Source organism: Cupressus sempervirens, chromosome 4 (assembly GCF_028749045.1).
Source record: "Cupressus sempervirens isolate cs-2001-9-10 chromosome 4, ASM2874904v1, whole genome shotgun sequence".
NCBI classification, from domain to species: Eukaryota; Viridiplantae; Streptophyta; class Pinopsida; order Cupressales; family Cupressaceae; genus Cupressus; species Cupressus sempervirens.
The window spans coordinates 77235056-77307144 of NC_143121.1; positions in this window are offsets into that span (position 1 = coordinate 77235056).

Genomic DNA, 72089 nt, shown 5'->3' on the forward strand with positions numbered 1-72089 from the left:
TGCTTGTTCCATCAAAACCATGGGAGAACATAAGTATGGATTTTGTTCTTGGATTGCTGAGGATACAAAGGGGTAATGACTCAGTAGTTGTGGTGGTTGATAGGTTCTCCAAAATGGCACATTTCATTCCATGCCACAAAAATCATGATGCTGTCTATATTGCAAACTTGTTTTTCAGAGAGGTGGTAAGACTACATGGTCTCCCAAGGAGTATAGTTTCTGACAGATATACTAAATTTGTGTGGTATTTCTTGAGAACATTGTGGAAGAATTTGAGAACAGACTTGAAGTTCAGTTCTACACATCACCTACAGACTGATGGATAGACTGAAGTGGTAAATAGAAGTCTGGACAATTTACTAAGATGTTTAGTTGGGGATAAGCCCAAAAGATGGGATTTGATTCTACCACAAGAAGAATTTGCTTACAATAATTCTATAAATAGGAGTACTGGTAGATCACCATTCCAAATTATATATGGATGTAGCCCAAGGACTGCACCAGAATTGAGGAAGATAGAGCAAGGGGAGAGGACAAGTGTTGAAGCTGAAGAATTTGCTAAACATATCAAGCATCTACATGAGGAGGTCTAGGAACACATTACCAAGATGAACCAATAGTATAAAGCTAGGGCTGATCAAAGGAGAAGAATAAGGAATTCCAAGTAGGGGATCTAGTCATGGTACACTTAAGAAAGGAAATATTTCTAGCCGGTACTTACAACAAGCTAAAAATGAAGAAATTTGGCCCCTGCAAAATTTTGAAGAAACATGATTCAGGAAATGCATATGAAGTGGAGTTTCCAGATGGTATTCACATTTCTTCTATCTTCAACATTGTAGACTTGACAAAGTATCATGATGATGGTGCAGATGAGGAGATGATGTTAGAGCCATGTCCAATTCTTATTTCTAAGAAGGAGGAGATAGAGGAGATTCTGGATAGTCGTGTGGGTAGGAGTACTAGAAATAGGCAGTATGAAGAGTATCTAGTCAAGTGGAAATGATGGCCGATCGAGGACTCAACTTGGATATCAGCAGCTGAGGTTTCCCATTTGGGATTTCCTCTACCATTCTTAAAGTGGCAGGGTCACTTTTCAATCTAGCCTGGGTGTCTGATGCAGGAGCATCTAGAGGTATAAGGGCAATCCTGTGTCACTCAAATTTTTTTACTTAGACTTAGTTTCTGTTTCATGTGTTTTCATTTCTAGATACCCATTTGGGTCAAATAAAGGTTCCAACTCTCACAGTTCCATTATTAGTGTTATGGGTTAGAGTTTTTAATCACCTTTGGATATGTGTAAATGCCAAAAAAATAGGAGTATGTAATTGAGCCATCATTTTGGTGAACTAGAAGGTGTAAATTGGTTGGATGATTTTCATTTTGATTTAGTGCATTCTAGAAAAAGAATCAGGTCAAAAGGCCCCACGGTTTGAAAGTTATCGCAATTTTTCAGTTTCTGGAGACATCCTAAGGATACTTCAAAGTCAGGTTAGGGGCATTAAATGACCTCAAATAGGGAAAAAAATGGGGGATAAGTGAGGTTTGTCCATAGGGCTATAGAACTCTTTGAGAGCTTTCTAAAAATGTAAACAGTTCATCAATCGAAGCTACGGTTCAAAAGTTATGCCTCCCGAAAGTTCAGTTACCATTTCTGGATTCTTCTAGTTTTGTGCCAACTTCTAACGTGGCTTTTGGAGCCTTCTACTTGGTTGGTGGATGCCAAATAGCACTTTCTAGAATGTAATCCTAATCCTTAACCCTTGGGGTCTATTTATGGACATTTCTGGCATTGTAAAAGGCAGTTCGAAGTGGAGTTTGAGAGGAGGTACTAAAAAGAGAAATTATCTCTAGATTTATACTATTATAAGCCCTTAGGGCATGTTTTGAAGTCTATTTTCTGTATACTGAATGTATTAGCATATTTACATATTTAATAAAATTTTTGCGTTTCCTGTTGTGTCCATTCTGTGCTTGGGTTGTGTCTCCATCATCAATTTATTAAATCATTTTCCCTTTTATTTTGCAAGCTATTCAAAGTTTAACCCACACTTAGCTTTCTGGTTTCACAAGTCATGTCATGCTTGTGATTTCTCGGTTTAGTATAGAAGAATTAGGGTTTTCATCTACTATTCTAGATCTAGATTATGTTTATTGCACTGGTCACATAGTCAAATCTAAAGAGGTTCACCTGCCTAGGTTTTTCAAAGCCTAAAGTAGAAGGATCTAGCCTTATAGTTGGCCCAGGTTCTTGGTAAATTGCTTCCATTATTGGAGATAGCTGCCCATAGATGCATTCTTGCCTTGCATAATTGGTGATTCAAACTTTATTAAATTAGGAGCCAATAGTCATGATCATGATCATGGTGACGAATATGGTCTTGATCATGGTGATGAAGATGGCAATGATCAAGGCGATGATGGTCCTGATGATGATGGTCATGATAATGGTGACAAAGATGATGATGATGATAAACATGGTGCTAATATTGGTCATGATGATGATGATGATGATGACAATGATCAAGGTGACAAGTATGATGATGGTGATGATGATGACATGGATGAAGAGGATGATTAATGACATGATCAATGAAATGTATGTCGAGGTATGATCAATGTCACGTATGAGGTATTGATTTACTCATAGAAATTTGTTTAACTTGTATGTTTTATAATTAATTTATTATGTGTTGAAATCTAATGTCACAGAGTATTTACAATTATTTTTAATAGCTACCACACATAAAGTAGAGGTAAGAAATTCAAAAAAATAAAATGATTTCAATGAATACATCATGTAATTTTTGTCTTCTATATAATTCATAGCATACATATCATGTAAGTTTTGACTAACTTAGGATAAATGATTTACATATGTAGGAACTTGAACGCCTTTGATAGGATCATGCATAGTGACATGAATTGATAGGTATAAGTCAATAGAAGCTATAGATATAATTTATTATTTGTGTGTCTTCTCTTTGCCATCCACATAGACTTTAGTCAGACATCAAATTTTTTATTTGGTTGCCTTCTCTTTACCATCTTCATCAATGTAACCCTCATGTAGAAAAATATAGAGATCCTACTATATCTCTTATTTGATGGATTGGAGGTATTGCCAAATAAGTATTTTTTTGATATGTCTTCCTCGATTGAGGAAAATGTGGAATAGAAGACAAAAGTGAGACATCTAGTAGGTCTAAAATAGGGAGATCAAATAGAGGTCAAAATATTAGAATAAAATTCAATAAACAAATACAATTTTTCCTTACCAAGGGGGGGTCATATTCTTATGATAATGAGACCAAAGGCAACATGAAGGTTCCCTTCAGGTACACACATCTTTAGAAAGAATGGGTACCCAAGGAACTACCTCTAGTTAACAGTAAATTTTGTGTTAACAAAAGGATATATTGCATAGCTCCATCTTCATTACATGGTTTGGGCTTATTTTCCATGGATGACATAAAGGCCATTTATAATAAAGTTGTTGAATTGATGGAGTATGTAGGAACTTATTGAAGTTACAATAATTGGATGCATATTGTGTAATACAAAAAAAAAGTATGTGTAGGTATGCATTGACAAAAAATTATATAAAATGTAAAGAAAATGATCAAAGTAAAAGGTTCACTATGTGAATTGATGAAAGACCAAAAAAATAGGGAACAGAGAAGGTTTTATAAATAGTTCTCGACCTATGTCAACTAATAAGGGACTCAATTGTATATTCAAGGCAAATGGGGGAAATCATATTTTTGTCTATGTGATAAAATCAATAAGTGTAGGGAAGAGCTTCTGATAGATTACAATTTGAATTGTGTAGATACAAAAAAAATTACTATCATGGGATTGGTAAATATAATGTTTAAACCGATTGTCTCCAATACATAATCTACTATTTTATTAATAATTTTTTTTGTGAATTATATTACTTTTATTTCTCTATTGATTGCTAAGAGTTACTAATATTTGTCACAGGGTGATATGGATCCACCACAAGGTAGAGGTAGGGATGTTCCTCCCACCCTTTCTTTGGCAAAGGAACCTTAATTGGTGTAATTGTAAAAATTATATAGAAACAAAATTTCATATTATTATGTTTGTTTCTTTATGGCTTTGGAGTTATTTTGATTTAATTTTATTGATATTGATATCACAACTTTATACTTATTGATAGGGAAAAGCAAAAAAGAGAGTAGATCAAATGCAATTTGAAATTGAGACATCATTTTTAGATGACATCGCATGTAGCGCTAACCAAGTATTCATGGATAGGAAGATGATAACTAAATATAATAAAGAAATTCTTACCCTTCCTTAGAAAAAAACAAAAGTGAGGAGATAGAGGAACTCAAAGATGAATTGATATTCAAAGTCAATTGTATGAAGGTAAGCAATAATTAATCTTAAGAAATAATAAAAGTTCAATAAATGTTTATATTTTATACTACCTTATGGATGATGATCTAAAATATTCATGTGTTCTTCTTAAAATATTTTTTGACACCTGTGAAAATTGGTCAACATGGTGAGGGTTGTAGTGCACAACCTTCATGTAAATAATCCTTAAACCTTTTAACCATTAGTTAAACCTTTGCATGCATTATTGACTCAAATTATGTTTGGGATGCTTCTAGAAACCCATTTGATCTTTATCCATTACAAATTTCTTTTCTAACAATGTATACTTTAGCTCATGATGAAGTGTGGAAGCCTCCTTTGATCACCACTCCAATATTGTTGATTGCATTGTTAGCAACAAGGAGCTTTCTGAAATCTTTTTCTGCACCAAATATAGTTGGTAAAACCTTGTATTGCTATATATTTTTATGTGATAATCATGCATTGATTTTTTTTTCTTGGGTGCATTTCATACTCATAGACCTATTTTGTGCACTAATAGATAGAACTACAGATGATACAAGAATGGAGACCAATACTACTGATAGTTTACCACTACTCCCTAGATCAACCTTGGGGAGGTCATTTTTATTGAACAAGAAAAATATGATTATGTTAAAAGTATCCAAGCTTCTAGGTGCTTTAATGTTACTATTATTTATGTGCAATTATAGTTTACTTATACATAACTCATTTTGGACTCATAATCCCATGATGTTTTTGTAGGAAACAATGTTTTTTATGAGACTCTTTTTGAAATGACATTGAATCTACTTGGGCCTACCATATGTAAAATCTATGTAGCTTCATATCATTGGTACACTATTTTTCTTTTCTTCAATTTATTTTACTATATTAAAGTTATGTAGTTTCAATTTTTTTTTATCTAACAATTTTTTTCTTTCAAAAAAGTTGGAATGAACAAGGTCCTGAGTTGAAAAATTAGCTCATTAAATCTTTAAAGGACCTCTTTTGAAATAATATTTTTGATAGTGCTCTAATTCTTAAAAAAAATCCAAACATATAAAGACTATGAGAGACCATTATAAAAGGGCTCTAAAGGTAAACCCAAAGTATGAGCATCCTCCTATGATTCTATCAATGAAGTGGAATCAAATAATGGAAGATGCATAAGAGAAAATGCTCAAGGGTAAATGAATTCAACCAAAAGACAAAAAAAGAAGGTATGCAATGATAGTATTAAGTAAAATGTAATCATGCTCTAATTAGTGATCTTTATATTTATATAATCTAACATGTTGTAAACTTCTCATAGACTATAGGTCACATCAAAAGCTATAGAAGTCAGAGTAAAAAAGGTTGACAAACATAAACTTGGTTCAAGTGGCTATATTAAATTTCACTTTTGACTTGTAAGTAGAAAAAATGGGATTTCATATCAATTTTATTATATAAGGTCGCAAACAATTTTGTTTAATCAAATCATACATGCAAAAATGATGATATTAAGCTACAAATGTAGGCCACCAAAATTAATGTAGAGCCCATGCATGAAGACAAAAAAATGCCTTGATGCAAGTTTATAAAGTCATGGTTGCATGCCTACTGAAGAATACCAAAGCCATACTAAAGAATCTAGTGCACCAGATGACACATAGGTAAATTGGTCAAATGAAAAGTAAATCAAATTGAATAGTTGAGAAACTTCATGTTTGGTGTTGATTTCAAACATAAATTGACTATTCCTTTTTATATATCAAACAATGATAACAATGCACATACTATTTCATTTCAGCCTTCAAATCCTATCATAAAGTGTGCATGTGACGAAGGCCATGATGTGCATCATAGTGGTGGAGGTATTAATTTTCTATTCAAAATAAATTATGTAATTATTAATAGAATTTAACATCTTCAATTGCAATTGGTGTAACCTTTTAATAATATTTTAGAACATGTTGAACATCGTGGTGAATGAGTGGAGCATGTTCCTAGTGTTCAACATGTTGAGGTGGTGACCAATCAAAATTTTATTGTACATAATGTGGCATTCTCAGGTAAAGAAAAATGCATGTTATGTTCTACTAGTATGCAAATTTAACCCATTTACTTGTTATTGCAGAAGACCCCTTTAGTATAGAAGCCTCATGCTCCTCAAGCTAAGAGGAGGCATCATAATTTGACATCATAGCCACAAGAGGAGGAGAATGAGGAACATATTGATGTTCCTATCAAACTTTTCCTTAAGAAATCTAAGAAAAAAAGGAAAAAAAGAAAATGACTTTTTAAAAATGCTCTTTGATAAACCTTGTTTGATAAAATTTATTGGATAATGAAAGAAAATTATTTAATTTTAATGAATTATTGATTATTGTTACACATTAATGAATTTTATGTCATATTAATGAATGTTATGTGATTTTATTGATTGAATGTTATAGTTCATAATTGGATGAATCAATCAATGAAGTATGTAATTAGATGTTAATGGGGAATTTAGAGTAATTTTAGGGGGAGGGGGTGAGGACAAATGATCTTCTACCTTCACATGGTTGACCTTGTTAAGTAGAGAATATTAAATTATTCTCAAAACCAAGTGAAGCGTTTTAGGGAATTTCAACACTTTGCTGATGGAATTCTTGATGGAAACAAGCTTCTAAAAGATGTTGATACTAGATGGATCTCTTTGGATGGACTAGCACATCGAGTATTTTTTGAATATCAATCTTTGATTGGACTACTGTACAAAAATGGGGACAATGCAAAAAATCAGAGATGTGGTGACCTGCTTTAGAGGTTAAGCAATATAGAGACACTTTTGACTTTGGCATCTCTTCTTCCCATGCTAGAAGAAATGAGGTTAATTATGAAAAAAGCCCAACAAAGAGCCATGTATATTGCAGAATATGCTCAGTTGCATAAAATGTCATGCTGAGCCCTTGATAGTCTCTATCGTATTGACCTAAATTTATCTGATGATAGATTTAATCACTGGTGGAAACTAACAGTTTTGGATGATCCTAATAATTATTTAAAGATCGTTGAAAATGGATATTTATGTGTTTGTGTAAGGGGATTTTAGATACCAATGTACTACAGTGCCCCAAAGAAGCGAGCTACAAGAGTTACAAGGGAAGAGTTTACCAAGATCATCAAGTCTATAATATCTACTACAAGGGACATAGCCTATAGAGTTTCCTCTAAAATAATATCACGATTCCCATATGATCAACTACTTGAGTCCATGGCAATTGTGTTTCCTCAATATTGGTCCTTCAACAATAAGGAAGATTATCATAGAAGGTTGTTGATTTTGATAAAGTAATTTTGAAAACTTATAGAATTCAATGGAGTGACTATCAATGGAATATTAGATGAGGGTCTTCTTAGATAGTAATCATGCACCTTTGCAAGGACCATGAAGCATCAATATCAATTAATGCATAACCCACATGAAGAGGGCTTGGCAACAAAGCTTTGGACAGAACTAAAACAGAGTACATTATTGCATGAAGAAATTTTAGAGTACTTCAACCTTGTTGATCTATGTCAAACCATGATATTGGGTTTAGTGGAGGATGAGAGATTTTTCAGTGCTTTGGGTTTCCTAAAATCAAAGGTAAGAAACAAACTAGACAAGAATTTGGAATCATGCTTGAGGGTATACACATCTAGGTATGATGTCAATACTTTTCCTTATCAAAAAGCAATGGAAATTTGGAAGAAAAGATGCAAAAGAAGAGGGGTGGGCAATACCATTAACCAATCTCCTACAACGACTCCAAGTCAGACAAGTATAGTTGGCAATGGCAAATAGAAGCAGAGGTCAGAGTGAACTTGAAGTTGAAGAAGACACAAACAAAAATGAAGAGAACAATGAAGCAACTAGACTACCAGAATTGGATGATGATGACGACATAGAGATGAATTGGAAAATTTAGGAAATTTCTACTAAATTAGCAGTGGCAACCAATAGGTATTTTTTGAACTTATTAACTACTATATGATATCCTATCATTCAATGTTCATTTTAGAAAAGCAAGAAATTAGAATGTATTTTGTTTCATCATTAAAATTTGAGAACAAAGAGTATTATTACTATAGAGTGTAGTTTATATCATGTCATCAATGATCATTCATATTTGAATTTGAAATTCTTGAATGAAATTTTGTTTTCTATTTTATTCATTTATTCAACATACATTGAATTGGAAAATATGAAAATTAGATAGAATCTTTGATTAAATTCCACAATTAATAATTATTAATGGTTTTCATTTTCAATATTCAGCTAATATGGTACAATTCTTCTAAGTCAATGACCCTGAATTCCCTTTTATAGAAACAAGGGAGCAACAACAGCTTTAGGTCGATTTGCCTAATGTGAAGTCTCAAAATCTAAATTAGTAAGACATCTACAAGTCTACAACATCTCTACAACTTTAGTTGTACATTTCTACATTTGACAGGCTAGTTTAGTAAATTAGCAATTTAGCATAGGCAATAGCATCTGCAAGACTGCAACATTGATCCTGTTCAAAAAACAAAGTTCAAACTTGTTACTTTAAACTCAATTCTAGAGTCTAGACTATAGTATGTAGGATAATATGAAAGATATTCATATATAGAGATGATTGAAACTGAAAGTACTTCTATTCTGTAGTATGCTCCATTCTTCTTCAATTGGAAGGGAAATTTTTTTGATGTTATGGTAAATGACCTACATTCTCATCAGCATTCCATACTTGGAAGAGTGAGTTTCAAGAAATGTTCCTTCCACTAGTTCATGAAAATTTGTGAATGTTTTGATGCACTTTGCAATGCCTTCATGAGTTTTGTCTTGAGGAAGGTTGCCTAAATCAAAGGTTATTTGGTCCTCCAACTTTTTTTTGTAAACTTCTCTTCCAAAAAAACCTATTGTTGAGAAATCAGGTCCAAGACTTGGTAAACCAAGAGATATCAATTTGGTTGTTTTATTGTTCATCTTGGTAAGCTTTGGCCCAAATAAAGCAAGAACTTCTTCTACTTATGTTAGTTTTTGACATTTATGAAATATAGAGGTCACCTTTATTATTGAACCAATGCGGTCCTAAATTCCCTTGCTTGCCAAATGCCTGTCAGTAGTGCTGTTGATTTCTTCCATAATCCACTTTTCATTTTTTTGTCTCTGACCAAAACTTTTGTTCTCCTCAAGTTGCTCTTTTAGCTTCCCAAAAACATCTATAAGAGCTTCGTAGAGTTCGAACCAATCACACAACCTATTAGCAGAAGTCTATATTTGCCCCCAGAAGTAATTTTTTATTTGCTTACTGTATTATTTACATAGCCATTCAAGCTATTTTCATATTTTTTAATAGTATCATTTGCCTTCTTTAGGTCTTCTTTCATTTTTGAGTACTGGTGTTCACTATGTTTTCTTATTTGCTCTGCTTTATTTTCCCACCCTTTTGCTTTCTCTTCCCAATCTTTTGTTTTTACCCTCTCATTTTCCAATTCTTTATTTAACTTATTGTTTACATTTGCAACATTCTCTAAGTTTCTGTATAACTTTGTTGAAGAGTCTTTTTTATCCTGAAGTTTTTTTTCCATTTTTTCCAAATTTTCCCTCAGAGTTTTCAGTTTTGTGTCCATTTGTTCTTGCTATTCAATTTCTTCTTTAGAGCTAGAGGATGAATTTTTTTTATCATTTTCTCTAATTCTTTGCACCTATTTACTACTGCTTTCTCACTTGCCTTTACATTTGCTAGGTCTACCTTTAATTTATCTATTGTGCCCTGAAGCTTTCCTTTCTCTCTCTCTCTCCAACTTCATCATTGAATTGTAGACCACTTGGTTGGTCATTTTGGACACATTTATCTTGTCCAAATTTTTAATTTTGGAGAAATCCATTTGGAGGGTGCTAACTTGAAATTCAAATGGATCTACCTGACTATCTAGTGGATTGTTATCTCTTGTTGGGGGGCATAACAACCATGAATTATATCATATTTTTATTTGGGTCATATGTGGGAAATAACCTATTGGTTGCAGTTGCATCACGAGTTACAAAAATTTCTTTCATCTTCATTGTCTTACTATTTTGTCCATTCTTGTTTTTTGATTTTTCATAGTTAGTTACAAATTCATTGTAACAAAAATCAAGATTTTGTAAGACAATTGAATGTTTGAATGGTGAAATAGTAGTAGCACTTGCACTGATGTACGAGCTTCCACCAATACCATGAGGATAAAAAACACCTAGACCCATTAGTGGGGTTTGTAGACTGTTCTGAGGGTTTTTTCATGAAGGATGGGCAATTGTTGGACTCACAGTCACCATTGGCATTGTTGTACTAGTAGTACTACTAATACTTGTCATAACCTTCTGCTTCTTTACACTTTCTTGATCTTCAGGACCAATTTTTTTTTTCATCTATATACAATGTTCTTTTTGGACCACTAGTTGTAGTTTTACCCATGATATCTATAGCTATGGGAGTGACAGTTAATTCAGATTGAATCTGAGTGCTTGGAAGTGGAACTGTAAATGAAGTAGGAACAAATTTAATTAACTGAGATGAATCCAATGTGGATGGAATTGACTAAGTTCATGATTGATCTCCATGCCCAAGGCTTGGTTTCTGACCATGTTTTGGTGCTATAGCTGGTGGTTGAGGTGGTAACCAAACCCCTTCTCCACTAGAGCCTAGATCACCAGAACCTTGGTAGCCCATTTTTTTTTACAATTTCTACCCCTTTGCTATATAGAAGTTTGGTGGATGCATCAACTCCTCTCTGAATTTGTGTATTGGATGAGGGATTCAAAGAATCCTGGTCATCATAATCATCATCAATATCATTGTGATGTGCTTCAAGTGGATGCTCCTTATTCCACAATTTGTCAAACATTGTATCCTCTTCAATGTCATCACGATCTACAGAGGTCTTTGGCTCATCGAGATTCTTCCTTATTTCATAAAATTGAGAAATTTTTCTTTGACTCCATCCAGCATCTATACATTCATTCATTAGCTCTTTTGGAATAGGTTTTGTAGATGGCTTATCAGATTTCTTGTAGAAATTGGATGATTTCATGCCCTACACTTTTCCTTTTTCTTTGTGCAATGCCGTTATTTGTGATAAAAATCTTGTATTGACATATTATTTTTAGTACCATATTTCTCCATCTATTTTTTGACCTCCTCCCAGGAGTTCATGTTTTTAAATTTTTCAATCAAAGGCATACTTTCATGTTGATATTTGCTTGCAGAAGTCCCAATTCCCTTAAGCCTTGCTCCAATTATGTTTAGTGGATCATACTACTAGTGATTGTCAACATCAAATTGAACAATTGAAAAAAAGGCTTCTGCCACTTTGAATCCTTTTCTGTCAAATGCGAACCCTCCAAAGGAGAATGACAAGGAGGGAAATATCATTTTCTTTTGCTGACCATGAAAGAGTACATCTATGCTCTCCATTTGTCATACATATTCCAATGCAAATACCCTTTCTATTACATGTATTGGAAGTTTGTAGGGTACTACCCATGAACCGTAAAACCTTAACATAGTGTACTCTTCCATTAAGTACTAGTTAGCCAATTGTAGTTCACTTCTAAGTTGAATGCAATTTTTACAAGTAATAGGCAATCTAGGCATTGGAGTGCCTGTAATTTTATGGTACATTGATGCCAAAAATAAGTCTACAAAATTATTGTAGTTCCTTCTGTTATCAATCATCCTTATTTGAGGTGTCCACTCATATATTGGATTTTGGCCTTGAGTCTAACTACAAAGATTGTTTGCCTCAAATAATGCACAATGCTTTGCTAGGAGAAGATAGCACAAGTAGGTTGTGAATCTAAATGTATTCTCCGAACCTCTTTGAATCATTAGTAATTGATCTTGCATGCAACGAACAATATACTCAATAAAATGATATCTTACTGGTTCTTTTTAAAAATGAATATGATAAAGCAATTCAAGAATGCTAGCATCCACTTGTTTGTTACTATCCAATACCAAAAAAAAATGCTAGCAAGGAAATACTATCTTATGCCCATGGCACAAAAAATTCAAAATCATAAGGAGGCATGTGATTTGAACTTAGCCTACAATCGCTTGTTATTCCTCTGATATAAGAATCTCTCTGTTTTGCATCTAATTTTTCATAATCATTTGCCAACTTTCCCAGGTCAATATGTATGTTTGACTGTTGTTGTTGAAACCCTAGGTTCAACAGACTAGCAAATTCACTCTCAGTTATGGACAAAATTTCCTCTTGAGTAATTTTATTCACAATTGCTTTTCTATTTTCATCATAATTTTCAGCGCAGAGCATAACAATTTCTAGGCAAGGGAATACTTGAGGTAAAGCCATGTGTGCTGACCCAGCTACCCACAGTGCAATTTTTTTTGCAGTTGCATTTACACTAGGGTTAAATGAACAAAATTTTGAAGCCTTATTTGGATCGTTCCACTTGTTTTCAAGTGCAAATCTTATCTCCATTATACCCTTATTTCCATGAATAATAGGATCATGTATATCATGGAATAAATCACTAAAACCTGGTGTTTTAAGCATATTGTGAAATTCTATTATTTTGCCCATCTTGTTATTCTAATTTATTGTTATTTGTTTTTCCCATCGTGGTAAATATTTAAACACAGCTACAAGCCTATAGGGGTGATTCAAAATTAAAACCTTACAAACTAAATTTTTTTATATAATATAAATAGTAAAGTTGTAAATCAAGAAGCTTGAAAAATTTAAAATGTGGGATGTAAATTTTTAGGATTTTAGTAGTTACACTTACCCATTCACATTCACATTGCCCTTAGTTTCAATTTTTTCAAAGAGCTGAGAGACTGTAGTTTGTTGCTTTCCTCAGACCACGATCCTCAACTTAGAAATTAAGAATTCGTAACTTTTTTGTGTTGTAACTTTGCAAATTGTACCTCCTTTCTAATTTCTAAATTTGCAAACAACGTATAACTACAAAATTAAAGAAACTTAATGTGCCAAAATTGTACAATCTATACTCTATAGTCTATAGTCATCACACTTGTCACATAGTACACTTTCAGTTTAAATGTAGTGGAATCATGGACCACTAGTTACTAGACACATGTTAAGTGTTAACTAACTAGTCATAATGTATTAATGGCATTCATAACATCACTGTTAACTGCAAGTGGAATGTGATTATGTCAATGTGTTAACTGAGCAGTGACACATGTCATGATTCCAGGATGTGTTTGAAATGATAGGGTTTCTTTTTCCTTTCAGCCCAAAAATCAACTTTGGTCATTGATCTATAAACATCAAATGGCATTGGTGAATGGTGTGGTGGCCTCGTGGGTCGTGGGTCCCACTCCCATTAACTAAGCTAGTCAGGTATCACGATGACTCACATCACGAGTCAGACGTGTCAGTGTCACATCATCACCAAATTGAAATGACATTGTTATTTGTTGGTCAACCGAGGAGTTTAGTGACATGTGTCATGATTCTGGGACACATTTGAAATGATAGGGTTTCTTTTTCCTTTTAGCCTGAAACTCAACTTCGGTCATTGATCTATAAACATCCAATGGCAATGGTGATTCGTGAACGGTGTGGTGGCCCTGTGAGACTACTGAGTTGCAAAATTGCATATACAGAGTAATTTAAGATAATATTACTATTTAATTTTAACTAAATATTTGGGAAAACAACTATCTAGTACAATCAAAACTAATATTAATAGATTTTAAAGACATTATTTGTACATTGATATTTTGAATTAATATTAATATTATTAATCATCTCAAGATTTAATATAGAAGTGCTAATCATATAATTAACATGGTTCAATGAGTCTGCCTCAAATCCTCAAATCAAAATTACAATTTGATATATTTGTTAATTTATAAAAATTAAATTAAATTTGCTATATAGCTAAAATTAAATATATTTCATAAGACACAGATATATATCTAAAATTTGTATTAAAATATTAATATTATATATTCACAAATTATATCTCTAACTAATATTATTTATCTTTAGCTATAATATTTCTACTTTCTTTTCACAATAGGCAGGGACTCGTGCTCCAACAGAGCTCTTGTAGTTGTTATTATTATTTTTTTTGGTAAAACTTTATTTAAAATCAAAAGAAGTGGAAAATGGATCTTTTGCGCAAGCAACAAAAATACATAAAATAATAAAATTTTACCTAACAATTGTAATGAAGGCAGAAATGCAATTATTTACATAATTAATCTTGGTAGTTTTTTACTATTTGGACATTAGTTATTAGTGCTTGTCGTAGGAACTATAGGCAACAAACTTTTTTAACTAGTGTTTGAAACAAAAAACTTTAAACAATCAAGTTTCACATAATTTTTTAATAATAAGTAATAACATATTTTTCTATTAGGTAAAGTTTGAGGCAGGAACTACGTTGCTCTACAACCTTGTTTCTAGGGGAAATGTATTAGTGATTATCATTATAAATAATATTTTATATTCACATAGGCTTTTATAAACAATTCAATAGAAAATTCAAAAATGCAAAATATTGCAATGTTGCATAAGTAAGCATAAGAAGTTAAAACAATGAAATACAATTTTATATGGAACTGAAACTCCAAAATTTTTATTGATATTTCTTGAAATTTACAAATTTACAAAATTAGAGAAAACCCTAGACTCTAGTACTACTATACTATTCATCGTAGAAACCAACAAAATTGACCATGGTTTCAAATTCCTGTAGCCAGTGGTTGCCATCTTCCACTTCATCTAGGAAAAACCATTTTCGAAGAAAATTCAACTCGATTCTTGCGCATTTCCTATGGTGCTTCAACTGCCTAGCAGTCAAGCATAGTAAAAATGGTTGCAGGACCACATTCTGGCCAGGTTCCAGAAGCTTGTGGACTTCACTCGTTTAAGGGATCCCCACTCCTAAAACTGCATGAGTGACAATTTCAATGTCATCACCCAAATATACTACTTTAAAAATCTTCCTTAGGAGTAGCACAATTTCAGCCCTTGCTTCTCTGAGGTCAAGCAGGGAGGCTAGAAATTGTGATGTAATGTCACTATTGACATGATACTGATTCTCATTCTCCAAAAACTCATGCCCCAGAACTGTTTTGATAGCAATAATAAAAAACTTCACACCAGAGCATGGAACAACCTCATTGCAAATTGACAAGAGGTTTTCCTCAGGAACGCGACCTAGAAAGGTCTTCTACCCCTCTTCCAAAGTGCATCTCAGATGAATAGGGTTGTCCATCTTTACTGCAAAGTTCAAACTCTAAGTTCTAATAAACTAACGCCAAAAACCAGACCTATCAACTACCAAAAATGAGATGAGAAATGATGAAAGAAGTAGCTCAATCACCTATAAATAAGCTTGGTGGGCAGGGTGCTAGGGATTATTTATTTTTTTCCTAAATAAGTGTAGTCGTTGAGAAATATTTCTTAAATATTTTTTCGTCTGACTGCCAATTCAATTACATTAAATTAGCAAATATTCTCAAATCTTGAACATAATTGCAAGTACATGCTGAAAAGGCCAATTGTAATTAAACACTAACACCGTCCATTGTCCTGTAATGCATGTGAAGCAACTTAACCGATGGATAAGGCCAATTGTAATTAAGACTAATAGTACTACCGCTAGTGGACTGTGGCTTGTCCTATAATACGTGAAAAGTCACTTAGCTAATGAAAAAGGCCAATTGTAAATTGTAATTAACAGTGACGAGACATCAATATACTATCTCTTGCAACTTAAGTGATAAATGCTAGACAGAAACGTGTCACCATTCTAGGAACTTGAACAAGGTTGAGGCTTCATTCCAGATGTTTGGTCTTGAAATAAACCTTCAAACGTTGATATATTATCATTGGACGGTAGTCTGAATCATGTAATTAATAATCTATATGTAATTAATGTTTATCATTTAAATAACCTGAGCTTTGTTCATTTTTAATTTTTAATTTTTGTCTATAATCTATATGTAATTAATATTTATCATTTCAATCATCTAAGCTTTGTTCATTTTGTATTGGTAATAATAATAAGATATCTTTTGGCTTATTATATATAGTTATAGATAAACTAAATTGCAATGGTATTGGTAACTATCGATAAAAAACTATCAGAAATTGATTATACAATTTGGGAAGTGGTGTGTGGTTAGTGGTACCATAGTAGCGAGAGAATGTCACTATCATTGACATGGTATTTAATTCTTTTTGGGTACACTGTACTCCGCAGACAACTTACCTTGATACATGTCAACATTTTGGTGACTACCTCGATAATTGTTCTTCTTTCAAGAAATGTTGACCGAAATTAAACCTCAACCATTGATCTTGGATCATCAGATGGTCTGAGTTCTCAAATAATACATTTAACATAATTACAGAGGTAGTGGCAAAGATTATGTTTCCATAATGTACGGTCAAACAACCACATCTTTGAACCATCGCTTGCCACTTGCCACTTGCCACTTGCCACTTGCCAATAATTTATGTAAGTTGGTATGTTAGGTTAGGCTACTTATTTTCCATCTTTTGAAAATAGCCATACCAACTATAACTTTCTGAAAACCATTTGCCATAACAAATAAATTAATTCAATTATTTGGAAAATAATTTTGCCATTTTTTTATAAAAAAGGTATCAGCTATTAAAATATTTGCTAACCAATATCCATATTTCAAAACATAATTTTCCATCAATATTAATAATTTTATTTAAAAAAAATTATAATCGCCATTATTTTATAAAAATTGTCTAAACTATTAAAAAATTCACCACCAAATATTGATCAATTAACACATAATTCACCAACACTATTAATTTTTTCTTCACCCAAATGAAATGTGATTTGCCACAATTTTATAAATTTTGGGAGAGGGGGGGGGGGGTGGTGGTTCCTTAAAGTTATCCCTGTGTGTTACATGTCCTAGTTTTCATAGAAATTGATGTTCTTCACTCAACTTGGATCCAAAACTCACATCTATCTTGTTCACACACAATGTGTCTATTCAAGGGCCATGAGAGGTTCCAATAGTGAACACACCCTAATCACTTGAGATACATAGCCCAAGTGCTAGACACAAGCTCACCATTAAATTTAATCTCCAGAGAAATGACTTTGGGGAGCCCCTGCATAGAAATAAGGATGCTTTCTGCCCCTTTCACAATCAATAATGCATTGGAACAATAACTGTTGTTGAACCATTCCCAAGTTTGTGCCCCTCCCACCACTAACAACACATTGAAACAACTATTGCCGAACCATTCCTAAGTTTTTGCCAATAGGAGAAAGACAAAGAAGCAATATTGGTTGGCCTCTCCACTAATGAGGGTAGGCCTGACATTTCATTTTTTTCAACAATGCATGTGCATTGAAATTTTGACCACTATTCGTCAAAATTTTGATGAACAAGATGAAAAATATATTGTCATGGGTTTGGCATCCTGGTCACAGTGTTATCAAAATTCTGACCAATCTTAGTTGAAATTTTGATGAAAAGGATGACTGACATGTCATCATGGGTTCGACATCCTGGTCGCATGGGTGTCAAAATTTTGACCAATCTTAGTCAAAAATTTTATGAAAGGGCTTACCAATATGTTGTCATGGGTTTGGCATCTTGGTAGCAAGGGATGTAGAAATTTTGTTAGTCTCAAAATTGCAACGAACATGCTAGCCACTTTGCTAGGCCACTTTCGACCAATAGGTGTAGAAATTTTGACATGAGTCCAAACTTGCCAAAATTATGATAGGAAAAATGCCAACACAACCAATTGTGGATCTTTAGACCAATATCAATAGAAAATTTGACCAATTTTTGTCAAAGAAAGAGGTTAATTCTACTAGTAGGGGAAGGCTGATAAAGTTGTGGAACAAACACTAATGAAGTTATGTAATCATTTTTTTTAGGGAATAGGCAATTCACCATTGGAAGACCTAAAAGGGGACTCAAACAACAAAAAAATTAGTTATAAAACCTCACCAACATCAAACAAACCAATTTCTCAGTTCCCCAATAGTCAGGCAGAAGAGCATGTAAGAGTTCTCATAGATCTAGAAACCACTCTACCAAAAGTTTCCTCAATTATTGTAAGGAGCAAGCATGCACAAGTAGAAGGGAGAAATTTGAACTGTGAAGAAGTAATCACAATACTACATGCAAAAATAAACTTGGATTTTATAGCCTGAAAAAATCTAGAAGATAACTTGGTATTGTTTGAAGGGGAAGATCTTGTTGAGGAATAGAGTAGTTTTGAGACTGATCCCTTAGGTATCCTTAAGGAAGTGGGAATAGAGGGAAAACAAACAACCAAACAATCTTCATCTAAATCCTCCAAGGCTAGCACTAAATGTCCAAAAAGGGGTAGACTGTAATGCCTCGCCAAGGGATCCAAAAGAAATAACCTAAAGTTTTATTAAGTTTGGCAGCATTTTTGTTTTTGAAAACATGAAAGATAAACCATTCACATAAAACACATAGTAGTGGAAGCAATAACATACATTCAACTAAAAGTATTCATATGAATACATAATAGGTTACATTCCTTAAAGATCCCATGATGTTGAATCACATTTAAATTTAATTAAAACTAAGTCCATCAAATACCACATGCACATGAAAGAATAATGAAAAGTCTAATGTCCTTTAAATAATATACATTTGTTCCACATGCCTCTTGGAAAATTAAATTCAGAATGCTCAATCATCCACTGTACATGTCACAGTGTATGAAAGGCTTAAAAGAATATACATATGTAAAAATAAAAATACATCATCCTCTTCAGATCCGTGATACAAGTACAATAAGGTAAATGAAACCATCCACCATGCATGATACATCCATCCAACAATAAAGATATAACATCCATCATAAAATATAACCATCCAACATAATGATCCATGAATAGAATGAAGGTAAATTACAACAAATAATGCTCTAGCCATGGTGACTATGGATAGATCTCAATGGTAAGAGTGAAAAAGCACTACCACTTGACTACGTGGAACCTAAATGGTCCACTCCCACCGTGTTGAGGAGATAGTTTCAAGTCCCAAATAAGATATCAAATAACATAGCACAATTACTCTCTAAGTCTAGTAAATCATAAAAGTATACTAACTCAAATGTTCCAAAATAGATCGACATCTAGACCCAGAGGCACACAAAGACACATGGGAATCTACTATGTAAGTGGGAAAGTGTCATCACATGAATCACATTCAGAGTTACCCAAATAGTCCCTTAGGACTCCCAAGTCCCTAGTGATCCCATTGCGGCCACTAGTATCCTCTCGTATTGACAAGACATATTACAGAATGCAAGGTCATAAACAAGCATTCTCTCTATTCCCATCCTATTCTATATTAGCACTTGAGGCATGGGCAAGAACATACAATTAACTCTTATTAGGTTCATTTAAGTTAGTATTTAGTGTAATGTTATCATTTATTAAACAACTTACAATGGGTTACCTCTAGGACCACTTAGGTTCCTAGCCCCCATTGCAAGCCACTTCCCGACACTACATATAGATGACCTACCTTAAGTTCATAAAATTAAAAATCAAGAATCATAGTAAAATCACCTTAGTCCTATACAAGTGACTGAAAACCATCAAAAGCTAATCCACAATATTCACATCAATTCTCCACGAGCAAGTGAAAAGCATCAAATGATAAATCACAATATCCATCTGATGTAGGAGCATCCAGAGGTATAAGGGCAATCCTGTGTCACCCAAAAAAATACTTAGATATGGTTTCTATTTCATGTGTTTTCATTTTTGGATACCCATTTGGGTCAAATAAAGGTTCCAACTCTCACAGTTCCACTATTAGTGTTCTGGGTTAGAGTTTTTAAGCACCTTGGGATACGTGTAAATGTCAAAAAATACGAGTATGTAATTGAGCCATAATTTTGGTGAGTTAGAAGTTTTAAATTGGTCAGATGATTGTAATTGTAATTTAGAACATTCCAGAAAAAGAATCAGGTCAAAAGGCCCCATGGTTTGAAAGTTATTGTAGTTTTTTAGCATCTGGGGGACCTCCTAAGAATGCTTCAAAGTCAGGTTACAGGCATTAAATGACCTCAAATAGGGCCAAAAAATGGAGGAGAAAAACTCATCGATAGGGCTATAGAGCACTTCGAGAGCTTTCTAGAAATGTAAACGATTTGTCAATCAGTACTACAGTTCAAAAGTTATGCCTCCCGAAAGTTCAGCTACCATTTCTAGATTCTTCTAATTTTGCGCTGACTTCTAATGCGACTTTTGGAGCCTTCTATTTGGGTGGTGGATGCCAACTGGCACTTTTTAGAATGTATTCCTAATCCTTAACCTTTTAGGAGCTATTTAAGAACATTTATGGCATTGTAAAAGGCAGTTTAGAGTGGAGTTTGAGAGGAGGTACTGGAAGGAGAAATTATCTCCAGTTTTATGCTGTTGTAAGCCCAAAGGGCATGTTTTGAAGTTTGTTTCTTTGTACAAATTATAATAGAATATTTTCATAGTTAATAAAGTATTCCTATTTCTATTATGTCCATTTTGTTATTCGACTTGACCCCATCAAGTGGTATCAGAGCAAGGTTTTCCTGAGTGTGTAGACAGAGCGCCGACTGTGAGGCAGATTGCACTAGGACTGTGTGGTTGTGGGTTTGAGTTAAGAAGATGCCTCCATGAAGAGAGCATGGTGGAAGGGCTAGAGCTATTAATCTACAAGAGGTTAGAGCCCTACAAAGGCAAGTTCAAGCATTGTAGGAGGAGCTCCGTAGAGGAACAAATATTGCCACAGGTGGCGAAAGTGAGGATAAAAATGAAGAAGAAGAAGTTGAAGGGAAAGTTGAAGGGGAAGTTCTAAATTAGGCAGAGGAGACACTTTTTAGGGCTATTACCAAGTTTGGAAAAATACCTACAATTGATGTGGGTGTATTTTTAGGAAATTTGAAACTAGAAGAGTTGATCGACTAGATCAATGAACTAGAGTACTTTGAGTATGAGGATATTAGGGACCCAGATAGGGTTAAGTTTGCAAAGGCCAAACTAAAAGGCCATGCCAAAATTTGGTGGGAAGAGGTTCAATTTGAAAGAAATAGAAGAGGAAAGGAGAAGATCACAAGGTGGGATCGCATGGTGGACAAACTAAAGAAGCAGTTCATTCCTATTAACTACGAGCTAGATTTGTTGAAGAAGATACATTTGTTAAAGAAAGCAGGAAAATTAGTCCAGGAATATATAGAGGAGTTTTACTAATTTATGATTAGAGTAGGGAATGTAGAGGAAAATAAGGAGAAGGTTGCTTGTTATATCAGTGGGTTGCGACCTAGCATCCAAGAGGAATTAAGTCTAGTAAGAATGACCAGTGTTGAGGAGGCATACCAGTTTGCCCTACGAGTTGAGGAGAAGCTAAATAAAAGGTTTGAAGGGAGATAAAGAGGGTGCGGTCAAGGAGAAAGAGGTAGTGGTAGGTCATCTATAGGCCAAAATGAGACCCAAAAGAAAAATGAAGATGTGAGTACTAGTAGGAACCAGAGGAACGAGGGTTTCAAATGCCCCTATGATCAAAACTTTGGAGATCAGAGAGGAAGAGGTAGAGGACATGGACAAGGTTTAGGAAGAGGAGGCTTTCATGGTAACTATTTTTATTGAAATGAAGAAGGTCATCATGCCTTTGAATGTCCTCAATGACAAGGAAGGAAAGATAGGAGAGCTGAAGGTCAAGCTAGGGTTGCTCATGTGGATGAAGATGCACAATCATCACATTCAGAGGATGCAAAAAGAGGAGAGACTTTAGTAAATGAAATGGTCCTACTAAGTGGTGATATTGAACTAGGACAAAGGAGGAATCTATTTTGTACCAAGTGCAAGTGTGAGGATAAATGTTGCGATGTGATCATTGATGGTGGTATCACTAACAACTTGGTGTCAGAGGAGATGGTCTCTAAGTTGAAGCTCAAGAGGGAGAAACACCCCCAACCCTATCGGATCACTTGGGTGAAGGATGATCATAAGGTCCTAGTAAGCGAACAATGTTTAGTGAAGTTTAAAATTGGGAGTTACCATGATGAAGTTCTTTGTGATGTTATTCCAATGGATGTTTGGCATCTATTTTTGGGAAGACCATGGTAGTTTGATAGGCATGCAATACATGATGGTCATGCAAACACATACTCTCTAAAAAAGGATGGAGTTCACCACAAACTGAAGTGCATGATAAAAGAAGGTGAAAAGGTATGCAGTAGTGCTAGGATCTGTCTTGTTGATGGAAGAAAGTTTTTGGATGGCATGAAACATTGGCATTTGTGTTGTGCTTTGATTCCTAGAAAAGATAAGGAAGGTAGTAGTGAAATACCACTTGAAGTTTCAGATTTATTGAATGAGATTGAAGATATCATCTTTGATAATGTTCTAGAAGGATTGCCACCAGTAAGACAAATCAGTCATCAAATAGATTTAATCCCTGGAGCTAGTTTTCCTAACAAGGCTACTCACAGGATGACTCCTACTGAAACTGAGGAGCTAAAGAGACAAGTTTAGGAGCTATTGAGGAAGGGTTTGATTCAAGACAACTTGAGTCCATGTGTAGTACTTGCAGTATTGGCACTAAAGAAGGATGGAGAGTGGAGAATGTGTACAGACTCTCGAGCTATAAATAGGATAACCATCAAGTATCAGTTTCCTTTGCCAAGAATGGATGATCTTATGGACTGCTTGAGTGGAGCTCAGTACTTCACAAAGATAGATCTCAAGAGTGGTTATCACCAGATACAGATACGAGAACGAGATGAGTGGAAAACTACCTCTAAGACTAAGGAGGGTCTTTATGAGTGGCTAGTCATGCCCTTTGGATTGGCAAATGCCCCGAGCACCTTCATGCAACTTATGAATGAGGTACTTAAGAAGTTCTTGGGAAAATTTGTTATTTTTTATTTGGATGATATTTTATTTTTTAGCAAGACTTTGGAAGAACATTTATTACATATTTGTAGTGTACTTGAGAGGTTGAGAGAAGATAAACTATTAATTAATCTGAAAAAGTGTAGCTTTGCTAAAAAGGATTTATTCTACTTGGGGTTTGTTATATCACCTGAAGGTCTCAAAATGGATCCAGAGAAGGTAAAAGCCATCACGGAGTGGCCTACTCTAAGGTCTGCTACTAAGGTAAGATCATTCCATGGATTGGTTAGTTTTTACAGGAAGTTCAATAAGAATTTTAGTAGCATATGTGCACCCCTAACTGACACAATAAGAGGGGATATAAAAGTGTTCAAATGGACAGCAATAGCTGCGAGAAGTTTTGAAATACTGAAGAAGAAGGTGACAGAAAAAATTGTGTTGGTACTTCCTAATTTTGGTAAGGTGTTCTAGGTGGATTGTGATGCTAGCAGCAGTGCTATTGAGGCTGTATTGAGCCAAGAAGGTAAGCCTATTGCATATTTTAGTGAAAAATTGAATGATGCAAAGAAGAAGTATTTTATTTATGATCAAGAGTTCTATGTGATAGTTCAAGCCTTAAAGAAATGGAGGCATTATTTATTACCAAAGGAATTTTTTTTGTACACTAACCACCAGGCATTACAGTACCTAAATAACCAGGGTAAATTGAACCAGAGGCATATGAAGTGGGTAAAGTTCTTGCAGAGCTATACATTTGTGTTGAAGCATAGAAGTGGAAAGTCCTATAGGGTTGCAGATGCATTGAGTAGGAGGTAGTTGTTACTTATAGTAATGCAAGTTGAAGTAGTTGGGTTTGATGAACTCAAGAATCTGTACCCTAAGGATCCTAATTTTTCCAAAGCATGGAAAGCTTGTAAAGAGCCTATTGCTGTAGATAGAACCAAGTGGCTAGACTATTTGATTTAGGATGGTATGTTGTTCAAGGGTAGTCAATTTTGCATTCCAAGGAGTTCCATGAGGGAAAATCTAATTAAGGAGAAACACAGTGGAGGGATGGCAGGACATTTTGGTTGAGATAAGACCATTTCCATTTTTAGAGAACATTATTTTTGGCCTCAAATGTCATAGGATGTGAAGAAGTTTGTATAGAGTTGTCAGGTTTTTCAAGTAGCCAATGGATTTAGTCATAATATTGGATTGTATTAGCCATTGCCTATTCCATCAAAGCCATGGCAGGACAGAAGTATGGATTTTGTTCTTGAATTGCTGAGGACACAAAGGGGTAAAGAATCAGTATTCGTGGTGGTTGATAGGTTCTCCAAAATGGTACATTTCATCCCATGCCACAAAACTCATGATGCTATCCATATTGTAGATTTGTTTTTCAGAGAGGTGGTAAGACTATATGGCCTCCCAAGGAGTATAGTTTTTGATAGAGATACTAAATTTGTACGGTATTTCTGGAGAACATTGTGGAAGAAGTTAAGAACAAACTTGAAGTTCAGTTCTACACATCACCTAAAGACTGATGGATAGACTGAAGTGGTAAATAGAAGCCTGGGCAATTTGCTGAGATGTTTAGATGGGAATAAGCCCAAGGAATGGGATTTGATTCTACCACAAGTAGAATTTTCTTACAATAACTCTATAAATAGGAGTACTAGTAGATCACCATTCCAAATTGTATATGGAAATAGCCCAGGAACTACACCAAAATTGAGGAAGATGGAGCAAGGGGAGAGGACAAGTGCTAAAGCTGAAGAATTTGCTAAACATATCATCTACATGAGGAGGTCCATGCACACATTACCAAGATGAACCAATTGTATAAAGCTAGGACTGATCAAAGGAGAAGATATAAGGAGTTCCAGTAGGGGATCTAGTCATGGTACACTTAAGAAAAGAAAGATTTCTAGCTGATACTTACAACAAGCTAAAAATGAAGAAATTTGGCCCCTGCAAAATTTTGAAGAAACATGACTTAAGAAATGCATATGAGGTGGAGTTGCCAAATGGAATTCACATTTCTTCTATCTTCAACATTGCAGACTTAACAGAGTATCATGATGATGGTGCAGATGAGGGTTTGATGCTGGAGCCATGTCCAATTCCTACTTCTAAGAAGGAGGAGATAGAAGAGATTCTAGATAGTCGTGTGGGTAGGAGTACCAAAAATAGAAGGTATGAAGAGTACCTAGTTAAGTGGAAAGGATGACTGATAGAGGACTCAACTTGGATATCAGCAACTGAGGTTTCCCATTTGGGATTTCCTCTACCATTTATCAAGTGACATGGTCACCTTTCAATCTACCCTGGATGTCTGATGTAGGAGCATCCAGAGGTATAAGGGAAATCCTATGTCACCCAAAAAAAACCTAGATATAGTTTCTATTTCATGTGTTTTCATTTCTAGATACCCATTTGGGTCAAATAAAGGTTTCAATTCTCACAGTTCCACTATTAGTGTTTTGGGTTAGAGTTTTTAAGCACCTTGGGATACGTGTAAATGCCAAAAAAATAAGAGTATGTAATTGAGCCATAATTTTGGTAATTTAGAAGGTGTAAAATGGTTAGATGATTGAAATTGTAATTTAGAACATTCCAAAAAAAGAATCAAGTGAAAAGGCCCCACGGTTTGAAAGTTATTGTAGTTTTTCAACATTTGGGGGACCTCCTAAGAATGCTTCAAAGTCAGTTTAGAGGCATTAAATGACCTCAAATAGGGCCAAAAATGGGGGAGGAGCAAAGCTCTTCCATAGGGCTATAGAGCACTTCAAGAACTTTCCGAAAATGTAAACGGTTTGTCAATCAGAGCTACGGTTCAAAAGTTATGCCTCCCGAAAGTTCGGCTACCATTTTTGGATTCTTCTAATTTTGCGCTGAATTCTAATGCAACTTCTAGAGCCTTCTATTTGGGAAATGTATGTCAACTGACACTTTCTAGAATGTATTCCTAATTCTTAACCCTTTGGGGGCTATTTAAGAACATTTTTGGCATTGTAAAAGGCAATTCAGAGTGGAGTTTGAGAGGAGGTACTGGAAGGAGAAATTATCTCTAGTTTTATGCTATTGTAAGCCCAAAGGGCATGTTTTAAAGTCTGTCTCTCTATATGGATTATAATGACATGTTTTCATAGTTAATAAAGTATTCCTATTCCTGTTATGTCCATTCTATTATTTGGCTTGACCCCATCACCATCAGTTCTCAACAAGCATCTGGAAAGCATCCCAAAATAAATTACAATACTTATTGGTTCTCAATGAGCAACCAGAAAGTATTCCAAAATAATATTGATCAAATGCTCGAAAATGGTCAAGTCAAACATGTCACAACATGACATCATCAAGAACAAATCATTCAAAACACCTCAGTCCTCTCAAAGTGACTGGAAAGAAATCAAATATAACTGATCAATGACTCAAAATTTTTAAATCAGGTATCTCATAGCATAAATCTTGCTATCCCACAAAGACACTTAAACATAGTAACCAACAATATAAACATACTCATCATAAGCATACCATGACATACATGGTTGAGTAAAATGAGCGAGATCAAGTCAACATGATATCACACTCACAAAACCCCTGAGCCTTTGGTAGATGTCCTATAATTGGTCAACAATCTAGTCAACTCGAAAACCCCAAAACATAGATAGCATAAAGAAACAAGATACAAGTAAATGTTTTGGTTTTCTTTTGAAATCACATGGTTAAGCCAAATATGAGGTTTTAGTTTTTGTTTCAAAGTTGTTGTCGTAAGAAATATCTCCCGATTTCCTTATAATTAGCATATGTATTTGTTTCAATAGATCAAGATTTACCCCTATAACTTTGAAAATAATTTTCTAAAGTATTCTAAGGATAAAATTATATATAATATATATATATATATATATATATATATATATATATATATATAATTTTGAAAAAGACCCCCATTGCGTTTCCAATAGAATAATTGAAATCCAATAAGAGAAAATTTTAAAATAATCTTCCCTATTATTATCTACCTTCATTTAAAAAAAATTAAATTTAATTATATTTAAGTGAACTAAATTTATTTATGTTAAACTAAATAATAATTTAAACACTTAAATTCACTATAATTTAATTTATCATTAAAAGTTAAAAAATAGTAATAAAAAAAATTATAATATTTTTATATTACACAGCTCTGCTTTGCTTCTAATGCGAAGATATCAAACTACTTCAATCTTGTGAGAAATATAAGCTAGAAATAGTTGCAAAGGAAAAAGAAGAGGTTTCTTAGGAATTTAGGACATAATGGAAGATAGTCCTCAACAAATCAATGGCAACGCTACAGGGATCCTTTAAAAAATTGCGACGCTAGATTTGCAGTGGCAATGGCTAATAGATTTTTGGTATTTGAAGAACTTATAGGTGAGTCTTTCGACCAGCTACAGATAGAAGGGCATTAGTAGAATAAAAAATATATCATTGGTAGGGAAACCATTTTAGATGCTCCTCCCCCATTCATAGGTTTACCTGAAATCTCATCGCTTAACTCATTTTTCACCATCGAGCACTTAGATAATCAAATTTAGATCTTTAATCTTATGAAATATGAAAACCCTAATTTTTGCTAGCTGTTAAGTTTCTCTCCCCCGACAACACCACAATTAGATAGGCCTTCATCTAAACTAGTTTCTCCATCTTCCTATATTCCTCCACATTGCTAAAAAATAAACAACTCTCCACCTTTGATCCCTAAAACATCCTCTAGCTTGTCACCGATCAAAATCCCTGATAACCCCAATAAGATTTTAGATACAACAGTTGAGGATAGCTAGGATGAATGCCTCAAGAGAGGAGCTTTTGCAATCTAGAATGGTCTCGTGAAAGATGTCCTTGTTCTATCTGATTGGTTGGAGGAAAATTATGAGGACCAGGTAAGTATTTTCCACTACTCAGATAGGATTTTATTTCTAAAATGTGAAGAAGAGTCTATCAAAAGAGAGCTTATTTTAGTCTCTAAATGCTTTTTTAAAGGTCACTATGTCAAATTCATAGAACGGTCACCTGAATTTCATTTAGAGAAGGTAGAATGCATGATTCCCTCATGGTTCATCATGCCTTCTCTACCTCCAGAGTTATGTCAAGTAGATATAATTAATTCCATAGGATTTGCGATAGGTGAAATCAGAGCTCATTAACACTAGCTTTAATCATCCTATGAAATTTCACAAGAAAATTATCACTAACAAGACATCATATGATATTAACTTCCAAATATATAAAGGAAAAATTGTTGATATTTTAAAATTTGATGATCTTCAAAAAATTATGCCCAAGGTCCTTCCTCTCACTTCTGATTTCAGAAGTAAATTTCCTTGGTTGAGGATAATGAAAAACGAAAGGATCCAGGATCTCAGAGGGTAGAGATCCCGTTTGATGAATAAAGATAATCATGCTCAAGAAGAACCTCTCTATATTAAAGATACAACTAGTAAAAGATTGGAAGATACATCTAAACAATGAAGGAAGACTTAAATTAGTAATAGTTGTGGATTCCAAAGGCAATTCTAAACCAGATGGGAAAGGCAAGACCCATAAAAAACATAAGGGAAAGAAGGAAAAGGAAGTTGATTAAGCTAGTAAGGAAATAAACAAAGATGGACTTGGAAATACTATACAGTAGCAACAAATAAATCGAGACAAAGTTCTAGGAGGCATAGAGATGCTATCTAGTCTGATACTAAAGCATGCAACCAAAGTTGCAGAATAGGAGAATATGTCTAAAGCTGTACATTCTGAGCTGGAGTTGGAAAGTAAAGAAAAGGCTAATGAGGATATGGAGATCCATTCACAAATTGATCTAGATAATGACACCATTAAGGATCCCTTAGCATTTGGGAGGCAGAATGAGTTAATAAGTTATGATAAGAGAGTTATAATAGATGATTCCTCCAATATAACTCTCAAAGGAGACATGGCTCAAAACATTGAGAAATTTAGTATGGAAACAATCGAGACTTCTCATGAAAAAGGCTTAGAAAGCTATGCAAATCCAATAAATGAAGATACTCACTTGGAAGTAGTATCTACTCCTCATCAAGTAGGACCTTCAGAGGATAGTCAAGCAAGACATCCAGACATATGCTGTTTACCTTAGGCAGGGCATGTAGTGAAAAAGAATAGCAAGAGGATCCTAACTTCTCATATCCAACTCAGCCTCTAGAGAAAGACAATTTGATGAAGCCACCCAAAATGCCTAGTAAATTTTGGCAGAGTCATGTTGCTTCAAGTAGTTCTCCTTTCACCCTAATCAGTGTGACACAACAGGTACACAAAGGAAAGGCACAAGTAGATGATCTACCAGTCATAGAGCTTCAAGAATTTTTGAATAAGGAACGCCTCTAAGATTCTTCTAATGCTAAAATAGATATGGAAGAGATTGAAAAAGAAAATATTGAATAGCTTACTGATGAATTGGTCCAAGTATTTTGTCCAGACAACATTGATAAGTCATCGACATCTTAGAAGGAGGAACTTACTCAGAAGATCCTTCAATTGGGACATGAGAAATATTCATGTGAATATCTTAGAAGAGATATAATTAACATGCAATTAGAAGTTTTGGCATCAACATTCCTAAAACAATTGGATCTTTCCAATCAAATTATTTTAGAAAGTAACTTAGAGATTTAGGAATAGCTGCTAGCAAGAAAGATAGACATAGTTCAAATAGTAGAAGACAACTTGGAATAGCTTGGTATCTATATGTTACAATATGGGCCTAAATCCCCATGTTTTGGTAAAACAAAAGGCAAAAGAGGAAGGAATTCTCTAAAGGAACTTAGAGAATTAGAGGGCCTTAGCAAGGATCAACAGAAGTTAGATCATCTCTTTTACAATGTGTTGGTGTTTGAAACTAATGAGCAACAAAATACTCAATATCACAGTGAACTGACTCACACAATCTAAGGATTAGCCAATTCCTAGTAGCAATTACATGAATAAAGCACTATGACCAAACTTCAACAAAACAAAAGGATGGTTTCCTTCTCTTTAGGCTCTGCCAAACCAAGGCAGGTGTACCTAGGGATGATTCTAATACAAACTATTATGTAGAGATTCTTTTAGTTTCATTATGATTCTCAACTATTACCCACTAAAACATGAGCAATCTACTTCATTTCCTCTGATGTTCTCAAACTTGTATGCATCCCTTATTAGCATATCTGGTCATAATTCTCCTAGGATTTACAAATATTCTTGGAAATAGCAGCTAGCTAAGACTCAGAGAATAGATATAAATGAGTAGTGACCAACATTTATAACTTTGAACAAAATGGAACAAAAAATGATTTTGATTTTATAATTGGTTTGATAGGTAGCATCATAATTCATCCTTGTTCACTTCTGATTTATGTGACCAGTGCCTTATCTATTGGGAAAAAAAATTGCTATTGGCGGGAGATCTAATTCAAATAACTTGTGAATGAATTAATCAGTTGTAGTCACCCATTCCCATTCTTATGAAGTATCCTTTTCATAAATTCATAAGCCCTACTGATTTACTGAAGAATTTCTATAATTCCTTGAATTAAGAACAACAATGAAATTAGTATACAACCCATCTAGATTGCATTTAGTCAATTTATACCTTATTTAAATGACCTCAAAGTAGATAAACACATAAAATGGAGACAGAAATTGATGACATAGATATAGTGAAAATACCCTTTTGTATTATCCTTTTAGATGACTAATACAATGACCAATAGAATGAAAAGCCCAGAATACCTTGCTGATTCTATCATTTCAATATATCATCATAAAGTACAACTAGAAATAAACTCAAAACAAATACACACTATTGGACCAGCTATATTCTCTCAAAAGACTAAAATTGTACAAAATTTGGACCCTCACATTGCCTTGAAAACTCACTTATATAGGCGTGAGTTGTAAAAAGCAAAGGGAAAATGTGACTGACAGGTGTCCTTTTACAACAATGAATATACTACCCCTTTACAAAAATATCTGGACACCTTAACTCAAAAAGAAACAATAGAAATAATCATAGATGACAGCTGAAGCATAAAATCTTTAACTTTGTCTTTTTCTCTAATTGCTCCCTGTTGGTAAAGCTTTGAATTTTGCGATTTCTTCCTAGACAAATATTTCTCTTTTGGTGGGCCATTCACATTCCTTGACTGTTGTTAGTTCACTAACTATTTTCTACCACTTGGCATCAGTATTCACCTTCCCCTCTATGACAAACCTACTCATTTCAATTTCAACCTTGAATAGGGTATCAATTAGTTTGTTAAAAGCACACTCATCAATGTCACCCAAGAAAATAGATGCCACCTATGGAAAGTCTACAATATGATAAAAAAAACTAGACCATTCATTGAAATATTTTAGTTTATCATCAAGATTAATAACAGAAAGAACTAAAGAATAAAAACCACTTGTTAATACTTTCATTTTACTTTGAATTACTACCATCTTCCTTGTGAAAATTTGCAGTAAATCTTTCACTTTATCCATACCCTCCTTCATAGTAATAAATTTATCTGGGAGATCTAGCTTCTTGGCTAACAAGGGTATCAATCTATCAAAGAATTACATATATAACCCCCATTATTGAAAAATTGGCTCAAGCCATCCAATTTCATCCTTGCATACCTATTCTGTAGATTGTAGATTTATGAATGCATTATAAGCATCTTGAGATATCCTTTTCAAAGTGGTTATTCTATAGTTTAATACATTCAACAAAACATCTTTCTTAGTGGCACTGTCAGATTGAGAAACTCCTGATTCCGTACTGACTACAAGCACTGGCACTGTCACACCTATAGATATTTCTTTTGTTTGGGCCTCTGCTTCTACAGTGTGCCTTCTTTCTTCCTCTTGTCTTGGTGCATGTTTTGACTCTGCTACTACCTTGAGTTGTTCTTTAAGGGATATTATTTTTGTTTCCAGATTTTTAATTTTCTCCTTCAACTCTTCTATTCTCTGCTTCTGTACATGGCTCGATTTGAGCTCTTCTTCATATAATTTTCTAATGTCAAGGCATTCATTGCATATTGTAGCTAGCTTATCCTCAATTTCCTCCACCTTCTCTTCATTCATAGAGAAAAATGTTTAACAAAGCTGGAGATCTCTTTCCCAGTAGTGCTCTCTAATGTCCACACAATCATATTGCCCTTCGCAGTCTCTTCTATATCCATCATTTTGGGTTTTTTAGTGTCAGGGGCTACACTCCATATTGCTAGGATTTTTGTATCTATATTTAACCCTGACCCTCTCTTAAAACCCTCACTATTAGTGGCTTTATAACTAATGGCATTGTCTTGTCTTCTCATTTGATCTAGAATAAAGGCCCTCTCAATATCCCAATGTGGTATTAGAATCATACCACTCCTATGTACCAACTCCCTGGGTTCTGTAGAGGTCATTGTCTCACTCTCAGGATCATAAGCCAATAGTTTTTCAACTAATTCATTATTTTTCTTGAGATCCTCTCCTGGCATGAGACTTAAAGTGAGCTCATTTTGTTTAATTTTATAAAGAAAACTTTTAAATTTTGATGATTTAATGAAACCATCATCTTCCATGAACTTTTTAGATTGAATGAGCCTGTCATCCAATCTTGATGCTGCAACTTGTAGGTCAGTAGAGGCCCTCCCTACTTCTGTAGCCCTTTGGTGTAAATAATTTTGCCTAATATCAATAAAATACTCACTATTCCTTGGCATTACTTGAAGGGCTTTGCTTACCACCTTTTCAGGGATGTGCATTGTCTTTTGTCTTTTATTTCCTTTTGGCACCCAAGTTGAAGTTGATGGTTGCTCCTCTTCTAACTCAATCTCCAATTGTGTGTCTGGCTCAGGGGATTCTTTGTTTGCAATGGCTTCCTCTCCCTCTAGCTCATGTGGCATTTGTGACATAATGTAGTCAAAATTATCTACCATTCTTCTCAAGTTATTAGGATATGAAATCTCATTATAGAAACCCTTAAAATTAGGGTTGGTCCTGTTGGTCTGATTTTTCACACTTGCAAATTTTTTTTTTGAAAATTATGGTGAGAAATCATTTGAGTTTTTTTAGGATTTCCCTAGTCTTGCGATGTTTCATGTGTTATCAGAGTCTATTGATTTCTCCAGATTGATCTTTTAAAATAGCCATGAAATTGTCCCAGGTCTAAAATTGATGGCATCCCTTTTGAATTTCTCAAAAGAAGTTATAAAATGTTTTAAGTTAGTCCTTTATGTTATTACAGTGTGAGGTTTCATGTAACAACGGAATGCCTTTTGCTTTTGGTTTCCATGGCCACACTTTCTGATACAGCAAATAGGCGTAAAGGATTTATCACACCTTGAAAAGCTCTTTCTACGGGCTTACGACTAAATACCTTGAGCGAAGGAGCAGGGAAGCCTACAATGTGATCTACGCGTATACGCCTCAATGGGTAGCATAAAGGCATAAAGCATGATCTAAAGGGCACGCGAGGGTATTACAGTGTTATGAGTAAAGGTTTTTTTGTAAGCATGGAGGCAAGGTTTCATGGTGTTTACGTGTCTACGTTTCTTGGGTTTGCAGACAACTGTAAAGATTTGTTCTTAGCGGTAAAGGAATCATGTGGGACCTGTTGAAGTGTCAGAAGGGCCCAGTTGCAGAAAATCAGATGGAGACATGACATTTATGTCAGATGTGCCCATCCCTCGTGGCATATGACTTAAGCTTTTGATATTATGCCCTTACGCTTGTAGGTTAAGCGTATGAACGAAGAACTATTTTTTCCTTTTTTCTTGGTTATAGATCCATTCTTAGCATGTAAGCATAAAGAGGTGAGAAGGAAGATCAGTAAAAAGGGTTTTACGCTCACATGAGGAATGTTGAATCGCAAGAACGGAGATGTTAGTAAAAAGGTTTTCGATATTCCAGTGTAAAGGGTTACGTATAAGCATAAAAGGTAATAAGACAGAGTTAAGGATCTTTACACTTATACAGAAGAAGCTTAAATTGTAAAGGCAGAAACACAGAGTAGAAGGGCCTGAGATCCATCAAGGTAAAAGGTTTCGTAGGAACGTAAAAGGGATTTGCAAAACAGTGTAAGAGCATCATTACATTCCTACGATTAGGGCATTTTGAAGTTTCTCTGAGTGAGCGTAGAGATCCATCGAGAGCATTTTTGGCATCATGAAGATTGAAGATTTGACTCATCATAAAAATGGAAGACAGTCATATAAGAAAGAACCTTTGATGTGTCACGACAGATAAGCAAAAAAGGACAAAATTACTGTAGCCAAGGAAAGTAAGGCTTTGAAAAGTACAATTAGAATCCAATTTTGCGGCTGATATATCTTGATGGCGACCTACGATCATAAATTTTAAAGCTCATGCATGCTAAATTTATTAAAAAAGGTTGGTAGATATATAATTAAAACATCAAGGATTTAATTGAATTACCAGCCTCAAGAAGCTTGTTCCTGTGCTGTTCTGAAGTTTTGAAAGCTACAGAGCTCTGTGTATCCTATGAAATTGTAGAAGAATTCAAAGTAAAAAAAAAATGGCCAGCCAAGAAGTTGAAGAGGTGCACGCAGAAGAATTTGAAGTCAAAGACGAGGGTGATGATGTGGTAGAAGTCACACCAAAAGGAAAAAGGAAGAAATTTGCTGTCAAAACAGAAAAGAAGACAAGGGTCAGAAAATCGAACAAGCATGCAGAAGACTAGCTAAAACTCCTTCCAGGGTCGTCAATATAATTTCTGCGAATGATCATATATTCAGAGACCCTTATGCTTTTGTTCAAGATGCTGAATGCCCTAGAATTATTGGCTATGATCTTTTTATGTACTTTTATCAGAACATAATAGAGAATGTGCCAGTATGTAACCCTTGGAATAGAAATATGGCAAAATTAATTTTTCCAAAAGTGTTCGTTGATGTTGACCTGTTGAAGGCCCTAATAAATTCATATAATCCAGTAACCAAGAATTTTCACAGGCATAATGGGAGCGTATTATGTACATTGGACAAAACTTCTTTTATTGAGGCTTTTGGATTGATGGGACAAATGGATGTACCTATTGACATTGTAGACTTACAAGGAAAATTCACTAGAAATAAAACCTACTTTGTAAACAATGTCATGCTACCACACATTCCTTACAAAGTTAAGAAGGCAGGGTTAATCCTAAAAAAGGTGGGAGATTTTTTACCTTTGAGTAGGTTCAAAAATTATTTCAAAAACACAGTATATGGGTTGCACAAAGTATTGGGAAGTGATGGTGCAGAGGATTGTGTATATGGTTCTCTTTTTCTGATGGCATGCGGCATACAGGATCCTTTTCATCATAAGGAGTATGATTATGTGGCCTTTATCATTGACGTATGCAAATGCAGATTTGTGATGCCAAGAAAGGAGAACTGAAAGACTTCAAGTTCCACCATTATTCATTATTGATGCACCTTATCCTGTATAGCAACATTGGGTACATCAGTGGAGACTTCATTGATCAAACTTCTGATGAATTTGGTGAGTTACCTGTGCAACTCTGGACTCGTATTTGGCATAAAGATTTCTTCTATTCAAATGCTCTAGTTTTTTTCAATTTTTTCAGTTCTGTTATTATGAGGCAGCTAGATCATATTTTCTTTAGGGAACCCAATGTTTTGAAGACTCTGCTTAGGCCCTCTTTCTTAGATGAAAAAATAAAATTAGATCATAACTGGGGAAGCATATTTTTGGTTAAAGAATGTACTTTAATCAGAGTCTTTGCATACCCACAACCTCCTCATCTATTGCCTAAATATCTACCCCCTAGATTGGCCATTATTGAATTCTTTTGGCAATTCTTATTGATGAATAAAGAAATGATCCCTCCCTCTCTGCATAAGCCTACTTTTGTATGTAGAACCTTTAAGGTAGGAGACTTTGAAATAGGCAAGAATGCTTTTGAGGAATTGAGTGACTATTTAGGTCAGTATAAATTTGCTACTGGGCCCTATAGGATGTATGATCCTGACAGTTATATTGCAAACGAGGTTAAGACCATTAGGGGTTTTGTTCTGCCTCCAAGTAAGCCTATCCCTATAGAGGACCTAATTGCCAACATAGTAGCAACAGGGGAGGCAGATGAGTTATTGAGGAAGTATGAATAAATAAGGAAAGTGGAAAATGCTTTGAAGAGGACCAACCCTGATTTTAAGGGTTTTTATACAGAAGTTCCATATCCAAATAATCTGAGGAAAATGATTGAGAATTTTGATCATATTATGTTACAAATGCCTCATGAGCTAGAGGGAGAAGAAGCCATTGTAAATAGAGAATCCCCTGAACCAGATACACAATTAGAAATTGATTTGGAAGAAGAGTAGCCTGGATGCCACAAGGAAATAAAAGACAAAAGACAATGCACATCCCTGAAAAGGTGGTAAGCAGAGCTATACAAGTCATGTCTGGAAGTAGTGAGTATTTTGCTGATATTAGGAAAAATTATTTTCATCAAAGGGCTACTGAAGTAGGAAAAGCTTCTACTAACATGCAAATTGCAGCATCAAGGTTGGATGACAGGCTCATTTAATCTGAGAAATTCATGGAAGATGATGATTTTATTAAATCATCTGAATTTAAAAGTTTTCTCTATAAAATCAAACAAAATGAACTCACATTGAGTCTCATGCCAGGAGAAGATCCAGAGAAAAATAAAGAGTTAGTTGAAAAACTATTGGCTTATGACCTTGAAAGTGAAACAATGACTGTCACAGAAGCTAGGGAATTAGTACATAGGAGTGGCATGATTCTAATACCACATTGGGACATTGAGAAAGCTTTTGTATTGGACCAAATGAGAAGACAAGATAAGGCCATCAGTTATGAAGCCACTAGCAGTGAAGGTTTTAAAAGAGGGTCAAGTTTTAATGTGGACACTAAAACCCTCGCAGTATGGAGTGTGGCCCCTGACACCAAGAAGCCTAAGATGATGGATACAGAAGAAACTGCTCAGGGCAATATGATTGTGTGGACATTGGAGAGCACTACTAGGAAGGAAATCTCCAGTTTGGTAAAACATTTTTCTCTTATGAATGAGGAAAAGGTTGATGAAATTGAGGATAAGTTAGCTGCAATGTTTAATGAATGCCTTGATATCAGGAGAACATATGAAGAAGAGCTCAAAATGAGCCATGTACAGAAACAAAGAATAGAGGAGTTGGAGGAAAAAATTAAGATTCTGGAAACAGAAATAAAATCCCTCAAAGAATAGCTCAAGATAGCAATAGAGGCAGAGCATGCACCAAGGCAAGAGGAAGAGAGAAGGCACAAAGTAGAAGCAGAGGTCCAAACAGAAGAAATGCTTATGGGAACAATAGTGTCAGCGCCTGTGATTAATGTGGAAACAAAAGTTTCCTAGGTCGACAATAATACCAAGAAAAATGTTTTGATGAATGTATTAAATCATAGAATCAACATTCTGAAAAGAATATCTTTGGATACTTATAATACATTCATCAGTCTACAATCTACAAAATAGGTATGCATGGGTGCAGATAGATGGCTTGAGCCTATTTTTCAGTAGTGGGGACCCTATATGCAATTTTTTGATAGGTTGATACCCTTGTTAGCCAAGAAGCCAGATCTCCCAGATAAAGTTATTACTGTGAAGGAAGGTATGGACAAAATGAAAGAATTATTGCAAATCTTCACAGGGAAGCTGGCAGTAATTCAAAGTAAATTAAAAATCCTAACAAATGGTTTCTATTATTTGATTCCTTCTGTCATCGATTCTAATGACAAGTTAAAAGATTTTGATGAGTGGTCTAATGATTTTTGATGAGTGGTGTCTGTCCTCCAAGATGGTATTGATGAATGTCTTTTCAATGAACTAATTGATACCCTTTTCAAGATTGAAACTAAAGTGAATAGGTTTATCATAGAAGGAAGGGTGATTACTGATGCCAGGTGGCAGAAAACGGTGGATGAATTAACAACAGTTAAAGAATGTGATTGGCCCACTAAAAGAGAAATATTTGTCTGGGAAGAAATTGCAAAAATCAAAGCACTACCAACCGGGAGCAGTTAGAGAAGAGGACAAAATTGAAGATTTTATGCTCCAGCTGTCATTTTCCTTCTATTTCATTTGTTTTGTTTTGTTTGTTCAATTTTATTTTGAAAAGGGGTAATTTACCCGATTTTTGTAAAAGTACACGTGTCACTTTCTTTAGCCCAAAGCTTGTTGCATCTCAATCTATTTAAGTGAGATCCCAAGGCTAAAGAATGGTCCGATTTTTATTTCTTCTAAGTATTGTGCTTAGTCTGGTTTTTGGTCCAAATTTTGAAAGCAAGTTTGTAATGTATTTTGTTGTCAAATTCTCTGAGAATACATGAATATAGAATGACCTGTGTTTCTTTTTGAATGCCATTCCGAGTCTACTGTAAAGGATATACCATTTTCAAAGGAAATGAATACAAATTATGAACTGTCCCCATATCAATTCTTTCTGAATTTTGTCTCCTTTTAAATACTTAGCTGCCTTGATGTTGTATGAGTAAAACCTTGTGCAATTGAATGCAATCAAATTAGGTTGTATATCCATTTATCTTTACTGTTAATTCAATGGATTAAATAAAGGCTTTGATGAATGTGATAAGATTCCTTAAGTATTGAAAAGGATTTTTGAATGATAAATTCTGATAAGAATTGCTGATAGAATTTGTTGTAAGGCAACAAATTAGATCTAAGAATTTTCTATAGACTCTGAACCCCAATGGATTAGGCACTGATCAAGTTATTTCAGCTGAAGGAGAAATATCTTACAAATGGTTTTTCAAATGCATCATCAAGTCAAATTTTACTTTTATTCCCTATAGATCTTCAAAGTTGGCCAACGCTTGTCTGCATGGAACATTTTAGCTTCAGTTAGCCATTGTTGTTGAAAACATCTGCAGATCTATAGAAGAATTCTTGGCCATATCTATTTATGGGATGTGTTTTATCAAGTTAGTAAGAATTATGTATATGTTCAAGGATCTTGAAATGAGAATCAGAATGAAACTAAGAACAATCCTCGTACATTTGTTTTAATTTTGAACCATCCCTGGGTACACCCACCTTGGTTTTGCAGAGCCAAAAGAGTAGAAAACCATCTGTGGTTTTGTTGAAGTTGGGTCCAAATACCTTACATATGCAATTGTTAATAAGAATAGGCTAGTCTTTAGATTGTGTATGTACTGTCACTTTGGTATTAAGCATTTTGTCGCTTAGTAGTTTTAGCACTTTTAAAAACACCAACAGGTCCTCTTCAAAACCTCCTCTACTCTCCTTGTCTCCTCATATTTCCTCAATAACTCATCAACCTCCCCTGGTGCTACTATGTTAGCAATTAAGTCTTCTACAGGGATTGGCTTACTTGGAGGTAGGATGTATCCCCTTATGGCCTTGACCTCATTGGTAATATAATTGTTAGGGTCATACATTCTATAGGGCCATGTAGAAAATTTGTACTGGCCTAATACTCACTTAGTTCCTCAAATGCATTCTTTCCTATTTCAAAATATCCTACTTTAAAGGTTCTACAGACAAAAGAAGGTTTGTGCAGAGAGGGAGGGATCATTTCTTTATTTATCAATAAAAAATTCCAAAAGAATTCAATAATGGCCTATCTAGGGGGTACATATTTAGGTAGAAAATGAGGAGGCTATGGGCATGCAAACACTCATATTAAAGTGCACTACTTAAACAAAAAGATACTCCCCCAATTATGATCTAATTTTTTCTTTTCATCTAAAAATGAGGGCCTAAGCAAAATTTTCAAAACATTTGGTGCCCTAAAGAAAATATGATCTAATTGCCTCATGATAATTCAACTGAATAAATTGAAAAACACAAGTGCATTTCAATAATGAAGCTTTTGTCCCAAATTTGAGTCCATAGTTGCACAGGTAACTCACCAAATTCATCAAAAGTCTAATCAATGAAGTCTAGGCTGATGTGACCAATTTTGTGATACAGAATGAGATGCATCAGTATTGAGCAATGGTGGAACTTGAAATTCTTCATTTCTCCCCTTTTTACACGGGCAATTTGGTTATGTATGCTGTCAATGATAAAGGGTATATAGTCATACTGTTTATGGTGGAAGGGGTCTTGTATATCACAAGCCATTAAGAACAAGGAACCTTAAACACAATCTTCTGCACCATCACTCCCCAACACCTTGTGTAGCCCATATACTGTATTTTTGAAGTAATTCTTGAATCTTCTTAAAGGCAAAAAATCCTCTACTTTCTTTGGAATCATCCCTGCCTTTTTTACACTAAAAGGGATGTGGGGTAACATAACATTGTTTGAAAAGTAGGACTTATTACTCCCAAATTTCCTTTGCAAGTCTTCTAGGTTAATAGGTGAATCCATCTAACCTGCCAATCCAAAAGCTTCTATAAAAGAAGTTCTATCCAGTGTGCACAAAAAGCTCCCATTATGCCTTTGAAAGGTTCTTGTGACTAGATTATAAGAATTTATCAATGCTTTTAATAGGTCGACATCAAAAAATTCTTCTGGAAATATTAATTTTCCCATGTTTTTGTTCCATGGATTATACATTGGCACCTTTCCTGTTCTGTTCTGGTAAAAGTACAAAAATATGTTGAAACCATCAATCCTAGGGCATTGAGCATCCCTAACCAAAAAATAAGGGTCTCTAAAGATATTTTCATTTGCTGAAATAGAATTTGACTACCTTGGAAGAAGTTTCAACCAATCTTCTACATGCTTGTTTGGCTTTTTGACCCTTGATTTTTTCTTAGTCTTAACAACACCCTTTTTCCTTTTCCCTTCTGCTATGACTTCCATGACATCATCACCTTCATCCTCAACATCAACCTCTTCTTTAGGAATTTCCTTAACTTCTTTGTCATCCATGTTCTCTTCAAATTATATTTTGAATTCTTTCGTAGTAGCACAGAACACACAAAGCTCTATAACTTTCAAATTTTAGAATGGAACAGAAAATAAGCTTCTTCATAGTAGAAAATACGCTGACATTCAATCAAATCTTTGTTGTTTTAATCATACATCTACTAGTGTTTTCAATAAATTTAGCATGCATGAGCTTTAAAACCATTCATGCAAGTTGTCATTAAGGTATATCAGATGTGAAATTTGATTCTGATGTACTTTTCAAAGCTCTATTTTACTTGGCTATAATAATTTTGTCTTTCTTGCTTACCTGGCTTGACATATCAGCTACTTTCTTTCAAATTATGGTCTCCCATTCTTATGTTGAGTCAAACCTGTAAGGAAACTTGGCAATAAAGAATATAACCGTTTCCACATAACCCATCATAGATCTGAAATAAACACGGAATTAAAATCCACATGCAAGAGAATAGAAAACGTACCCACAAAATGTGACACAAGATATACCCTGGGAAACCCTCATTGAGGGAAAAAACCCAACCTCCAAAAGCATCCATCATCATGTATTATTCAGCAAAAAATACCATTGCCATACAACCATGGAAGCCTTCATGGCCATAGCCACAACCGAGCAAACTATGTGAACAAGCATGAATCCACACATCCCATGCCATGCTTTCAACCTTCACAAATGCTCCCTTGGCTAACCTGTCAAGCCTTGTCCCGCTTGACTCTTGCCTTTTGTCTTCTCCTTGTCACACTCTTTCTCTATCTATACAACAACTACCCTTGTGGCTGCATATATAGTAGCAAGTCCCACAAAACCACCAAGTGGTATTACATAAACCATGTGCTAAAACCATGTGCTACCTAACCCACTAACCCCACATTTAATATTGGGCATTTAATTCTTTTCCCCCAATATTAAATAATTACATAAAATATTATCACAATGTTACAATACAACTCATCAAGAATATTCCATGGGAATCTTTACATGTTGCACGTCCATCTAGGTACAACATTACATAATAAAAATAAAACAATAAAATAAAAATATTATGCAATGTGTGCAACACCCATTATCTCAACAATCTCCCACTTGTTGTATACATTGCATAGGGTCAATCCGTAGCCACATAAATGAACAAGGGAACAATCCCTCCCAGCACATCCACCATCATGGATCAAAATACACCAAGTGCTCCATCCTAGTACCCGCAACAAAATCAAAGTATCCAGCATCTCAAACATGAATGATCTCACCTCCTATTATGCCACTCCCACTGGACATACATAGAAGCCATCCAAAGAGAAAAAAACCACCCAACCTGTCGCATTAGAAGATCATAAAATCCTGTACCAACTGAAATCCAAGCACAAAAACCTGATCCAAAGGTAATCACATGTATCCGTAGTTGTCAAAATATTCATAGCTGAAATAGCACCCACAGCAAAGTGCCAAACCCATCCAACTATCCATACCTCAAAGGTATAACAAGTGAATCTTATATCACCGACATATCCAATCTGTAACCTGCAATCACAAGCCTCAAGAGCAATACCTACCACATATATACCAAGAAGCTCCCACTGCAAAAGATAATGTCAAATCTATAACCAATCCAATCACAACATCTCAAAGAAGTGAATCCATGTAGCATCAAAGACATCCACAATACATAATCCAATATCCTGTAAGAAAAACTCTCATAACAAGTCTCCAATACTCTCCCAAGTTCACCACAACCAACAGAGGAAAGAGATAAAGGAATAACCATGTCCACATGACATACATGAGCACAAACCAGTGATCACAATCTCCAACCAATCTCAAATCCAATGTAGGCAAAATTGAACATCCAGGAAGATAACCAAGACCAGAGAAACCATGCAAATCATAACCTGTATCATGTCCTTCTACACACACCTCTAGATGTAAACTGTGCAAGTATGATCTCCTTCATAAAAACCCCAACAAGAAGCCTCAACAACACCCAAACCATACCATATAACTAATCATGGATGTAAGCCTCTCACAAGAAGATCAAACTCAATAAAACCATTCCTAAACCAAGGAATAACCATTCCTAATCCAAGGAATATGCCCAATATAAAACCATCTCCCAAACTCAACCAACATAACAACATATGCACATGGAGATAACCAATGCTAAACCATCTCTCAAATGAGCCCTCCAGAACTAACTCATGTACCATAGCTCAAGATCCATATCCATGAAAGACAAGCATAAATATAATGCAACTGAGAGAAACAATGGGCTATACCTCTCAAGTAGCAAACCGCCGAGTAGACCAAGAGTGGGGAATGAGAATGCTCATCAAGATACCCAAGTCTCCAACCAAGACTCATCTAAGAACAATCTCCTCTCAAGTCTATATCAGGTGACTGCCCCTCGGACTTCCTGCTGAAACTATCAACCATCCCAACAAATACTTCTCTAATCCAAAAGAGAAATCAGCCTCACCACCGTCTCTAAGTATCCATGAGCACCTGTAACCAATCAATCCATGCCAACTCCAAATGCAACATAGCAATATCATGAAGTATCCAGCTTATGATCAGTGTACTCAATACCAAGAAACTAAACCAAGATCAATGTCAAAGTTCCAACCATGGCCTCAGGAACATAAACATGACAACATGATCTTACCATCTCAACTAAAGAGATAACATGCTCCATATGAACACAACATAACATGTCACAACTCTAAACGCGTATCAAGAGTATACCATGACATAATAATGAAACCATCCTCATACCAAGGATAACATGCCAAATAAAAGCATAAACCACACCTTTGCCAAGAACCCCATAAGTCCTCAAGATGCAACCTTCTCCATACACCATGAAGAAAACCATCTCCACATACCATGAAGATAACCAAGAACTCCATGAGTCCTCAAGATCTATCCATCTTCACACACCATGAAGATAACAAGTGCACCATGCAAATGCCAAAGACGCTTCTGCAGCAACAGGATCTAAGACAAACCTCCAACATCTGCAAACACTCAATAAATATATTAATGCCAACAACTCCCACTCAACCGTGGTACCAAGTCACCTATGGCATCATAAAATCCATCCTCTCCAAACCAAAAAGATATAAACCAAACCAGGAACTAATTCTGCACTGTCACCCCATCACTGTCACAAGCTCCCACTAAACCGTGTATCCAAGCTATCCATGACATCATGATGAAAAACCATCCTCTAACCATGAGAATCAACCAAGGCATCAAACCATCAAAGAACTCAAAGTGCACATCATGAGCTCCTCAAAAGAAAACCAAATAACCATGATCCTCAACCAAGAAGATATACCACTATAACTGAATCAGAAATCCAAGCTAATGAACATCAAGGATGTACCTATATATCCAATCATGTCATGCCAAAATCCATGACACCATGATCACATCCATGAACTGAGCATCTGGTTCTCAATGTGTCCAACCTGTCAGCATAGTCAACCACAATCCTCCACCATGACTGTACCTGGTAACAACATCTCATCCCTTCTACATGAAGATAAAATCATGTGACTTAGGGCATAGACAACCCAAATCCAAGCCACCAATCTGAATATGCATCAATAATGAAAGATCAATGGGCAAAGACAACCCATAACCAAGCTATAAATGCAACCTGTAAGTATAGACCGCTTACAACACTGCACAACTTGTAGACCCAACAAGTCATCATGCATATCCAGACCAAACACTGATAACCATATCATCATGAGACCAATCTAAAATATGAATTGAGTATACAATGACATCAAAACTTAAATCTCCAATGCCATAAACTCACAATGTTACCATAGTCAAAATATATACCATAAATTGTTCAGATAAATATATCACCAAATAAATCATGCCAAACTTGCACCAAATCTGAACTAATGTGTAGAGCTCTCCAAGAGCTTTCCGTTGACTACTCGAAGTCCAAAATCCGACTCCGTATGCCCAAGTTATGCCCTAATCCGTGCTCAAAATAAATAACATCTAACTTTAGGGCTCTTAAAACTTGACAAAATCTCAAAATCATGGAACCAAACCTACACCATCTTGTAGTGCTCTGAATTAGCTTTCCAACGCCTATAAGAACTCTAAAATCCGATATTCTGAGAGAAAGTTATGGCCATTTTACTAAGACAGTCTTTTTACCATTTTCAGTACGATTTTTCATTTTTAAATTTTTTTCAGTGACGAAAATTCTGACGGGATTAAATTTGACGGCCATCATGAGCTGAAATCAAAAAACTCTTTCATTCCCTCTGAACATGGCCAAACTAGGGCATATTATATATCAAAATTTATGGAAATGTCGACCCAGATCCAATGGTGAGGTCTGTTTTTACCCAGGAGGTCATTTTTGCAAGCTACCCCCCAAAACCCTCATTTAAATGAAACATCCGAAAAAATATTTTTGTCCAACAATTTCCCATGCCCAAATATTTTAACATCCCATCATAACAGCAAACCCAAAGTCCTCAGATCTGCAATAATTATTCATATATCTTGCCCCTTTCTTTTACCCTCTCATGCATTCCCATGGATTCAATCTAGGGTTACAAACAATAAAAACCATAGCTCTGATACCACTTGTAAGGAAACTTGGCAATAAAGAATATAACCGTTTCCACATAACCCATCATAGATCTAAAATAAACACGGAATTAAAATCCACATGCAAGAGAATAGAAAACGTACCCACAAAATGTGACACAAGATATACCCTGGGAAACCCTCATTGAGGGAAAAAACCCAGCCTCCAAAAGCATCCATCATCATGTATTATTCAGCAAAAAATACCATTGCCATACAACCATGGAAGCCTTCATGGCCATAGCCACAACCGAGCAAACTATGTGAACAAGCATGAATCCACACATCCCATGCCATGCTTTCAACCTTCACAAATGCTCCCTTGGCTAACCTGTCAAGCCTTGTCCCGCTTGACTCTTGCCTTTTGTCTTCTCCTTGTCACTCTCTTTCTCTATCTATACAACAACTACCCTTGTGGCTGCATATATAGTAGCAAGTCCCACAAAACCACCAAGTGGTATTACATAAACCATGTGCTAAAACCATGTGCTACCTAACCCACTAACCCCACATTTAATATTGGGCATTTAATTCTTTTCCCCCAATATTAAATAATTACATAAAATATTATCACAATGTTACAATACAACTCATCAAGAATATTCCATGGGAATCTTTACATGTTGCACGTCCATCTAGGTACAACATTACATAATAAAAATAAAACAATAAAATAAAAATATTATGCAATGTGTGCAACACCCATTATCTCAACAAAACCTTCAATCTTTGTAATACTGGAAATGCCCTTGATGGATCTCTACATTCACTCAGAGATGCTTCAGCATACCCTAATCGTAAGAACATAATGATGTCGTGGCACTGTATTGAAAATCCCTTTTACAATCTTACAACGTCCTTTACCCCATATAACATCAAACCTTTTCACTTGATACTTCCACTTTTACAATTTAGACTTTTGTCGTATAAGCGTAAAACCCTTATCTTAGCCTTCTTCACCTTTTACGCCTATATGCAACCCTTTACACTGCAACACCAAAAACCTTTGGACTGACACCTTCAATATCACAACTCAACTATTCCTAGTATGAGAATAAAACCCTTGCTAAGACTTTCCTTTTACTCTTTACACTCACACGTACACGTATCAGTGAAAACCCTAAAAATTTCTTCTACGTTGCTCCGCTTACTTCAGTAATCGGGACACTATAAGACTTAAAAATTTATCTTCCACTCATACACTCTTTTTTTCCCTCGTAGAATCAAAATACCTTTTAGCTTTCTTTTATTAATCCTTTATGCCTTTACAGGTTACCTTTACCTCGTATGCTCAGAGAACCTTCTCAACTGACACCCTGCTCTTATATTTACCCTTTCTCATAAAAGTGTAAAGCCCTTTCCTTTATCTTCCTTTATTTACCATTTTACACTTATATGCTGAGACTAAACTCATAACCATGGAGAAAGGATAAAACAAACCTTCATTTATATGCTTACCTTGCAAGCGTAAGGGTGCAATGACAAAATTGCCCTTTTCAAGTATCAACGACCTAGATTTGATCTCAAAAAGTTAAAAATAACATCGCTGTTGATTTTGTGCACATGCACAATTCATACCTAAGTTATATGCCACACAGGCTGGGCCCATTTGACATGGATGTCGTGTCTTCATTTGATTCGCTTGCACCAAGGCCCATCTAATAATTCAACAGCTCCCACTCGACACTTTTACTGCTAGAACATGGCTTTACGATTGTCTACAAGCTCAAAAATGTATGCACGTAAACACATTTGAACCTTACTTTTGTTCTTACTGAATCCTTTTATTCGTAGAACTGTAAAACCTTTCATGCACCCTTTTGGATCAAGCTTTATGCCATGTCAAGGTATCACACCCTTACACTATCCATTGAAATTTATATGCATAAATCACAACTCAATACCTCTTCACCCTTTTGCTCAAATTGGTTACTCATAAACCCATAATAAGATCTTCCAAAGCGCAACAGATCTTTATGCTTCTTCACTTTAAGACCATTCATATGATTGGGAAGCTTCTGGCCAAACCACTCCACTACTACAAAAAATAAAAGTGTATCCCTGTAGAACATGAAATCCTTTATGTCGCTATGCTGCATTACGAAATGCGACCATGGGAACAAAAGGAATAAGGTATTTCACTCTTACGTGAAACCCTACACCATAAGACAGTAAAGGATGAAATTTAAGCACTTTACAAATCCTTTTTTAAAATTTTGAAAGGAAACCTAGGGTTTTTCACACTTAGGGCATTTTCATGGCTATGTTAAGGGATAAACCTTGAGAATTTAATAGAGTTTGACAACACATGAAACAAGGCACGACTAGGGCAACCTAAAATATGAAAAAATATGAGGAATGAAAACCCTAATTTTCTTAATTCAAAGACTTAAATGATTTTTCACCCAAATTGTCAAAAATTTTCTACACTATGAAAAATCAGATTCACAGTGGCTCTATCTGGGGATGATAGACTACCTAAGTCTATGCAAGAATTCAGAATCTATGGAGGAGTAGGCCACATACTTGGTGTAAAAATGAAAACTTCTTTAGAGAGCATAGAGCACACACAGGAACAAAAAAACTAGACTGCACAGTGATATTTACAAGGACTTACAAAATATGTAGAATGTACAAAAACACCAGGAAACCCTAAAACTACTATTCATGGAAAATAGGTACTTATAAGAAAAGTACCTCTTCAAGAATTGTCCATGAATTGGCAATTCAAGAATATCTCCAGTTAGATCCTTCAAAAAATATGAATCCTCTCCACTTTTATCATAGATGTTATAAGGGCCAAGCCAGATTGGGTCAAATTTACCATGCTTTCCTTTATCTTCCAATCTGGCATTCCACATTAGTACCATATCACCTATTTCAAATTTCCTGTCACTGGCTTTTCTATCATACAAATGCTTCATTTGTGATTGGAGCTTAGCATTCTGAATAGATGAGTCTCTTCTTGTCTCTTCTAACTATTTAATGTCATCTAGTCTAAGTTACATCTCATCAATGATATCATCTTCTGTTGGAATATTCAAATAGGAAGAATGCTTCTGAGAGGGGGGGGGGGGGGGAGGGGGGGTGAATCAAAAGTATTGAATTTTGACCATTAAAACCTTTTAACTGAAAGTAGATTGCATGCATATAAATATATCAAACAATTATGAGAAACACATAAGCATCACCACATAACACTTGAGATTTTGGTAACCCAGAAACCCTCCAGAAATAAGATGGTAAAATTGGGGTGGGGATGATACCCACAAAATTTACTACAGCAATAAGGTTTAACCACTTCTGATGGTCTGCGCTGTTAAAGGCTTTACACTGTATCAATAGTGACCTGGTTAAAGGATTTTAAACACTTTACATGAAGTGTCACCCTGTTAAAGGATTTAATCACCTATTTAAAGGATCTATAAAATACCTGTTAAGCTAACTATCACCATAGGGTTTTCATTCTAATACAATTGCTAGAGAGTATTAGGTACAATAAACTTGATAGCTTACAATCCTTCAATTGCTGAATACAGGCACTTGATTTGCTTTCTCTAATCTTGATCCTTTGAGATCTGATACTCTTTACTCTGAAATAGTCTTTCTTTCACACCCTTGTTCATCCACTTCTTTTCTAATGAGATTTTGTCTTCCTTATAAAGACATTCAAAGACTTAGGGTTAGGTATGGATCTACGATCCATATTGAATCTTTTCTTCTCGCTCATTCCTTGCACTTTTCTTATTGGCTACATGCCTTCTCCATTTTTCTTATTAGCTACATGTAGATTGCATAGGAAATACAAAATATTTGATCTTATCATTTAATCCTTCAAGATTCATCATATGTCAGCCATGAAAATGGTTTACATATGAATCAATGAAGTTACAAACTCATATGTACATTCTGTGTTACTTGGCACTTGCTGATTCTAGATGCTTGACACTAATAACAAACTGGCTTACTCGGCTCTTGTTGCATTTCTATATTGCTTGGCATCATCTATGACTCGACACTTAAATATCACTCAGCACTTATATAATGCTCGGCACCTAAAGTCATTCAACACTTGAACTTCACTTGGCACTTGATCTTCACTCAGCACCTGAAGGCTACTCGGCACCTGAAGATCACTCAGCACCTAAAGTCTTTCCTGACTTGGCTCATGTTGTGGCTCAACATACATGGTGTACTCAGCTCCAATATAGAAGGTGGTTAAGTGTATTGGCACTCAAGTGTTAAAAACTATTATGAGGTTAACAATCTCCCCCTTTGACATGAGTGACAAAAGCACTTAACTGACCTTATGAGTACATTAACTAATCTACTTGGTATATATAGAGGTTTAAAAATCTTTAATCAAAATTTGTGTAACTTACAATATATACCTCAAAATTATTGTAACTCCTCCTGAGTTGGTTGTTTGTGCCATTATCTGTATATCATGCTCTCCTTGGTTTCCTTGGTTTTGTTTCCCCCATTCTCTCATCTCCCTTATGCATCTTACTATATCTCCCCCTTAGTTAATAAGATATATATCTCCCCCTTTTATTCTTATCTCCCCCTTTTTATTCTTATCTCCCCCTTTTTGACACTTATGTCAAAGGGTTTTAAGGGTTAAGACCATATTTCGCCAAAAATGTGTTGTTTTCCTCCATAATCATCCTGAGAGCTACATCCCAATTGTTCAAAGCAATTTTCAGTGACTTGTGCTAGATGGTAGTCTTTGTAGCAAGATGAATAAGTCCATCTAAAGTAGAAATATTAGGATCTTTCTTGAGAATAGTTTCTGCATAGACTTGTTCCTTATGGAGTATTTCCAAATGTGGGGTAATGGAAGACTAGAGTTGTATCAGTTTTGCCTTGATATTGGCCTCATCTGCTATTAATACAACTATTTCTTTTTGAGTGTGAAGTGATTGAGCAAAATGCTTCTCACTTTGAGCTAGATCTTTTGGTAGCTACATGCTTGAAATGTTTAAATTTCTCTCCAAGCTCAGTATCTTTTGGCTTGTCTCCTATGTGAAGTATGAAAAGCCACACAATTTTTTGTACAATGAGAATATATTCTCAAGTACCTTTTTCACTTTGTCTATTAACTTTTCCAATTCAACCTAAGAAAGTGCTATTTCACTAGATATTTTCTCATTAACTTTTCCTTGAAATTTTCTTTCAGACCATTCCATGAGTTTTGCATTTGTTTCTAGGTCTGCATTTGTCACCTGTTCAACAATATCTGATAATTGTTCCATAATATGCTTTGACTCATCTGGTGACTGCAAACTGAAGGCATCCATAAAGATGTCCTTAATCTCATGTAGTGTTTGCTTTTGTTTATACTCCTTCTTGAGTATCTCTTGTCTCTTTCTCCTATTTAGTGCTTCTTGCACTTCATTGATTTGATCAATGGTTATTGTTTTTGAGTCATAGCCTAGTATGACTATCTCCTCATCTAATTTAGGGTCTCCATAGTGAATTACCCTTTCAACTTCTATAGTACTAGATCCTAGTGTAGATATTTGCAATGGCTGTTGTGAAGGAGTTCCCGAGGTAGGCAAATTTATCAATGTTTTTATTGCCTCCTGCTCTTTAGGGGTTTCCACTATTTTCTCCTCCTACTGTCTACTACCTTGATCAATTATGGTAATATTAGGAAGTGCACCTTCTATTTGTGCTGTAGGATCAGATGTAATAGTCTTTTCTATTTGTTCTATTTCTTTTTCTACAGTTGCACTCGGCTTCTATATTGTGGTATCAACTATGCCTGGTGAGATAACTGTGGGCATTTGAGGTTGACCACTAGTAGCTATAGAGATGATGGAAGGTGGTTCTTGTGGATTCACCTTATCTCTAACTATGATTTCTACTAGTTTTTGTAATTCACCCATACTGACCAATACTAGATCTGTACACAATCTTGCTTGCTGCATAGATTGGTCAAGGATTCTTTTTAGATTTTCTGCAGTTAATGGATTGATGTTCTGACCAGAAGTGTTAGGAAGATCTTTTATAGTTATAGTTTCTGTAGGTGTGATGGGTACATGAGGAGGGCTAGAGGGTGGCAATTGTGTGTCTTGCACACTCTGATCTGGTTGCTGCTCTTGCTTAGCTATTGCCGTTACATCTTATTTTTGTGTCTCTTCCTCCTCTCCATCTATCTTTTCTTCTTCCTTCTTCTCTTCTTCTTCTTTCTTTTCTTCTTCTGTCTTCTCTTCTCTCCTTTTTCTTCTCTCTTCTAGTGGAGCAGTAGCTTTTTCCTTGTATTCTTCTTCAAGAAAATCTTCAATCTTTTTGTACAAGTTTTTCCATGATTTTATTGTTCTTTGAAAAATTTCTTCCATCTTGTTTTGGAGAATGAAGAATGCCCTGTACTTAGGTGTAAACCTAGTATTATGCCTTTTGACTACTTTCTTTATTTCTTCCTTAGTCAAACTAGGAAATACGCTTGCTAGGGTTGATTCCCTCATCTCCTTCTCCATTTTCAAACAAAAATGTCATCTACCTTCTACAATTTTAGACAGTTCATTTGGAAATTGTCCATCTAGTTCAAGAGGAGTGTACTTGAATTGTGCCATCATTCCATAAATTGATTCCTCTATCCTATTTTGTTCTTCTTTAGTAAAATTATTGAAATCAACTTTATTTAAGTTGCTTAAATCACCATTTCCAATCTTTCTACATAAATTATCAACTGAAAAATGGCTTACCTTTTCAGATTAATCTTCTTCATCTGTATTAGGTTGAGCTACATATCTTCTTCTTTTCCTTGGCTCTTCCTATGTTTCCTTGATTGGTTTCTTCTTTGTAGCTTCCTCTTTATCCTTTTGAGTGGAGGCCCTTGTTGCAGCTTGAGTTGTTGGCTTTTGAGGTGATGGCATGGTGCTTCCTTGGCTTCTTCTTCCTGTACACCTTCCTCCTTGTCTTCACCCAGGCCTTGAGTTAATTCCATTGGGCCTTGTTCTTGTTCATCTTCATCATCATCCTTGTCATCTTCTTCTTCTTCTACTTTAGCCTCAATTCCTTCACCAAATTTCTTCTTAATCTTCTTCAACAATTTGTCTTTCTTCTTTAATGTGGAAGCAGTCTTTAATTCCATATTTATTTTTGATCTTACCACATCATAAGTGCCAAAGTGTGGAGCACTTTTATCTGTCTCTTCTACCAATAAAGCAGTTATTGCTGCAAAAGCTTCATCTATATTGATTTCATATCCAAATGGCCTAAGCCATCTCACCCTTGTAATTACTGCTTGAATATAGGTAAAATCAATATCAACTAAGAAGTACAAATCATTAGTATGTTTTTCCACTAACGAAACTGGTATTCTTGATCTTTGCTTCATGGATTTTTTGAAATCCTCAAAATAACTTGTCATTAGGGTATCAAAATTTTCTCCCATCTGTTCTATATATTCATTGATTTGGGCAATGATAGTTCTATCATTCCTCCATGTAACTTTGCTAAAAGAGGGAAACTCATTCTGAACATAAAAGAATATACAAACTAGAATTGCTCCAAATTTGCATTGAGTACCCTTTGTCCTTCTTATGTCAGCTAGGTTTTCAATAATCTATTGTAGTTGCAGTTCTGCAAGATCATAAGTATGATCCTTTTTCACCAATTTGTAACCTACATCTACTACAATACATGGCACACTATTGATTCTACTAGAATGATAGAACTTATGAGCAATGACTCTAACAACAAACTCAACTAGAGGATCCTAAATGGTGTGAATTTTCATTCCTCTCTTATTCCATTGAGCACCAATGTTCTTTTCAATAACCTCCTTCGATTCAATTCTCAAGGTTTTGAACCGATCTAGGGTAGGGTACCTAGTTACCCTATGTATGATTCCTTTGGTTAATTTGATGGGAATATCTTCCAACCATAGACTTCTACCATGGATTCTGCTTAACAGAAGTTTAACCCATTCTATCTTGAATATGGTGGGAAAGCTCAAAACTTGGGTCAAACCCTCTCTTTCAAAAATTTTGAATTCATCTTTTAAGACTCCATCTATGCACAATTTCTCATAGGGTTGCCTTATCTCCATATCTCCTAGGGCTCCTATCTTACAATTGTACCATCTTCTCATGTCTTGAACCATTACAAATTTTGGGGGTATTTGGGAGAGAGCTCTGACTGGGTTGTTTTTGTATGCAACTTCAGGAATGGGATGAAAATCAGGTTGCTTGACCTCATTAGACACTAACTGAACTTCAAATGACTCTTTGTCTTCAGTTTTATTGGAACTTGATGCCATTTATGCAAAGTAGGGTTTCCTTTTTACGAAATATGAAACTGCATAGCTCAGTACAAATGAAAATACCTCAAGATCAATGAAAATGCATTGAGAGATGTTGCAATCTACTTGAAATGCTAGATTCTCTGCTATGAAGTCACTCTGCTCTCTTTCTCTTCTTTGCTTCTTGATCATAATGAGGAAAATTGATTGGAATCGTGATAATATACCCTATTTTCATCACATTAAATGCTCAACTACCAACTCGACTTCTAAAGAATTTTAACATTACTCGGCTTGGACTACATTTCCACTTTTACTCGACTTCCATTAGAGTTAACCAACTCAACATTAGTTATCAACTTGGTAGTTGTTAGGAACTCGACATTCAAAGATAGCTTGGCAACATCATTTGGATTTTTTCTTGACATCTTGTGTCATGTAGATTTATACTTTGCATTGCTTCTTTGTCTTGGGACTGATGTATGATATAACTTTGTATATCAGTCCCATATACTTCTCATTCTTAGTTTGATGAAGTGTGATCACTTGACCCATTGGGTGAAGTGATTCCTCCACCTGATGTGTTGCATTGATCTTTCTTTTTCCAAGTCTTATTTATTTGCCCCCTTATCTTTTCAACATCAATCTTTTCTTTGCCCTTATTTTCTTTAGTCTTGGGTGCCTTTGACCTTGTAGGACAGTTTCTGCTGGTATAACTAGTTTTTAGACAACTGAAACATGTGGTTTGATTCAACCATCTTTTATAGTTCCCTTTGAAATGTGTTCTTATGTAGTTCTATGGTATATGTCCATATTCTTGACAATAATGACAGCTATTCCTGGTGTTGTAATCCCAATGATAGTGACTTTCATTTCCTTTTGATTTTGCTCTATGATTTGATGTCCACATAGGCTTTGATCTGCATTCAAATGCTCTATGTCCATACTTCTTGCAATTATGAAAATGTCCATCAAATCTTTGAGTCCTTGTGATATTGGATCTGCAATCTTGTCTCATATGTCCTTGCATATTGCACTTGTGATAGTCACTCTTGCTCTTGGGTGTATTTGGTTGATTGAATATCCTATTCCTGCAAACATTAGCAGTATGCCCCTTCTTATTATAGTAATGACAAGTGGGTTTCAAATTCTTACCCGTGTCATCTCTTTGTTCAATGCTCTTTGATGATTCTCCAATTTCAGTGCTATTGTATCCAAGTCTTGATGCATCATGGGTGGATCTTGGGGATTTCAGCAACTATTCAAAATACTTGATGGCTTCACTTGACTTGTTGAGATTCTCTGCTACCTCTTTTTCTCTGTTTAACTCATTTTGCAATTGTTCATTCTACATCTTCAAAGTAGAGATCTCAATATCTTTCATATTGAGTTCATGATGAAGGTTCATCATTTGGGCAAGTGTATCCATCTGTATGTTTGAGATCCTTGTTAATTCAATGCATTTTTCTTCAAGTCTATTTGCAAGATTTCTTTTGTCATTTTCCATCATGACTCTATCCTCAACTGCTCTTTTCTTTTGTTTAGTGATTTCACATAACATTATGGCCTATGATTCATGTTCCATCTTGAGAGATCTTATCTCTTTTGCTTGAACTTTGTTTTTCTCCATCAGTTCTGCTATTGCTGCATCAAACTCTTTAGTGTCTCCATTGGCACACAGTTTTGTGGTATCAATCTCCTTGTAGTTTATATCATTTTCAGCTATGGCTATATCCTTCCTTCTCTTCAAATATTTTCTCAATTCCTCCCTTGCTTCCACTACTTTGTGTAGATCCAGTTGCACATCAATCACTTGATTGTCAATAATCTTTTCAAGTTTGAAGACTTCCATCTTTCGACCTTTTTCTCCAAATTGTTAGACTTCTTTTTGTGAGAACCAATTACTCTGATACCAATTGTTGGAATATTCAAATAGGAAGAATGCTTCTAAGAGGGGGGGTGAATTAGAAGTATTGTATTTTGACCATTAAAACATTTTAACTGAAAGTAGATTGCATGCATATAAATATATCAAAAAAAATGAGAAACACATAAGCATCACCACATAACACTTGAGATTTTGGTAACCCAGAAACCCTCCAAAAATAAGAAGGTAAAAATGAGGTGGGGATGATACCCACAAAATTTACTGCAACAATAAGGTTTAACCACTTCTAATGGTCTATCCTGTTAAAGGCCTACCTTGTTAAAGGCTTTACATTGTATCAATCATGACTCTATCCTCAACTACTCTTTTCTTTTGTTTAGTGATTTCACATAACATTATGGCCTATGATTCATGTTCCATCTTGAGAGATCTTATCTCTTCTGCTTGAACTTTGTTTTTCTCCATCAGTTCTGCTATTGCTACGTCAAACTCTTTAGTGTCTCCATTGGCACACAGTTTTGTGGTATCAATCTCCTTGTAGTTTATATCATTTTCAGCTATGGCTATATCCTTCCTTCTCTTCAAAGATTTTCTCAATTCCTCCCTTGCTTCCACTACTTTGTGTAGAGCCAGTTGCACATCAATCACTTGATTGTCAATAATCTTTTCAAGTTTGAAGACTTCCATCTTTCGACCTTTTTCTCCAAATTGTTAGACTTCTTTTTGTGAGAACCAATTACTCTGATACCAATTGTTGGAATATTCAAATAGGAAGAATGCTTCTAAGAGGGGGGGTGAATCAGAAGTATTGTATTTTGACAATTAAAACCTTTTAACTGAAAGTAGATTGCATGCATATAAATATATAAAAAAAATATGAGAAACACATAAGCATCACCACATAACACTTGAGATTTTGGTAACCTAGAAACCCTCTAGAAATAAGAAGGTAAAATTGAGGTGGGGATGATACCCACAAAATTTACTGCAACAATAAGGTTTAACCACTTTTAATGGTCTATCCTGTTAAAGGCCTGCCTTGTTAAAGGCTTTACATTGTATCAATCATGACTCTATCCTCAATTGCTCTTTTCTTTTGTTTAGTGATTTCACATAACATTATGGCCTATGATTCATGTTCCATCTTGAGAGATCTTATCTCTTCTGCTTGAACTTTGTTTTTCTCCATCAGTTCTGCTATTGCTGCATCAAACTCTTTAGTGTCTCCATTGGCACACAGCTTTGTGGTATCAATCTCCTTGTAGTTTATATCATTTTCAGCTATGGCTATATCCTTCCTTCTCTTCAAAGATTTTCTCAATTCCTCCCTTGCTTCCACTACTTTGTGTAGAGCCAGTTGCACATCAATCACTTGATTGTCAATAATCTTTTCAAGTTTGAAGACTTCCATCTTTCGACATTTTTCTCCAAATTGTTAGACTTCTTTTTGTGAGAACCAATTACTCTGATACCAATTGTTGGAATATTCAAATAGGAAGAATGCTTCTAAGAGGGGGGGTGAATCAGAAGTATTGTATTTTGACCATTAAAACCTTTTAACTGAAAGTAGATTGCATGCATATAAATATATCAAAAAAAATGAGAAACACATAAGCATCACCACATAAGACTTGAGATTTTGGTAACCCAGAAACCCTCCAGAAATAAGAAGGTAAAACTGAGGTGGGGATGATACCCACAAAATTTACTACAACAATAAGGTTTAACCACTTCTAATGGTCTATCCTGTTAAAGGCCTGCCTTGTTAAAGGCTTTACATTGTATCAATCATGACTCTATCCTCAACTACTCTTTTCTTTTGTTTAGTGATTTCACATAACATTATGGCCTATGATTCATATTCCATCTTGAGAGATCTTATCTCTTCTGCTTGAACTTTGTTTTTCTCCATCAGTTCTGCTATTGCTGCATCAAACTCTTTAGTGTCTCCATTGGCACACAATTTTGTGGTATCAATCTCCTTGTAGTTTATATCATTTTCAGCTATGGCTATATCCTTCCTTCTCTTCAAAGATTTTCTCAATTCCTCCCTTGCTTCCACTACTTTGTGTAGAGCCATTTGCACATCAATCACTTGATTGTCAATAATCTTTTCAAGTTTGAAGACTTCCATCTTTTGACCTTTTTCTCCAAATTGTTAAACTTCTTTTTGTGAGAACCAATTACTCTGATACCAATTTTTGGAATATTCAAATAGGAAGAATGCTTCTAAGAGGGGGGGTGAATCAGAAGTATTGTATTTTGACCATTAAAACCTTTTAACTGAAAGTAGATTGCATGCATATAAATATATCAAAAAAATATGAGAAACACATAAGCATCACCACATAACACTTGAGATTTTGGTAACCCAGAAACCCTCCAGAAATAAGAAGGTAAAATTGAGGTGGGGATGATACCCACAAAATTTACTGCAACAATAAGGTTTAACCACTTCTAATGGTCTATCTTGTTAAAGGCCTGCCTTGTTAAAGGCTTTACATTGTATCAATAGTGACCTGGTTAAAGGATTTCAAACACTTTACATGAAGTGTCACCCTATTAAAGGATTTAATCACCTATTTAAAGGATCTGTAAAATAGTTGTTAAGCTAACCTATCACCATAGGGTTTTCATTCTAATACAATTTCTAGAGAGTATTAGGTACAATAAACCTGATAGCTGACAATCTTTCGATCCCTGAATACAAGCACTTGATCTGCTTTCTCTAATCTTGATCCTCTAAGATCTGATACTCTTTACTCTGAAATAGTTTTTCTTTCACACCCTTGTTCATCCACTTCTTTAGTAATGAGATTTTGTCTTCCTTATAAAGACATTCGAAGACTCAGGGTTAGGTATGGATCTATGATCCATATTGAATCTTTGCTTCTTGCTCATTCCTTGCACTTTTCTTATTGGCTGCATGTAGATTGCATAGGAAATACAAAATATTCGATCTTATCATTTAATCCTTCGAGATTCATCATATGTCGGCCATGAAAATAGTTTACATATGAATCAATGAAGTTACAAACTCATATGTACATTCTGTGTTACTTAGCACTTGCTGATTCCAGATGCTCGGCACTAATAAAAATTGGCTTACTCAGCTCCTGTTGCATTTCTATATTGCTCAGCATCATCTGTGACTAGGCACTTGAATATCACTCAGCACTTGTATAATGCTCGACACCTAAAGTCATTTGGCTCTTGAACTTCACTTGGCACCTAATCTTCACTTGGCACCTAAAGGCTACTCGGCACCTAAAGTCTTTCCTGACTCGGCTCATGTTGTGGCTTGACATACATGGTGTACTCAGCTCCAATATAGAAAGTGGTTAAGTGTATTGGCACTCGAGTGTCAAAAACCATTATGAGGTTAACAATCTTCATATAGTTGAATGAATTTATACATCTCCCTTAGATTATTCTTGGGAATTCTAGCCTATATACCATAAACGAAGTGAAATGGGGCATAACCAATGGCCTTTTTCATAGTAACCCTATTAGCCCATAGGGCTAATGGAAATTTTGAATCCCATGCCTTCTTGTTTTCCCCTAGAATTGTTTTGATAATCTTTAATATACTCTTATTGCTTGATTCTGCTTGACCATTCCCTTGAGGATGATAAGATGAGGATGTATACTCTATAATGCCATATATTCTACAAAACTCTTTATATTCATCAGATCTAAAACACATAGCATTATCAGTTATTATCTTCTATTGGCAACCAAATCTAGTTATAATATTATTTAAGATGAAATTGGTCACCACTTTACTTGTTTCCTTCTTGGTAGGAATTTCTTCAACCCATTTGGTGAAGTAATCAGTTGCCACAAGAATCCAAGAATGTCCACCACTAGATTTATTTGAGATTTCACCTATGAAATCAATTCTCCACTATTGAAATGGTGCCTATACTTCTACAGGTCTTAGTGGTAAATTTCCAAAAAATTTCAACTTTCCATTGAATCTTTGACAAGTATCACATGTCCTAACAAATTCATTAGCATCTTTGGAAAGTGATGGCCACCAAAAAATAGATCTAAGGACTTTATGGGCTGTGGTTTTAGCCATGTAATGACCTCCACACACACCTTCATGCATATCTTTCAAAATCCTCACAACCTTAGTTTCACCTACACATTTCAAAAGTACTCCTTCGATGCTCCTCCACCACAACTATCCTTGGACTATAACATATCTTATAGCATGCAACTTAAGTGATCTCTTTTGATTATCAGTTAACTCTGGTGGGGATTTCATTGTTTGCAAATAATAGATTACATCTTTGTACCAATCAGAGATGTCCATGTCATAGAAGTCTTCTCTGTAATTATCATCTAATTGGTTAATTTGGTTTGCCTCTAGATTTGCATCTACCATCAACTTGGCTAAACCTTGATCTTTGACCAATTTAGTAATCTGGATGTCAATGTTGAATTCTTTTATTCTATTGATCCATCTACACCTCCTGCCAGATGCTTCTTGTTGTGAGAAAATGTCTTTCACAGCAGTAGTAGGGACAAAAGCAATAACCGTAGCCCCCATTAAATAACATCTAAAGGCCTTCACTCCTTTGACCAATGCATATGCCTTTTTTTCATTAATATCATACTTTAGCTTAGCTTCTTGTAATGACTTGCTAAAGAATGCAATGGGTTGTTCATAACCTTCTTCATTTTTTTATAACAGTACTGCAACAACAATGTGAAACGAGGCAAAAGAAAATATATGCATTGGTTTGTCATAATTAGGGGGTCTAAGAATAGGAGCATCTTTAATAGCTTGCTTAATTTTTTGAAATGCAATACTGGGTTCACTATCCCATTTTATCTCAAATCCTTTTTTTAGCATTCTTGATATAGGCCTACTGATTTCTGCAAAATTTGTCACAAATATTCTAAGAAAGTTGATCTATCCAAAGAATGACTGGATGCCTTTAACACTCTTGGGTTTTTGAATCTTATCTATTGCTTCTACCCTTTCAAGGTCAATCCTCACTCCATGCTTACCAACTAGATGTCCTAACAATTTTCCTTTAGTGACACCAAAGTAACATTTCTTTGGACTTAAAGATATTCCATATTTAAGGGCCCTAATAAACCCTTTTTCTAAGTTCATGGAATGATCATTTTCATCCTTGGAGTAAGCAGTAAGGTCATCCTGATACAAAACCATAAACTTGTCAATAATATCAGCAAAAGCCACATCCATGGCTCTTTGGAAAGTAGCTCCAACATTAGTAAGCCCAAAAGCCATTCTAACATAGACATATGTACCCCATGGAGTAGTGAAAGCAGTCTTGAACTATTTTGATTCTTTGACAACCACTTGATTGTATCTTGAAAACCCATCCATCATGGACATCAATTTTGAACTAGTGACTGTTTGCAACATGGCTTCCATATTGGGTAAACCATAATTATCTTTTAATGAAGATATGTTGAGATTACTAAAATCGACACATAACCTTATATCTCCATTTTTCTTTCTTACTAGTACTAGATTAGATACCCAAGAAGAATGTCTAATAGGCTTTATAATCTCAGCATCTCTTAATTTGATCAACTCTTCTTGCATTTTGGGATCCAAGGTTGGATTTATTGGCCTTTGTTTTTGTCTGAAAGGCTTAGCATCTAGTTTAAAAGGGATTTCATGTTGAAATAGATCTTCCCTATAGGCCTTTAGATCATCATATGACCATGCAAACACATGTCTATACTTTCTTAGCAGGTCTATTAGATCCTTCCTAATTTTAGGAGGCAATTTCCTACCAATGTATACCCTTTTAGGTGTTTCTTGAGTTCCCATGTTCACCTCCTCTAAATCCTTGGCATTATACCCATTAGTATCTATTTGTGTCCTATCTTGGTTGTCAAAAATAGTTTCTAAGACAACTAGCCCCTTTGGAATTTTATTTGTTTTCAATTGCACAACTTCTTACCCAAAAACAATAGCTTTTCCTTCTACATTCTCAACATAAGCTGCAAAATCTATTTCTTATCTTGAAAAAATACTTTCATAGTTCATAAATCTCAAAATGTCCTTATCTCTTCAAATACTTGCCAATTTTGGACATTGTCAGGAAAAAAAGGCTTGATCTGAGTTTCAATCTTAGATATACCAGTAAATGTAATATCATCAAGTTTTATTTCTATATTTGCTAGTAAATCAGCCATCTTATTGTTAGATCTATCCTTCCAAATTATCCCAAATGCATCAAAGCACTCAATCATGTCCATACTACATTTCTATACTATTTTAACCTTTTATTTTTTGACACATAAACATTTCTCACTTGGGATACAACTAACTTAGAATCCCCTGTTACATGTATACATTTTATCCCATGCTTATGAGCTAGTCTGAGTCCTAACAAAAAAGCCTCATATTCTTCTATGCTATTAGTATAGGGGAAATTCAATGTGAAAGAAAATTTGTAAGTTACCCTAGCAAGACAAATTAATAAAATACCTGCACCTACTCCATCTTTGCAATAAGCACCATCAAAGAACATGGCCCATAAGTCACCTTTATCTATCTTTGTATCAACTTCCCTCTCTATCTGAGATCTTTGCTTGCTTTTCTTCAAAGTTAGGACCTCAGCTCTTAATGCATTGACATCTGTATCCACAAAATTTGTCATATCATCCTCAACTTCCTCTACTATCATATACACAATTTTTGGCTCTCTATTGATCTTTACAAAATTTCCATCAATATTAAAAGTAGCAAATGATAGGTCACATTGTAAACTTCCTCCCATGGCAGCACTCCATTTTCTAGATAATAACATGCCATATTGAGGAGGTATGTCAACAACCAATACACTCATAGTGAGTTCTTTATTTGGATAGGTTGTCAATCTATAGGGTAGGGTACTAATAGTGCCTATGACTATAACCTCCCTTTTATCCATGGCACAACATCTTCCTTGAGTAGTGTCAACCTTCAGACCTAATTCTTTCATTATCTCAAAAGGCATAATAGTACTGGAAGCACCAAAATTAATTATACAATTCTTTAATGTTTTACCATTCACTAAGATGCTTAAGAAAAATGGCTCAACATTTCCCAAACATTCATTGAAAGAGTTATCCAAAAACATCTGAGGAATCTACGACACAACCACTTTAGTATCCTATTCCTTCACCTTTTCCTTTTTCACTTCCTTAGGAACATGATTTTCATTACATTCTTGAACCTTTACCACAGTGCTCCCCAACCATGCTATGGCTTTATCTCGGTGTTCTAGGATTCTCAACAACTCAGATAGAGGAACCTTAATATTAATTTGAGATAGAACAATAAATATATCTATAGTAGAATCAAAAAGGGTATCGTTATTCACATTCCCTTTCTCATCATGCTTACCCAAAGTGTTCAATGGATTATGATGACTCTTATCTTGATCAGTGACATTCTGTGATATCTTCCAATCTCTTTTCTTGAAGATATTATTTTTGTGCTCTATATCCTCAGGGTTGCCCCCTATCCTTGGTTCCCATTTTTTATTTGCAAATTTAACCTTCATAGCAGGGGACTCTTTAGGTTTTACAATTTCCCCTTTCTTATGGTCTGTCCCCTTCATGAAAATACTAGCTACCTTATTTCCCTCCTTTCCTTGAGCCATACTTCTAGTCTGAACCTGAGCCACCATATTACCAATAATTTGGTCAATTTCTTCTCTAGATAGTTTTCTTAGGGTCACTTCTTCCTTCGAACCTACCATGTTACACACATTATCCTCAACATCACTTTTATTAGAAAATACTTGCTATTGATTAACACTATGAAAGCATCTCTAATCATTTACATCTTTGTCACAACCTTCATTGTCTAGAAAGATTTGAATCAAACATGTTACATCCTACATCATCATTGGTTTCCTCCTATTCTTGACATTTTTCCACTACATTCTGATTTCCAGGGAAAGACAAGGCTACCACATAAGATTCAAGAGCATGAGGCAATTGGCACACAAAAAACCATATAGGTTCCATATAGGTTCAACAGTAAATTTAGGTTCATCAACCATATTTATAGAATTTTTTGATAAGGGATCAAGGGTGATCTTGCTGTTAGTATTCTTGGGGGGAGGGACATTAGGCTGACCATCTTTCCAAGTAGTGGTATAAGGGAAATTTTGCAACCTATTATATCTATTGAAATTGGATTGATAAGGGGCTCTATTTTTAGTGGGATTCCTATAATTTTTTACTTGAGGAAGATTTAAACTCTTTATGGCATTGAGAACTTGAGTTATCTCACTAGGCTCCTGTTTCTTCCCACCTACACCTTTGTTATCCTCCTTTCTATTTCCCTTATTACCAAACAACCTAGGGTCATCCCTTTTACTTTCTAATCTACTTGAAATTCTCAGATTATTTTCAATGTTAACAGCAATCCTAAAAGCTTCCCTTAGGGTCCTAGGATCCTTGTCCGTAAGCTGGTATGCTACTTTACCATCAAAAGCATTTAAGTAAGTAATCTGGCATACCTTGTCATCAACTTGCATGGATTGCATTAGCTTATACATCCTTTTTTGGAACCTATTGTTGAACTCAGTAACAGATTCATTTGGAAATCTCTTGATGTTATTGAATTCAGTCAAAATGTATCTCTGATTTAACTTGTCACCATATTGTTCCTTGAAACAATATTCAATATCCTTCCAATCCATAAGAGACAATTTAGGAAGTCTTTTAAACCATTCCCTAACATCTTCAGTAAGTGAGTAAAAAAATAACTTCATTATAACATCTTCTGCTTCAACCTCATAGTCACTCATCATATCTAGAAAGCTTCTTAAGTGGTCTTCACAGGTAATAGCATTATTTCCAGCAAATTTAGGAAATCTCTTTCTCATCTCTTGTGGAATAGGATTAGGGAAACTAGGAATTCCATCAAAGAATATTTTCCTATAGCCTTCTAAATGGACAGGTCTTCTTTGCAAATCAATTCTAGGATGGGAGGGAACACTTCTTTTGACATTATCGTTAGTATTGCTAGTACTAGCATCACCAAGAGGCTTATTCTGATCTACCTTTTGTAAAAAAGAAGATGGAAAAGGAAGAGGTACCTGAGTTGTATCCTGATCTACCTTGTCATATCCACCATCTACATTACCCCTAGGTATAGCTATAGATTGCTTCTTAGCCATTTCTAGGAACTTGATTTTATTATTCATCTCAACTATAGCAGCCTCATTTTCTGCAATCTCCAATTTCCTGGCTAAAGCATCTCTCTCTTTTCTTTTCTTTTATAGATCATCATTAAAAGGTGACAAAGAATCATGAATTTGGACAACTTGTATTGGTTCATTGATCCTAATAAGAATTTCCTTCTATTTTCCTTTGTCCTTAGCCCCTACAATTGGTTCCACATTTTTTACTCTATTGTTATCAAGTTCTAGAGTAGTGTAGTTCCTAATTTTCTATATTACAGGTCCTTCTAAATTCATTTTTTGAGTTTCCAACAAATTTTTCTCTTGCCTCTTAAGTTGTTCAACTTGTGCCACAATCTCAGGCTACTAGGCACTAGTTGCTATCTCATTCTTTTTTTTTAGAGCAGCAATTCTCCTTAATAATTCTTGTTTTTCTTCATAGTTCTTTGTAATCACTTCTTCCCTTTCCTTATGAAATCTCCTATTTATAGCTTCTTGCTCAGCAAGCTATGCTCTCAAAATTTCATTCTCATCAGGATTAGGGATAGTGAATTCAGACCCAGATTTTTTCTCATCATTAAAACTTTTAGGCTCTAAGTATCTAGGTTTGACTTTTTTAGGGGAATAGTCTGACATGAAAGGGTTTGTACTACGCTGGAAAAGATTACTAGTCCTATCCTCTAGACTAAATACATGTGGTTGCACAACCTTTTCCTAACATATCATTTCAGGGGTATTATAGAAATCATCATCAGAAAAAGTTGGATGAGATCTCGAACCTTTAGAGAAAGGCACTCTTTCAATAGTAGAGTGTTGAGCATTATCTTTCCCTACTAGTTGCTCCTATGAGTAACTCCCTTTATGCATCTGACTTCCCTTCACAACCCAATTCTATCTTCCTCTAGGAGGGAGATAAGTTTGTAATTTGATTCCCAAGTTTTTCCTTACATTTTCCCATCATGTATTTCTTTTATTTTTCATAATTTGGGAGAACAATTTTCTTAATCTTAACACTGGTTAACCATTTGAGTCGCCACCCATCCTATTAGAATGGGAAAAAGAACAGAACAAATGATAAATCCTTTAATGATAGTCTTGCGAAACATGTATACAAATTCCAAATCTATGGGGACTTTAGCATGAAAAATCTGCAACTCTACCCAAGGGGACACAGATCTATAATAATTCACTTTTCAATGACAATTCTGAATGTAATTTCCTAGCAAAGTCACCATTTTGTTGATGTTTGAAACTACTGAACAACAAAATACCCAATATCACAGTGAAATGACTCACACAATCTAAGGATTAGCCAATTCCCAATAGAAATTACATGAATAAACCACTATGACCCAACTTCAACAAAACCAAAGGATGGTTTCCTACTCTTTAGGCTCTTTCAAACCAAGGTGGGTGTACCTAGGGATGATTCTAATAAAAACTGCTATGTAGAGATTCTTTTAGTTTCATTTTGATTCTCACCTATTACCCACTAACACATGAGAAGTCTACTTCATTTCCTTTGACGTTCTAAAACTTGTATGCATCCCTTATCAACAGATCTAGTCATAATTCTCCTAGGATTTACAAATATTCCTAGAAATAGCAGCTGCCTAAGACTCAGAGAATAGATATAAATGAGTAGTGACCAACATTTGTAACTTTGAACAAAATGGGATGAAAAATGATTTTGATTTTATTATTGGTTTGATATGAAGCATCAGAATTCATCCTTGTTCACCTCAGATTTATGTGACTAGTGCCTTATCCATTGGGCAAAAAATTTGTTGTTGGTGGGAGATCTAATTCAAATAACTTATAAATGAATTAATCAATTGTAATCACCCATTCCCATTCTTATGAAGTATCCTTTTCATAAATTCATAAGCCCTACTGATTTAGTTAAGCATTTCTATAATTCCTTGAATTAAAAGCAACAATGAAATCAGTATACAACCCATCTAGATTGCATTCAGTCAATTTAAACCTTATTTAAAAGACCTCAAAGCATATAAACACATAAAATGGAGACAAAAATTGATGACACAGATATAGTGTAAATACCCTTTTGTATTATCCTTTTAGATGACTAATACAATGACCAATAGAATGAAAAGCCCAAAATACCTTGTTGATTCTGTCATTTCAATATACGATCAAAAAGTACAATTAGAAATAAACTCAAAACAATTGCACACTATTGGATCGACTGTATTCTCTCAAAAGACTAAAAGTGTACAAAATTTGGACCATCACATTGCCTTGAAAATTCACTTATATAGGCATGAGTTGCAACAAGAAAAGGGCAAATGTGACTGACTGGTGTTCTTTTACAACAATGAATATACTACCCCTTTACAAAAATATTTAGACTCCTTAACTCAAAAAAAAAACAATAGAAACAATCATAGATGATAGCTAGAGAATAAACTCTTTAACTTTGTCTTTTTCTCTAATTTCTCCCTATTGGTAAAGCTTTGATTTCTGCGATTGCTTTATAGAAAAATATTTCTCTTTTGGTGGGCCATTCACATTCCTTGATTGTTGTTAGTTCACTAATAGTTTTTTGCCCTCTATGATAAACCTACTCATTTTAGTTTCAACCTTGAATAGGGTATCAATTAGTTCATTGAAAGCACACTCATCAATGTCACCCAAGAAAATAGATGGCACCTATGTCAAGTCTACAATATGATCAAAAGAAATAGACCATTCATTGAAACCTTTTAGTTTATCATTAGAATTAATAACATAAAGAATTAAAGAATAAAAACTACTTGTTAATACTTTAATTTTACTTTGAATTACTGCTAGCTTCCTTGTGAAAATTTGTAGTAGATCTTTCACTTTATCCATACCCTCCTTCACAGTAATAACTTTAGTTGGGAGATCTAGCTTCTTGGCTAACAAGGGTATCAGTTTGTCAAAGAATTGCATATATAACCCCCATTGTTGAAAAATTGGCTCAAGCCATCCAATTGCATCCTTGTATACTTGTTGTGTAGACTGTAGATTTATGAATGCATTATAATTATCTTGAGATATCCTTTTCAAAGTTCTTATTCTATGGTTTAATACATTCATCAAAACATCTTTCTTAGTGGCACGATTATATTGAGAAACTCCTGATTCCATACTGACCACAGGCACTGGCACTGTCACCCCTATAGGTATTTCTTTTCTTTGGGCCTTTACTTCTATAGTGTGCCTTCTTTCTTCCTCTTGTCTTGGTGCATGTTCTGCCTCTGCTGCTACCTTGAGTTATTCTTTGAGGGATATTTTTTCTATTTCCAGATTTTTAATTTTCTCCTCCAACTCTTCTATTCTCTACTTATGTACATGGCTCAATTTGAGCTCTTCTTCATATAATTTTCTAATGTCAAGGCACTCATTGCAAATTGTAGCTAGCTTATCCTCAATTTTATCTCTGTTCTCTTCATTCATAAGAGAAAAATGTTTAACCAAGTTGGAGATATCTTTCCCAGTAGTGCTCTCCAATGTCAACACAATCATATTGCCCTATGCAGAGTCTTCTATATCTATCATTTTGGGTTTTTTAGTGTCAGGGGCTACACTCCATACTGCTAGGGTTTTTGTGTCTATATTAAACCATGACCCTCTCTTGAAACCCTCACTACTAGTGGCTTCATAACTGATGACCTTGTCTTGTCTTCTCATTTGATCTAGAATAAAGGCCATCTCAATATCCCAATTTGGTATTAGAATCATACCACTCCTATGTACCAACTCCCTGGCTTCTGTAGAGGTCATTGTCTCACTCTCAGGATCATAAGCCAATAGTTTTTCAACTAATTCCTTATTTTTCTCTGGATCCTCTCCTAGCATGAGACTCAAAGTGAGCTCATTTTTTTTAATTTTATAAAGAGAACTTTTAAACTTTGATGATTTAATGAAATCATCATCTTCCATGAACTTTTCAGATTGAGTGAGCCTATCATCCAATCTTGATGCTACAACTTGTAGATTAGTAGAGGTGCTCCCTACTTCTATAGCCCTTTGGTATAAATAATTTTGCCTAATATTAGCAAAATATGCACTATTCCCTGGCATTACTTGTAGGGCTCTGCTTACCACCTTTTCAGGGATGTGCATTGTCTTTTGTCTTTTATTTCCTTTTGGCACCCAAGTTGAAGCTGATGGTTGCTCCTCTTCTAACTCAATCTCCAATTGTGTGTTTGGCTGAGGGGATTCTCTATTTACAATGGCTTCCTCTCCCTCTGGTTCATGTGGCATTTGTGACATAATCCAGTCAAAATTATCTACCATTATTCTCAAGTTATTAGGATATGGAATCTCTGTATAGAAACCCTTAAAATTAGGGTTTGTCCTCTTCAAAGCCTTCTCTACTCTCCTTGTCTCCCCATATTTCCTCAATAACTCATCAGCCTCCCTTGGTGCTACTATGATAGCAATTAAATCTTCTACAAAGATTGGCTTGCTTGGAGGTAGGATGTATCCCCTTATGGCCTTGACCTCATTAGTAATATAATTTTCAGGGTCATACATCCTATAGGGCCTAGTAGCAAATTTGTATTGGCCTAAATACTCACTTAATTCCTCAAATGCATTCTTGCCTATTTCAAAATCCCATAGTTTAAAGGTTTTATAGACAAAAGTAGGCTTGTGTAGAGAGGGAGGGATCATTTCTTTATTCACCAATATAAATTTCCAAAAGAATTCAATAATGGCCAATCTAGGGGGTACATATTTAGGCAAAAAATGAGGAGGCTATGGGCATGCAAACACTCTTATTAAAGTGCACTCCTTAAGCAAAAGGATACTCCCCCAGTTATGATCTAATTCGTTCTTTTCATCTAAAAATGAGGGCCTAAGAATTTTTTTCAAAACATTTGGTGGCCTAAAGAAAGTATGATCTAATTGCCTCATGATAACATAACTGAATAAATTGAAAAACACAAGTGCATTTGAATAATGAAAGTTTTTGTCCCAAGTTTGAGTCCATAGTTGCACAGGTAACTCACCAAATTCATCAGAAGTCTAATCAATGAAGTCTGGGATGATGTAACCAATGTTGTGATACAGAATAATATGCATCAGTAGTGAGGAATGGTGGAGCTTGAAATTCTTCATTTCTCCCCTTTTTGCACTGACAATTTGGTTGTGCATGCTATCAATGATAAAGGCTATATAGTCATATTGTTTATGGTGGAAGGGGTCTTGTATATCACAAGCCATCAAGAACAAGGAACCATAAACACAATCTTTTGCACCATCACTCGCCAACACCTTGTGTAGGCCATATACTATATTTTTGAAGTAATTTTTTAATCTGCTTAAATGCAAAAAAGCCTCTACTTTCTTTGGAATCATCCCTGCCTTTTTTAAGCTAAAAGGGATGTGGGGTAACATAACATTGTTTACAAAGTAGGACTTATTACTCCCAAATTTCCTTTGCAAGTCTTCCAGGTCAATAAGTGAATCCATCTGACCTTCCAATCCAAAAGCTTCTATAAAAAAAGTTCTATCTAGTGTGCACAAAAAGCTCCCATTATGCCTTTAAAAGGTTCTTGTGACTCGATTATAAGGATTTATCAATTCTTTTAATAGGTCCACATCAAAAAATACTTTTGGAAATATTAATTTTTCCATGTTTCTGTTCCATGGATTACAGAATGGCACCTTTCCTGTTTTGTTTTGGTAAAAGTATAAAAATATGTTGAAACCATCAATCCTAGGGCATTGAGAATCCCTAACTAGAAAATAAGGATCTCTAAAGATATGTTCATTTTTTGAAATAGCATTTGATGACCCTAGAAGGAGTTTTAGCCAGTCTTCTGCATGCTTGTTTGGCTTTCTAACCCTTGATTTTTTCTTAGTCTTAACATCACCCTTTTTCCTTTTCCCTTCTACTATGACTTCCATGACATCATCACCTTCATCCTCAACATCAACCTATTCTACAAGAAATTTCCTTAACTTATTTGTCAGCCATGTTCTCTTCAAATTATATTTTGAATTCTTTTGCAGAAGCACAGAACACACAAAGCTCTATAACTTTCAAATTTTAGAATGGAACAGAAAATGAGCTTCTTCACAATGGCAAATATGCTGACATTCAATCAAATCTTTGATGTTTAATCATACATCTACCATATTTTTCAATAAATTTAGCATGCACGAGCATTAAAAACATTTATGCAAGTTGTCATCAAGGTATATCAGCCATTAAATTTGATTTTGATGTACTTTTCAAAGCTCTATTTTACTTGGCTACAAAATTTTGTCTTTCCTACTTACCTGGCATGACACATCAACTACTTTCTTTCAAATTACGGTCTCCCATTCTTACACTGAGTCAAACCTTCAATCTTCATAATACTAGAAATGCCCTTGATGGATCTCTACGTTCACTTGGAGATGCTTCAACATACCCTAATCGTAAGAATGTAATGATGTCTTGGCATTGTATTGAAAATCCCTGTTACATTCTTACAACACCCTTTACCCCATATGACCTCAAACCTTTTCACTTGATACTTTCATTTTTATGATTTAGACTTTTGTTGTATAAGCGTAAACCCTTATCTTAGCCTTCTTTACCTTTTACGCCTATACGTAACCCTTTACACCGCTGCATCAGAAACCTTTTGACTGACACCTTATATCTCACATCTCAACTATTCCTTGTACAAGCATAAAACCCTTGCTCAAGCTTTCCTTTTACCCTTTATGCTCATATGTACATGTATCATAGAAAACCCTAAAAATGTCTTCTACGTTGCTCCGGTTACTTCATTACCCAGGACACCGTAAGACTTCAAAATTTATCTTCCGCTCATATGCTCTTAGTTTCACCCATAGCATCAAAATATCTTTTAGCTTTCTTTTACTAATCCTTTACACCTTTATAGGTTACCTTTACCTTGTATGCTTAGAGAGCCTTCTCAATTGACACCCCGCTCTTACATTTACC